The sequence below is a fragment of the Benincasa hispida genome, unplaced genomic scaffold, assembly GCF_027475165.1.
Source record: "Benincasa hispida cultivar pf3 unplaced genomic scaffold, pf3_genome.v1.1 HicScf1848, whole genome shotgun sequence".
NCBI classification, from domain to species: Eukaryota; Viridiplantae; Streptophyta; class Magnoliopsida; order Cucurbitales; family Cucurbitaceae; genus Benincasa; species Benincasa hispida.
The window spans coordinates 800,722-872,810 of NW_028326240.1; the positions used below are offsets into that span (position 1 = coordinate 800,722).

Here is a 72,089-nt window from a genome sequence, read left to right on the forward strand (position 1 = left end):
TCGCTTAAATATTTTTATTCAATTGCTTTTAAATTATAAAGATGTATCTATCTATCTATATATATACTAATTAAATATAATTTCTCATTCGTTTCATGTCTATATTAAACCCACCCATTTTCAATCTTCCCGTTCTTAATTTTTTTTTAATATTTTAATTCGGCATCATTCTCAACGTTAAGCAATAAATGTATGCCCCTCTACAAATTGAGTTATTTAATGCAATTTCTTTTTTTTTTTTTCAAATTTATTGTAAATACACAGCGATTTATATGTAGCTCATATGCTTAAGGAAAATGGTAATATTTTAGGGTTTTTAATCTTTATAAAAAAGTAATATTTTTGTTTGAAAATAGAAAAATACCATTCCAAATCTGCAAATGAAAATAAGACATTAGGGTTTCTCATGGAAAAATTTAAAACTAATATGATAATCAAATAATCTAAATCAAATATATATATATATATATGTATATATCATAACTAACATATAATTATTACAAAATTTTATTTAAAAAAAATAATAGATATGTCACAAATTTTTAAAAGAATAGATAAAAATTATAAGAAAATAATGGCCACAAAGTTATTTATAAGTCCAATTTCTTCTAAGTCCGTTTTCAAAAATTAAAGTTTTGAATTTTCAAATTCTTTTTAGGGTTTGGAAAAACAATAATTTTATTACAACTAATTTATTAACTTTGAAATAATATAAACATTAGCTTCGTCATTATCTTATCTTAAAAAGATAATTTTAGTTTCATATTTAATTTTCCTTTAATGTAAATGCTTTTCTTTTGAAATTTGTTATTCTTTTGGTATATATCTAAAAAGATATTGAGTTTTGTATTTTATTTTATCCATCTCCTATGTTCAATGATAATACATAAAAAGAAAATTCAAATGTATTTATATCTACAAAAGTTTAGTTTATTTTGTTTAACAAATATGTCTACACAAATATAATTTGACTAAATTGAGTAGATCTATTAATTTATCAATGATCAAAAGTAAAATATTAGATTTAATTACATTGGAATAAAGATTTTATAATCTATTAAAATAAAACCGGATCGAAAAATGATAAAAAGATAATCTTCTAAAAAATATTGTTAACAACTAAAGTTATAAACTCATATAGATAAATTCAAGCATTAATCATTTTAGTATTTTATAATTTAGAATAATATCTATGAATAAGCTTTAAATTTATTTTATTTAAAAAAACACACTATCTTTTTAACTTTTTAATAATAAATATAGGGAAATTTGGAAATTCCATCACATCCTTGAAGGATTAGGAAACAAATCTGAAATCAAAATCCCAAAAGCATTGGGAAGAAAAACTGAACCTATAAATAATCACTAATTGTTCACCCTTCACCACTTCCCTAACTTCTCACACACAAAGCTTTCACTGATGGCGGTTTCAACCAAAATTTCCCTCCTCTTTTCTTTCTTCTTCTTCTTGTTTTGGTTCATCCAAAGCTCATCCACTGAAAGCTTGCATGTTCGACGCTATATACCAACTTGGTGATTCAATCTCCGACACTGGAAATCTCATTCGCGAAAATCCTAACACTCCATTTTCTCATCTTCCTTATGGTCAATCATTCTTCAACAATCCCACCGGTCGATGCTCCAACGGTCTACTGATGCTTGATTTCTTTGGTAACAATTATTTTTAAACCTTATACATTCTAATTTTTCATTCACTAATTCATTCTATAACTCCAAGATAATTCACATCTAATAGTAACAATATCTAATGGTCAAATCTATCTGTAGCTTTTAAATGCTGACTTCCTTTGGTGAGTCCTTATTTGAATAAAGATGCTTTGATGAATCATGGAGTCAACTTTGCAGTGGCCGGTTCTACAGCTTTGCCTTCTGATTATCTTTCTATGAAGAAAATTTTATCTCCAGTGACTAACTCTTCTCTCGATCATCAACTTGATTGGATGTTCTCTCATTTCAACTCTGTTTGTCACAATCAAAGAGGTAATTAATTACCCTTGTACTTTAGTTTTATACATACACTCATTGTTTTTTAGTATTTTCTACATTTTACATTTTGATATTGACAATTTCATATTTATATGTTGTGTAGATTGCAATGAGAAATTAAGGAGTGCATTGTTCTTGGTGGGTGAGATCGGTGGCAATGACTATAACTACGCACTATTTCAAGGCAAAACTATACAAGAGGCAAAAGACATGGTGCCAAATGTTGTTCAAACCATAAAGACTGCTGTTGAGGTAAATTTTTGTCTAGAATAGATCATATTTTTTTTGGTTACTCATATGAATGAGAAGTTTATTTACTTACGTTTCTTTTGTTTGTAATATTTGTAGAAAGTTATAAGCTATGGTGCTACTCGAGTTATTGTTCCTGGAAACTTTCCAATTGGATGCTTCCCCGTCTATCTCACTGGATTCCAAACCAATGACACATCTGCTTACGATGAACTCCATTGTTTAAAGGATTTGAATAGTTTGGCAAGCTATCATAATGATCAAATCAAGCAAACTATTGAAGTACTAAAAAAAGAGAATCCACATACTATTATCGTATATGGTGACTATTACAATGCATTTTTATGGATTATTCGTCATGCTTTTGTTCTAGGTAATTTTTTTCTCCTTACTCTTATATCATCTTCTTAACATACAAAAGATTAAAACATTTCTCAAATTTTTAATGCTTCTAGGATTTGATGAAGGTTCTTTGCAAAAATCATGTTGTGGGATTGGAGGAGATTACAACTTTAACCTCATGCAAATGTGTGGTCTACCTGGAGTACAAGTTTGCCCAAATCCTAATGAACATATTAGTTGGGATGGAGTCCATTTGACACAAAAGACTTACAAGTTCATGGCACATTGGCTCATCCATGACATTTTTCCAAAATTGCATTGTATTGTTTAAATATTTTTTTATGGTGGTTTTTTACTTTATTATGAAATTTTATTAATAAAGCATTCATATTCTTTTTAGCTTCCTATAATTAAAATGCTATATCTTATATTAATTTTCTTTTTTAACCCAATATATACGAAACTCAACCAATGCCCTCGCAATTGCTCAATTCGACCAATTTATAACATGACAATGCATATGGAAGATTAATTATGGTAATTAAATGAAAGATTAAAGTTTCTCAAAGTTAGAATAATAGTTGTAATTAAGTTATATAATTGGTAAGTAGTATATAATTATCAAACAGTACTTTTAGTACTTTTAGGCCCTGTTTGGTAACAATTTGGTTTTTTTATTTTTAGTTTTTGGAAATTAAGCCTACAAACATCTCTTCTACCTTTAAATTTGTTGACTTGTTATCTACTATCTAGTCATCTTTTTAGAAACCAAGCCAAATTTTGAAGACTAAAAAATTGTTTTAAATAATTTTTTTTTTTTTTTAATTTTTTTTTGCTAAGAATCCAACTATTGTACTTAAAAAAGTTGCAAACCATTCTACGAAAATGAGAGAAAATAGGTTTAATTTTTTTAAAAAAAAATCAAAAATTGAAATTGGTTACCAAATAGGGCCTTAGTAATTTTGATTTTTATTTGAAATTTAGTACTAAAAAATATTACTTTGTCTTTTTTTTTTTTCTCTACTTTTTTGGGATATTATTGAAATCTAATTAAGCCTAAGTTTATAGAAAACTAAAATAAATAAATAATTTTTTTTCTTAAGAAATTGGTTAAGAATTCGGTATTTGGTGAGGGCATGGTTGTTGAGACCCTTAATCAAATGAAATTTATAAAATTGATATACAACTAAATACTTGCATGAGCAACAATATACTTATTACTTATTAGTGGATTAAGTCGAATAATAAGAAGCTAAACTGAATTCTTTTAAGGTAAATTTACAAAATAAATAAATAAAATAAGGGAAGTTTAGATTGACTAAATAAGAAAAGTAAATGAAAGATAAAACATGTTAAGATTGAAACAAAATCTTACCAAGGTTTCCAATTCAAGCTAGATAGTCTCATTCAATTGTTAATTTCAATCTTAGGCTTAAATCAAATCAATCAATCATGCATTTAACCCCACTTAGCGTGCGTTTGGGATTACTTTCACGGATGGAATTGACCACAAAATTTTTTTAACATTTTTTACATTTGGTAAAACAGATTTGATTAAATATGTTAAAATCACTTTTAGAAACATGTTAATTTCATGTCTATTTTAAAAGCAATAGCCTATTAGCTTTTAGATTTTCCAAACATTGTAAGAGATTTCATGAATATTTAGTTTCAATTTAATACTTTAAAATAAGATTATTTTATATATCTATCTATTTCTCACTTAATCAAATCTATTTTCTAATTTTCACGAGTGGAATGCATCAAATTAAAAAAAAAAAAAAAAAGTATACCATATTGATAATTTGAAAAAATAAATCTTTTTTCCTTAATATTTAAAAGTTAATCGGTAACAAATAAAATATATCATTCTAAGCGATTACTTAAAATTTAAAATTACAAAAGAAAAGTTATTTATAAGGATAGTTTAAGTTTGGGTTTTTGAAAGAATTGAAAAGGTAAAGCTGTGAGAGAGGATGTTCAAAATTTCTTTAATTAGGAATTGTGAAATATTAATGATAATATGTATATAGGAGAGGGAAAATTGTCAAAAATAGTTTCCTAAGTTTTTCAGTTTTCAAAATTAGTATCTTTTTTGAAAATTCATTACAATAGTTTTTCTAGATACATGTATCCCGAGATAGACCACTAAGATTTACTTAAATCAACTTTTTATACATTAGCGATTATATTTTGTTTTCTTGGTGAAATATCGGCCAATATTAATACCGAGATTCTACCCATTTTTTTAAATATTAAATAATCTTTCTAAAAATTATGCCAAATCTTACCTAATTTTTCCAACAATTTGACTATCTTTATCAAATCATATATTAAATTTTTACATAATTTTTGAAATCTTTAGCCTAATTTATGCTTTCCACAATTATATGAATTTTCAAATTTCTAAATTTTCAAGTGAATTTACTAATTATGATTTTCCAAGTGGATATCAGGTTCACTGTGATTTTTAAATTTTAGAAAAGATCAAATTTTGTGAAAAATTGGGTAAGATTTGAGAAAACATAGTCTCGATATTAATCTACTTGATATTTCATCAAGAAAATCCAAATATATAGAAGCTTTAATCTGGCTCGAGATAACTGGGATTCTTTATATTTCTTTTTTTCTTTTTTGCAAAATTTGATTTTGGGTGAAAGATTTGAAAAATTAGGTAAGATTTTATATAAATTTTGGTGATAATATAATATTTGAAAAAATTTGTTAGAAACTTGGCAGAAGCAAAAACAATCGATAAGATAGAAAAATGTATATTTTTAAATAAATTTTGGTAGTCGATCTCGAACAAGATGTACCGAGAAAAATTAGTTTTGAGTTGTCAAAAAGCATATCAGTTTTGAAAAGTGAAAACTTGATGAGAGACTATTTTTGATAATTTCTCTATGAAAATTGAAAAACATATTAGAGTAGCATATAGTTATGCAGGAAATTAACGAAATCAAGAACAAATAGAAGAATTGTAATTAAGGAAAAAGATTTGACCTAGAAGACAAGTTCTTTAAAAGTATGATGGTTCCCCATTTTGAAGTTTGAAGTAGACCTTCTGTAAACCCTGGTTCCCTAGATAAGCATGTTTAGCCAAAGGAATGTTATAATACATATTTATTAAGTAGAAATTCATGTTTGTTTATAGGGATTATGAAAGAAGGGAAGGAAAATATATTAAATGAAAAAAACTCAATCATTAGTCTGGCTGGAGGCACTAGGAGTGAGGTGACGTGGCAATCTACTCTTTGAACTCAGGATGCGGCAGAAAGATTAAACAGGAAGTGAAACTTCAAAAGCATGGTTTCGGCAATTGACAAGAGCAAATTTAGTGAAAGTTCAGTGCCATTTGAAAACTGGGAGAATCTAGTTTTTAATGTTACCTTGTCAGTGAAAGATTGCAAGAGGAGAAGAACAAAAGTGGAGAATTTGTAGAAGAGGCAGAACTCGGATTAATCAGGGCCTGAGGTGAGATTGGAAGCTCCAGGCCAAACTACAAGGATTTTTAGCTAAAATTTTAAGGTAAGGAGTTACTCAATTCTAGCAAATTTGTAGAAGGAAGTCTCTTGAAAAGAGCTCTGGATTTTGAGTTATGAATTTTAAATTTATAATAGGGAATTGGTACATAAGCAGACAACTACTTGGATGAACAAGCAACAGTTCATGTGGAGTTATAACGAGATATAGGGATGAGGATCTCGCCCCTAAAGAAATCTTGCGCTAACTCTAGGTATTGAGTAAATTTTTCCAAGAAAAGTTGATCTCGCTCTAGAGGATCTCGCTGGTATCGCTCTAGAGGATCTCGCTGACCTTGCTCGGGGGGATCTCGCTAGTAAAGTTGTCTGTGTTGATGAATGTTCTTTTAATAAATGAATTAATTGAGGTATTTTACTAAGAATTCTAAGTAGTTTAACGGGAATTATATCTTATCAGGCCAAGAAGAGCTGGAGAAAGCGTATAAACCATTAAGAGCCTGACGAACTGTGAGTGACTAAATAAACTTAAGGTTTCCAATACTCATGCATATATGATCAAGTAAAGCACAATGACATTAATGATGAATTTATACTTCCTCAAGCAACAAATGGTTAGAGAATAACTTAACGCATGTTTCCCGGCTTATATGTGTGTAACACAGGCTAAGGTATGTCGTGCAACCATTACAAAAGCTATGTTTCTGATTTTGATATATGCTTCCTAAAGGAAGACTATGAGAGAATGAGTTCCTATGTAAATAAATGGCAATAGAACAGTTCTTGTGTAAATACTAGGCAGGAACTTAATTGATGTTACTAACAATTTGATACCGAAGGATTGAGAAGGTACTAACCAATTAGGTACCGAAGGACATTTGAGAAGGTACGTGGCCAATTTGATACCGAAGGACATTTGAGAAGGTATCTGGCCAATTTGATACCGAAGGACATATGAAAAGGTATCATAGTAGCTCGATACTGAAGGAAAAATTTGAGAAGGTATCTGAGCGAAAGTACCTAAAATATAATGGTACTTAGTGTGGCCACGTGCAAGTAGGCAGTTATGAATGATAGACTAAAGTATGGGTCTCTTGTTCAGTAATAAACGTTTGGGAGCTAGAGCATTTAGGCTCGTTCTCAACTAGGGAATAATAATGTTTAATGATGTCTGAGAATGGTTTACAGCTACATGTAAAGACATTTGTTTGAGTTTACTCATTTCCATATTTACATGTTTATAGTGATGCTACACTTGTTGCTTTACGATTCTATAGTCAATCACTGAGCTTTTAGCTCACAGAATTTCTGTGTTTTCCCTTCTCAGGTAGCGGTCAGATTTCTCAGGGTTGATCCTGCTGCTGCTTGCCATTAAAAGACTCGGCTTATTAAGAAGATTTAGGTTATTGATCTGTCTATGTACACATGTTTTGAGAGGGACTAGGGCTCTATTAGAGTTGTTTGAGCCATCTGTGTACGTTTCATCTCTTAGATGTTATATCATGGTTGCATGCATGTGTTATATAATATTTTGTAGAACCTTAAGGAGGCATATCTTATTCATACATTATTAATGTTTAACAGGTTGGCATTTAGATTAGAGGGCTAAGGCGGTTACAGTAGAGCTAGTAACTACCGCGGTCATATCCCCTTCTAGTTTTGAGAGGGTAATTTGGGAGAGGGTCTGACACCTTCCTAGTAGACCAACATGTAAGTTGGGTTTGTTGGGGTTGATGCCCTAAAGTCTCATGTTCTATAGTTTGTAAACAATTTGTATGAACGCTTGTGATGTATAATATATGATATTTTACTTCACACCATGATTTTGCTCACTTGTTTGTTTTATTTGCTTTACCACAAACCAATAAACATAAAATCCCTATTTATCTGTATGTAACTTAAGCATGTATGTGGTGACATACAAGTGGATCATGTCTTGAGTGATAATTAAAATGGTCTATAGTATATGGATATAGGAGGGAAGCCTTATCTTGGTAACACTGCGGATGCGGCCCGCTTTGTGGAATGGTCACAAGTTTGTAACTTGTCACAGGATGGTTCGATCCTAAACATTTGTGTAAGGGGACTTTCGAGCGGGGTATCCAATATAAAGAAGTTTGTTATGTTTTTGGGTGGGGTAAGACCAAACCCGACGTGTTATCTCTCGTTTATATAACACCGTTCATGAAAAAGACTTCACTTCACTAGGACGACATAGGTAACATAACCTCAATCCTGAGTGAGTTGGAAACTCCTGTCATTGAGGGCGGTCCTTTGATTTGTATGGGTGCGAGTGGCCAGGTCGCCGACTCAAACCTACTATTTTAGGGATTCTTCTGATTTAGGAACTGGGAACTCAGCTGCACAAGATGGAATTAACTCCTTCCCTGAAAAAGGGGCAAGTAGATAGATAGCTCCCTTAAGGGTTGATTCCAGGACTTGAACGATGTGGTGCCACACACATTCTCTTGGCCCGAGAGGTGTTCACACATAGTTGGACTATGTTGTATTGTTCATTAGAGGAATCAATGGTACTTAAGGAGTGAGATGTAACTACAGAGGCAAAATGGTAAATTGGTCCAGCTGTACTTACGAGCATTTGTGAAGGGTCATCGTACTCATGATTGGTTGTATCGGATGGATATAGAAATATATCTGTGGTAAAAAAAGTTCAGCTGTTGGTCTTTAGTGGAATGTCTGGCAGTTAACGAATGGTGGATCCCGTGGCTAAAGAGTTTAATCAGTTATTCACGTACTATTGGAGCTTTGAGCCACAAGTCCATAAGGTCCCCTAGGTAGCTTGGATAAAGTCGAAAATCAATTTTTGGTTCGGTTTGAAATGTTCATATTGACAAGAGGGAGTTCGATTGTATATGATATTATTGAACTGGTTAATTATATATGATATAATTGACTAAATGTATGAGATACATTATTTTGGAGGAAATAAGATATAAATATGATTTATATCAAATAAAGGAGAAATTACTATAGTGGATATATGATATCAAACTATAGATTAAGAATATAATATAATTATATCATTTATTAATTAATTGGGTAATTATGTGATATATAATTTGACTAAATCAAGTATATCTATTAATTTATCAATGAATTGCCAAACGTAAATGTGTTTAGAATTTAATTCATTAGAAAAAACGATTTCTTTTTTAAAACAAATAAATAACCTCGCATTGTAAGGGACAATAAAACAGCAGGAATGGAGAAAATAAGATGATGGTGTTTTATGAACAGAAGATAACTCGTCAAACAAAAACTCCATCCCGTTTGTATTTTGAATAAGTTGTGGAAAGTGAATACAATTTCTAATATACATAATCTGTTTGATGCGCCAAAATAAATATAGTCTTTAAGCTGGTTGATCTTCTTGAATGATCGGCCTTTGGACTTGATGATCAACCTTTGGGCTTGTTGATCTTCTTGGATGATCGACCTTTGGGCTTGATGATCTTCTTGGACGATCGGCCTTTGGGCTTATTGATTGATCGACCTTTGGGCTTGATGATCTTCTTGGATGATCGGCCTTTGGGCTTGAGGATTTCTTGGATGATTGGCCTCTAGGCTTGTTGAACTTCTTCAATGATCGACCTTTGGGCTTGTTGATTGGATGATTGGCCTTTGAGTTTATTGATCTTCTTGGATGATCGGCCTTTAGGCTTATTGGTCCTTTTTGATGATCGACCTTTGGACTTATTGATCTTCTTGGATGATCGGCCTTTGGGCTTGATGATCTTCCGAAGAAACTTTTTTCGTAGAGTTGAACTTGAGTTGGTGTTGATGTTGATGTTGATTTGATGCGATGTGGTTCGATCTCTAGTACTTGATCCTCTGATTCTCTTTCAGTTGAATGAGTACACTTGATTTGAAGAAGCGAAACGCGTGATGATCTTGGAGTTGAAGTCTTGGAAGAATGCTTTTATCTCCGAAGGACTTCAGTCTTCAGGTGTGGTAAGCTTTAGGAGTCCTCCGAGTTGTTGGGAGAATTCTCTCTAGGCTCTTTGGAATTTAGAATTCCCGATCCCTCCAAATGAGGATAGCTTCCCTATTTATAGAGTTCACAGGTGGGCTTGGGCTTGACTTTTGGGTTTGAGGAGATTGAATCTTCAGCTTGTAGGTTGTGAAGATACGGTGTTTTGTTGAAATCTTCTAATATTCAAAGTTTCAAATAAAGTTCAGATCTTCAGTTCTTCAAATTTGTGAACTTCAGTTCTTCGAAGCTTGAGAAGCTTCGGTCTTCAGCACTGAGAGTCCCGAGTCTTGAATATTTGGGAGCTTAAATCTTCAGAGCTTTAATATATCTCTGGTCTTCAGAGATTTAGTGAACATCTCTTCTGATCTTCAAAGCTTAGTGATTTTATCTTTAGAGCTTGATATGTTTTCAGAGCTTTAGTGACTTCTGATCTTCAAAGCTTTGGAGGAGTTATGTTTCTTCAGATCCTAGAGTATTCAGATCTTCAGAGAGCTTTTGCCTATAATTCCTTCTCACCCCCTCCCAAATGAGAGAGATAATGCCTCTATTTATAGAGCTTTCGGCCCTTCGCATGGCTTGAGCTGTCGCGCTTATTTACTGGTCAAAATTGGGTTTTGGGCTAAAAGTTGGGCTTGAGGGCCCATTTGTGGTGGGCCGAAATACTGAGCTTGAGCTTAATCTTTAATTTTAGCCCAAATTTCACATGGGTTTGAATTGGGTTAGACCCGAGCGACTTTAATTACTAGGCTCAATCAAACTTATAATTTTTTCAATAGGCTGGGTTTTCCATGATGATGTGGCGACTCGTGATTCGTCGAAATTCTCATTCAACAAAGGGCATTTTTTTGGAGTTTAAGAAAGTGAGGCATTTTAGGGCTTTAGGGTTAAAGAAAAGTGGAACAAGCGAGTGAATTGAGAGTGCATTTACAATAAAATTTGATGAAGTTTCTGTTTTGCTATTCTCCCCAACAATCTGTAAAACAAAAAACAATATGGTTCATAAATACGACTAATTAATAAAAATAAGATGATTTCTAATATTTCACGCTTAAAAAAATTATAATAAAGATAATATTACATAAAAACAATCTAAAAATGTATGATTTTAGTTATGATATTAACAAAACAATCTAATATAATAAAAGTCAATTAGGAAAATCTAAATATGAATAGCATGATATTTGAAAATTCAAAATAAGATAATCATAAAAATTTTTTAAAAACAGATGATTTAGTTCGGATTAAGAAAAAGTATAATATAATATAAGAAGTCATAAATGATTTAGAAAAATTTAAAACATTTGTTGAAGATAGAAGGTTGTTGAGATACAAATTTCATTTATTTTCAAATTAAATCACTAAATTTATTGTCAAAAATTTTCCGCATGGAAAGAGGCACTTATAGTTTTTCCGGTGGAATCTCGAAGGAAACCGTCTCCATTATAAATTTGATAAATTAATCATAGTGAATTAAGAAAGATGTAGAATTAATTACATTGGAATTAAAAAGGTCTTGGTGAAGGTATTTTAGGATTAACGAAAAACCAATCCACGTGTGGATCACGAAATTTGCTATATTTCAAGAGAATTACTTGGTTTGTTATTTCTTCAAATGAAAGTGTTTATAGTGTTATATACCTAATACATAAATTCTTTTTTTGGAAAATATCAAAAAAAAAAATATTTTCCAAAATGTGACATTGATATATTTTTCAAAACAAAAACACAATAAAAAGGTTTATTTTTTTTATGTACGAATAGGAAAAATGTGCATCAAGTCGTTTGAATAAAAGTTAAAATGATATTTTGGTTTGGTTTCGTTTTTTTTTTTAATTTTAAATTTGAATTTTTTTAAATTTTTTTATTGTAGTTGAGGGTTATAGGAATATATTAGATAATTTGAGTAATAAACGTTAAAAAACAACTTATTTTTTATTTAGTCATTATACTTTTTGTCGCTTAAATATTTTTATTCAATTGCTTTTAAATTATAAAGATGTATCTATCTATCTATATATATACTAATTAAATATAATTTCTCATTCGTTTCATGTCATATTAAACCATCCCCATTTTCAATCTCCCGTTCTTCATTTTTTTTTTAATATTTTAATTCGGCATCATTCTCAACGTTAAGCAATAAATGTAATGCCCCCACTACAAATTGAGTGATTTTAATTGCAATTTCTTTTTTTTCCAGAATTTATTTTAAATACAAGCGATTTATATGTAGCTCATATGCTTAAGGAAAATGGTAATATTTTAGGGTTTTTTAATCTTTATAAAAAAGTATATTTTTTGTGTTGAAAATGAAAAATACCATTCCCAAAACTTCAAATAAAATAAGACATTAGGTTTCTCAAGAAAAATTTAAAACTATATAGATCAATCAATAATCTAAATCAAAAAGTTATATATATATATATATATATATATATATATATATGTATGTATATATCATAACTAACATATAATTATTACAAAATTTTATTTAAAAAAAATAATAGATATGTCACAAATTTTTAAAAGAATAGATAAAAATTATAAGAAAATAATGGCCACAAAGTTATTTATAAGTCCAATTTCTTCTAAGTCCGTTTTCAAAAATTAAAGTTTTGAATTTTCAAATTCTTTTTAGGGTTTGGAAATACAATAATTTTATTACAACTAATTTATTAACTTTGAAATAATATAAACATTAGCTTCGTCATTATCTTATCTTAAAAAGATAATTTTAGTTTCATAATTTAATTTTCCTTTAATGTAAATTGCTTTTCTTTTGAAATTTGTTATTCTTTTGGTATATATCTAAAAAGTATTGAGTTTTGAATTTTATTTTTATCCACTCCTATGTTCAATGATAATACATTAAAAAGAAGAATTCAATGTATTTAAATCTACAAAAAGTTTAGTTTATTTTGTTTAACAAAATATGTCTACACAAATATAATTTGACTAAATTGAGTGATCTATCTCTAATTTATCAATGATCAAAAGTAAAATATTAGATTTATTACTACATTGGAATAAAGATTTTATAATCTATTAAATGAAAACCGGATCGAAAATGATGTAAAAAGTAATCTTCTAAAAAATAGTGTTAACAAGCTTAAGTTATAAACTCATATAGATAAATTCAAGGCATTAATCATTTTAGTTTTATAATTTAGATAATATTAATAATATCTATGAATAAGCTTTAAATTTTATTTTTTAAAAAAACACACTATCTTTTTAACTTTTTTAATAAATAAATATAAGGAAATTTGGAATTCCATCACATCCTGAAGGATTAGGAAACAAATCTGAAATCAAAATCCCAAAAGCATTGGGAAGAAAAACTGAACCTATAAATAATCACTGAATTGTTTCACCCTCACCACACTTCCCATAACTACACACACACAAAGCTTTCACTGATGGCGGTTTCAACCAAAATTTCCCTCTCCATTTTTTTCTTCTTCCTTCTTGTTTTTGTAGGTTCATCCAAGTCATCCATGAAAGCTTGCATGTTCGACGCTATATTCCGAACTTGGTGATTCAATCTCCCGACACTGGAAATCTCATTCGCGAAAATCCTAACACTCCATTTTCTCATCTCCTTATGGTCAATCATTCTTCAACAATCCACCGGTCGATGCTCCAACGGTCTACTGATGCTTGATTTTTTGGTAACAATTATTTTTTTAACTTATACATTCTAATTTTTCTTTCACTAATTTCATTCTATAACTCCAAGAAATTCACATCTAATAGTAACAATATCTAATGGTCAAATCTATCTGTAGCTTTAAATGCTGGACTTCCTTTGGTGAGTCCTTATTTGAATAAAGATGCTTTGATGAATCAGGAGTCAACTTTGTCAGTGGCCGGGTTCTACAGCTTTTCTTCTGATTATCTTTCTATGAAGAAAATTTTATCTCCAGTGACTAACTCTTCTCTCGAACATCAACTTGATTGGATGTTCTCTCATTTAACTCTGTTTTGTCACAATCATGAGTAATTAATACCCTTGTACTTTAGTTTCATACATACACTCATTGTTTTTTAGTATTTTCTACATTTTACATTTTGATATTGACAATTGCATATTTTATATGTTGTGTAGATTGCAATGAGAAATTAAGGAGTGCATTGTTCTTGGTGGGTGAGATCGGTGGCATGAGCTATAACTACGCACTATTTCAAGGCAAAACTATACAAGAGGCAAAAGACATGGTGCCAAATGTTGTTTCAAACCATAAAGACTGCTGTTTTGAGGTAAATTTTTGTCTAGAATAGATCATATTTTTTTTGGGTTACATATGAATGAGAAGTTTATTTACTTACGTTTCTTTGTTTGTAATACATTTGTAGAAATTTATAAGCTATGGTGCTACTCGGAGTTATTGTTCCCTGGAAACTTTCCAATGGTTGCTTCCCCGTCTATCTCACTGGTGGATTCCAAACCAATGACACATCTGCTTACGATGAACCATTGTTTAAAGGATTTGATGTTTGGCAAGCTATCATAATGTTCAAATCAAGCAAACTATTGAAGTACTAAAAAAAGAGAATCCACATACTATTATCGTATATGGTGACTATTACAATGCATTTTTATGGATTATTCGTCATGCTTTTGTTCTAGGTAATTTTTTTCTCCTTACTCTTATATCATCTTATTACATACAAAAGAATAAAAACATTTCTCAAATTTTTAATGCTTCTAGGATTTGATGAAGGTTCTTTGCAAAAATCATGTTGTGGATTGGAGGAGATTACAACTTTAACCTCATGCAAATGTGTGGTCTACCTGGAGTACAAGTTTGCCAAATCCTAATGAACATATTAGTTGGGATGGAGTCCATTTGACACAAAAGACTTACAAGTTCATGGCACATTGGCTCATCCATCGTTTTTTTATAATTGCATTGTATTGTTTAAATATTTTTATATGGTGGTTTTTTACTTTATTATGAATTTTTATAATAAAGCATTATTCTTATTTTAGCTGCCTATAATTAAAATGCTATATCTTATATAAAAGATTTTCTTTTTTAAACCCCAATATATACGAAACTCAACCAATGCCCTCGCAATTGCTCAATTCGACCAATTTATAACATGACAATGCATATGGAAGATTAATTATGGTAATTAAATGAAAGATTAAAGTTTCTCAAAGTTAGAAATAGTTGTAATTAAGTTATATAATTGGTAAGTAGTATATATATTATCAAACAGTACTTTTAGTACTTTTAGGCCCTGTTTGGTACAACAATTGGTTTTTTTATTTTTAGTTTTTGGAAATTAAGCCTACAAACATCTCTTCTACCTTTAAATTTGTTGACTTGTTATCTACTTATCTAGTCATCTTTTTAGAAACCAAGCCAAATTTGAAGACTAAAAAATTGTTTTAATAATTTTTTTTTTTTTTTTTAATTTTTTTTGCTAAGAATACCAACTATTGTACTTAAAAAAAGTTGCAAACCATTCTACGAAAATGAGAGAAAATAGGTTTAATTTTTTAAAAAAAAAATCAAAAATTGAAAATTGGTTTACCAAATAGGGCCTAGTAATTTTGATTTTTATTTGAAATTTAGTACTAAAAAATATTACTTTGTCTTTTTTTTTCTTTTTTTTTTTTCTCTACTTTTTTGGGATATTATTGAAACTTCTAATTAAGCCTAAGTTTATAGAAAATAAAATAAATAAATAATTTTTTTTCTTAAGAAATTGTAGGTTAAGATTCGGTATTTGGTGTGAGGGCATGGTTGTTGAGACCTTAATCAAAATGAAATTTATAAAATTGATATACAACTAAAATACTTGCATGAGCAAAAATATACTTATTATTAGTTTTAAGTGGATTCGAATAATAAGAAGCTAAACTGAATCTTTTAAGGTAACTTTACAAAATAAGCGCTCGCAAATAAATATAGGGAAGTTTAGATTGACTAAATAAGAAAGTAAATGAAAGATAAAACATGTAAGATTGAAAAAAATCTTAACCAAGGTTTCCAATTCAAGCTAGATAGCTCATTCAATTGTTAATTTTCAATCCTAGGCTTAAATCAAATCAAGAGAATCATGCATTTAACCCCACTTAGCGTGCGTTTGGGATTACTTTCAGGATGGAATTGAAAACCACAAAATTTTTTATCATTTTTTACATTTGAGAGAAAAACAGATTTGATTAAATATGTTAAAATCACTTTTAGAAACATGTTAATTTCTGTCTATTTTTAAAAGCAATAGCCTATTAGCTTTTAGATTTTCCAAACATTGTAAAGAGATTTCATGAATATTTAGTTTCAATTTAATACTTTAAATAAGATTATTTTATATATCTATCTATTTCTCACTTAATCAAATCTATTTTATAATTTTCACGAGTGGAATGCATCAAATTAAAAAAAAAAAAAAGTATACCATATTGATAAGTTTTGAAAAAATAAAATCTTTTTTCTTAATATTTAAAAAGTTAATCGGTAACAAATAAAATAATCATTCTAATCGATTACTTAAAATTTAAAATTACAAAGAAAAGTTATTATATTTTAAGGATAGTTTAAGTTTGGGTAGATTTTGAAAAATTGAAAAGGTATAAGCTGTGAAGAGGATGTCAAATAGTTTATTTAATTAGGAAAATATTAATTAATGATACTATGTATATAAGGAGGAAAATTGTCAAAAATAGTTTCCTAAGGTTTTTCAGTTTTCAAAATTAGTACATCTTTTTTGAAATTCATTACAATAGTTTTTCTAGATACATGTATCCCGAGGATTTAGACCACTAAGATTTACTTAATCAACTTTTTATACATTAGCGATTATATTTTGTTTTCTTGTGAAATATCGCCAATATTAATACCGAGATTCTAAACCCATTTTTTTTAAAATATTAAATAATCTTTCAAAAATTATCAAATCTTACTAATTTTTCCAACAATTTGACTATCTTTATCAAATCATATATTAAATTTTTACACTAATTTTTGAAATCTTTAGCCTAATTTATGCTTTCCACAATTATATGAATTTCAAATTTCTAAATTTTCAAAGTGAATTACTAATTATGATTTTCCAGTGGATATCAGGTTCACTGTGATTTTTAAATTTTAGAAAGATCAAATTTGTGAAAAAAATTGGGTAAGATTTGAGAAAATAGTCTCGATATTAATCTACTTGATATTTCATAAGAAAATCCAATATATAGAAGCTTTAATCTGGCTCGAGATAACTGGGATTCTTTTCTTTCTTTTTTCTTTTTTGCAAAATTGATTTTGGGTGAAAGATTTGAAAAATTAGGTAAGATTTTAGATAAATTTTGGTGATAATATAATATTTGAAAAAATTTGTTAGAAACTTGGCAGAAGCAAAAACAATCGATAAAGATAGAAAAATGTATATTTTTAAATAAAATTTGGTAGTCGATCTCGAACAAGATGTACCGAGAAAAATTAGTTTTGAGTTGTCAAAAAGCATATCAGTTTTGAAAAGTGAAAAACTTGATGAGAGACTATTTTTGATAAATTTCTCTATGAAAATTGAAAAACATATTAGAGTAGCATAGTTATGCAGGAAATTAACGAAATCAAGAACAAATAGAAAATTGTAATTAAGGAAAAAGATTTGACCTAGAAGACAAGTTCTTTAAAAGTATGATGGTTCCCCATTTTGAAGTTTGAAGTGAGACCTTCTGTAAACCCTGGTTCCCTAGATAGGCATGTTTAGCCAAGGTAATGTTATAATACATATTTATTAAGTAGAAATTCATGTTTGTTTATAGGGATATGAAAGAAGGGGAAGGAAAATATATTAAAAGAAAAAAACTCAATCATTATTCTGCTGGAGGCACTAGGAGTGAGGTGACGTGCAATCTACTCTTTGAACTCAGGATGCGGCAGAAAGATTAAACAGGAAGTGAAACTTCAAAAGCATGGTTTCGGCAATTGACAAGAGCAAAATTTAGTGAATTCAGTCCATTTGAAAACTGGAGAATCTAGTTTTTTAAATGTTACCTTGTCAGTGAAAGATTGCAAGAGGAGAAGAACAAAAGTGGAGGAATTTGTAGAAGAGGCAGAACCTCGGATTAATCAGGGCCTGAGGTGAAGATTGGAAGCTCCAGGCCAAACTACAAGGAATTTTTAGCTAAAGAAATTTTAAGGTAAGGAAGTTACTCATTTCTAGCAAATTTGTAGAAGGAAGTCCTCTTGAAAAGAGCTCTGGATTTTGAGTTATGAATTTTAAAATTTATAATAGAGAATTGGTACATAAGCAGACAATACTTGGGATTGAACAAACAACCAGTTTCACCGTGGGAGTTATAACGAGAGTCTAGGGATGAAGACTCGCCAATCTCGCTCTAGACAAGAAAAATCTCGCTGGAATTGTGGGCTGAGTATTGCTGGTAAGGTGAGTATCGCTAGGATGAAAATTTTCCAAGAAAAGTTTGATCTCGCTCTAGAGGATCTCGCTGGTATCGCTCTAGAGGATCTCGCTGCCCTTGCTGCGGGGGGATCTCGCTAGTAAGTTGTCTGTGTTGATGAATGTTCCTTTTAAATGAATTAATTGAGGTATTTTACTAAGAATTCTAAGTAGTTAATCGGGAATTATATCTTATCAGGCCAAGAAGAGCTGGAGAAAGCGTATAAACCATTAAGAGCCTAGACGAGTTGTGAGTGACTAAATAAACTTAAGGTTTCCAATACTCATGCATATTATGATCAAGTAAAGCACAATGACATTAATGATGAATTTATACTTCCTCAAGCAACAAATGTTTAGAGAATAACTTAAGCATGTTTCCCGGCCTTATATGTGTGTAACACAGGCTAAGTATGTCGTGCAACCATTACAAAGCTATGTTTCTGATTTTGATATATGCTTCCTAAAGGAAGACTAGAGAGAATGAGTTCTACTGTAAATAAAAGGCAATAGCACAGATATCTTGTAAATACTAGGCAGAGGAACTTAAATTCAGAAATTAACTAACCAATTTGGTACCAAGGAAATTGAGAGGTACTGCAACCAATTTGATACCGAAGGACATTTGAGAAGGTATCTAAGCCAATTTGATACCAAAGACATATGAAGATATCTTAGTAGCATGATACTGAAGGACAAAATTGAAGTATCTGATAAGCAAGTATCTAAGATATGTGGTACTTAGTTTGGCCATGTGCAGAAGTAGACAATGATGAATGATGGAGACGAAAGCCCTGTGGGTCAATTTTGGTACCGATAATAAAAGTTTGGGAGCAAGAGCATTTAGGCTCGTTCTCAACTAGGGAATAATAATGTTAATGATGTCTGCGAATGGTTTAAAGCTACATTTCGAGACAATTGCTTCAGTTTAATCATTGGTATATTTACAATGTTGTATAGAGATGTTATGCTTGTTGCTTTACGATTCTATAGTCACTCGCTGGGCTTTTAGCTTACGGAATTTCTGTGTTTTCCCTTCTCAGGTACAGGTCAGATTCCTCAAGGTTGATCCTGCTTACTGCTTGCCACTAAAAGACTCGGCTTATAAGAAGATTTAGGTATTGATCTGTCTTATGTATACCCATGTTTTGAGAGGGTCCTAGGCTCTTTTGGAGTGTTTGGGCCATTGTGAACGTTTCATCTCTTAATGTTATATCATGGTTGCATGCATGTGTTATATAAAATATTTTTGAAGAACCTTAAGGAGGCATATCAAATTCATACATTATTAATGTTTAACTAGTTGGCATTTAGATTAGAGGGGCTAAGGCGGTTACAGTAGGGCTAGTAACTACGCGGTCATATCCCCTTCTAGTTTTGAGAGGGTAATTTGGGAGAGGGTCTGACACCTCCTAGTAGACCAACATGTAAGATGGGTTTGTTGGGGTTGATGCGCTAAAGTCTCATGTTCTAGTTCTATAGTTTGTAAAATTTTTTGTATGAACGCTTGTGATGTTTAATATATGATATTTTACTTCACACCATGATTTTGCTCACTTGTTTGTTTTATTTGCTTTACCACAAACCAATAAACATAAAATCCTATTTATCTGTATGAACTTAAGCATGTATTTGGTGACATACAAGTGGATCATGTCTTTGAGTGATAATTAAAATGGTCTATAGTATATGGATAAAGTTAGAGGGACAGCTTATCTTGGTAACACAGCGGATGCGCCCGCTTTGTGGAATGGTCACAAGTTTGTAACTTGTCACAGATGGTTCGATCCTAACATTTGTGTAAGGGACATGGAGCGGGGGCAGATCCTATATAAAGAGTTTGTATAAGAGACCTAACCACGAAGTGTTAACGTCTCGTTATATAACACCATTCATGAAAAAGACTTCACTTCACTAGGACGACATAGGTAACATAACCTCAATCCTGAAGTGAGTTGGGAACTCCTGTCATTGAGGGCGGTCCTTTGATTTGTTGGGTGCGAGTGGCCAGGTCGCCGACTCAAACCTACTATTTTTAGGGATTCTTCTGATTTAGGAACAGGGAACTCAGCTGCACAAGATGGAATAAACTCCTTCCCTGAAAAAGGGGCAAGTAGATAGATAGCTCCCTATAAGGGTTGATTCCAGGACTTGAACGATGTGGTGCCACACACAATTCGTTCTCTGGCCCGAGAGGTGTTCACACATAGTTGGACTAAGTAGTATTGTATTGTTCATTAGAGGAATCAATGGTACTTAAGGAGTTAGATGTAATACAGAGGCAAAATGGTAAATTGTCCAGCTGTACTTAACACGAGCATTTGTGAATGGTCATCGTACCTCTGATTGGTTGTTCGGATGGATATAGAAATATATTGTGATAAAAAAAGTTCACTTTGGTCTTTAGTGGAATGTATGGCAGTTAACGAATGGTGGATCCCGTGGCTAAAGAGTTTAACAGATTTATTCACGAACTATTGGAGCTTTGAGCCACAAGTCCATAAGGTCCCCTAGGTAGCTTGGATAAAAGTCGAAAATCAATTTTTGGTTCGGATATTGAAATGTTCATATTGACGTGAGGGACGGAATTTCGAGTGTATATGATATTATTGAAACTGGTTAATTATATATGATACTATAATTGACTATTAAATGTATGAGATACATTATTTTGGAGGAAATAAGATAAAATATGTATTTATATCAAATAAGGAGAAATTCTTACTATAGTGGATATATGATATCAAACTATAGATTAAGAAATATAATTAATTATATTCATTTTAATTAGGGGGTTTATTGGGTATTTATGTGATATATAAATTTGACTAAATCAAGTATTTATCAATATTAATTTATCAATGATCAAAAGTAAATGGTTAGATTTAATTTCATTAGAATAAAGATTTCTTTTTTTAAAAAAAAAATAACTCGCATTGTAAATATATACAGTGAAACTGAAAATTAGATGAGGGTGTTCATACGAGATTTCAAGAGAAAATTTATTTCGTGGAACTTCAACTTTGTATATGTATTAAGTTTGTGGAAAGTGAATAAAATTTCTAATACATAATATTTTGATGCTGCTCAAAAATAAATTTATAGTCTTTAAGCTGGTTTGATCTTCTTGAATGATCGGCCTTTGGACTTGATGATCATCTTTGGGCTTGTTGATCTTCTTGGATGATCGACCTTTTGGGCTTGATGTTCTTCTGGACGATCGGCCTTTGGGCTTATTGATTGATCGACCTTTGGGCTTGATGATCTTTTGGATGATCGGCCTTTGGGCTTGATGATTTCTTTGGATGATTGGCCTCTAGGCTTGTTGAACTTCTTCAATGATCGACGCCTTTGGGCTTGTTGATTGGATGATTGGCCTTTGAGTTTATTGATCTTCTTGGATGATCGGCCTTTGGGCTTATTGGTCCTTTTTGTGATCGACCTTTGGGACTTATTGATCTTCTTGGATGATCGGCTTTTGGGGATGATCGGCCTTTGGGCTTGATGATCTTCCGAAGAAACTTTTTTCGTAGAGTTGAACTTTGAGTTGGTGTTGATGTTGATGTTGATTTGATGCGATGTGGTTCGAATCTCTAGTACTTGATCCTCTGATCTCTTTCAGTGAATGCGTACATTTGAAGAAGCGAAACGCGTGATGATCTTGGAGTTGAAGTCTTGGATAAAGAATGCTTTTATCTCCGAAGGACTTCAGTCTTCAGGTGTGTGGTAAGCTTTAGGAGTCCTCCGAGTTGTTGGGAGAATTCTCTTGCTATTTGGAATTTAGAATCCCGATCCCTCCAAATGAGGATAGCTTCCCTATTTATAGAGTTCACAGGTGGGCTTGGGCTTGACTTTTGGGTTTGAGGAGATTGAATCTTCAGCTTGTGGTTGTGAAGATACGGGTTTTGTTGAAATCTTCTATATCAAAGTTTCAAATAGTTCAGATCTTTCTTCAGTTCTTCAAAATTTGAGAACTTCAGTCTTCGAAGCTTGATGGGAAGCTTCGGTCTTCAGCACTTGAGAGCCGAGTCTTGAATGTTTGGGAGCTTAAATCTTCAGAGCTTTAATATATCTTCTGGTCTTCAGAGCTTTAGTTATCTCTTCTGATCTTCAAAGCTTTAGTGCTTCTTATCTTTAGAGCTTTGATATGTTTTCAGAGCTTTAGTGACTTCTGATCTTCAAAGCATTTGGAGGAGTTATGTTCTTCAGATTCCTAGAGATTCAGATCTTACAGAGGAGCTTTTGCCTATAATTCTATCTCACCCCCCTCCCAAATGGAGAGATAATGCCTCTATTTATAGAGATTTTTCATGGCCCTTACATGGGCTTGAGCCTAATTACTTTACTGGTCCAAAATTGGGTTTGGGCTAAAGTTGGGCTTGGGCCCAATGTTGGTGGGGCGAAAACTGAGCTTGAGCTTAAGTCTTTAATATTAGCCCAAAATTTCACCATGGGTTTGAATTGGGTTAGGCCCCGACGCGACTTTAATTACTAGGCTCACAATCTAAACTTATAATTTTTCCAATAGGCTCGGGTTTTCAATGATGATGTGGCGACTCGTGATTCGTCGAAATTTCTCATTCAACAAAAGGGCATTTTTGGTTAAAGAAAAGTGAGGGCATTTTAGGGTTAAAAGAAAGTGGGAACAAGTGAATGAGAAGTGCATTTACTATAAATCTTGATGAAGTTTCTGTTTTGCTATCTCCCAACAGAATCTTTAAAACAAAAAACAATATGGTTCAATAAATAAGACTAATTAATAAAAATAAGATGATTTGTAATATTTCACGCTTAAAAAAATTAGTTATAATAAGATAATTATTACATAAAACATCTAAAAATGTATGATTTAGTTATGATTAACAAAAAATCAAATATAAATATAAAAGTCAATTCTCTCTAATATAATATGATAATTTAAAAATTCAAAATAAGATAAATCATAAAATTATAATTTAAAAACAGATGTTTTAGTTAGGATTAAGAGAAAGTATAATATATAAATAAGAAGTCATAAATGATTTAGAAAAATTTAAACATTGTTGAAGATAGAAGGTTGTTTTGTGAGATACAAATTTCATTTATTTTCTAAAATTTTCAATTTTAATGGAAAGAGCACTAATTTAGAAATTTTCGCATGAAAGAGGAATTAGTTTTCGGGTCGAACGAAGGAAACCGTCTCCATTATAAATTTGATAAATTAATCATAGTGTAATTAAGAAAGATGTAGAATTAATTACATTGGAATTAAAAAGGCTGGTGAAGGTATTTTAGGGATGAAACGAAAAACCAATCCACGTGTGGATCACGAAATTTGCTATATTTTCAAGAGAATTTCTTGGTTTGAGTATTTCTTCAAATGAAAGTGTAATTAGTGTTATAGTTACCTAATACATAATTCATTTTTTTGGAAATATCAAAAAAAAAAAATTTTTTGAAATGACATTGATGATATTGTTTCAAAACAAAAACACAATAAAAGTGGTTTATTTTTTTATGTACGAATAGGAAAAATGTGCATCAAGTCGTTTGAAAAAAGTTAAAATGATAGTTTGGTTTGGTTTCGTTTTTTTTTTTTTTTAATTTTAAATTTGAATTTTTTAAATTTTTTTGTTGTAGTTGATGGGTTATAGGAATATATTAGATAATTTGAGTAATAAACTATAAAAACAACTATTTTTTTATTTAGTCAGTATACTTTTTGTCGCTTAAATATTTTTATTCAATTGCTTTTTAAATTATAAAAGATGTATCTATCTATCTATATATAATTACTAAACAAACACTTTCTCATTTCGTTTCAGAGATGTTTCATGTCTATATTAAACCCACCCATTTTCAATCTTACCCGTTCTTAATTTTTTTTTAATATTTTAATTCGGCATCATTCTCAACGTTAAGCAATAAAATGTATGCCCCTCAACAAATTGTGAGTTATTTTAATGCAATTTCTTTTTTTTTTTTTTCAAATTTATTGTAAATACACAGCGATTTATATGTAGCTCATATGCTTAAGGAAAATGGTAATATTTTAGGTTTTTAATCTGTTTAAAAAAGTAATATTTTTGTTTGAAAATAGAAAAAAATTACCATTCAAAATCTGCAAATAAAAAAAGACATTAGGGTTTCTCATGGAAAAATTTAAAAAACTATATGATAATCAAATAATCATAAATCAAATATATTATATATAGATATATATATATATATATGTATATATCATTAACTAACATATAATTATTACAAAATTTATTTAAAAAAAATAAATAGATATTCACAAATTTTTAAAAGAATATAATAAAAATTATAAGAAAATAATGGCCACAAAGTTATTTATAAGTCCAATTTCTTCTAAGACCGTTTTCAAAAATTAAAGTTTTGAATTTTCAAATTCTTTTTAGGGTTTGGAAAACCGCGAATCGAGATTTTATTACAACTAATTTATTAACTTTGAAATAATATAACATTATGCTTCGTCATTATCTTATCTTAAAAAGATAATTATTTTGTTTCATATTTAATTAGAGAGCCTTTAATGTAAATGCTTTTTCTTTTGAAATTTGTTATTCTGTTGGTAATATCAAAAAAGATATTGAGTTTTGTATTTTATTTTATCCATCTCCTATGTTCAATGATAATACATAAAAAAAAAATTCAAATGAATTTATATCTACAAAAGTTTAGTTTATTTTGTTTAACAAATATGTCTACACAAATATAATTTGACTAAATTGAGTAGATCTATTAATTTATCAATGATCAACCCGTAAAAGTAAAATATTAGATTTAATTACATTGGAATAAAGATTTTATAATCTATTAAAATAAAACCGGATCGAGAAAATGATAAAAAGATATCTTCTTCTAAAAAAATATTGTTAACAAACTAAAGTTATAAAACTCATATAGATAAATTCAAGCATTAATCATTTTAGTATTTTATAATTTAGAATAATATCTATGAATAAGCTTTAAAATTAAATTTTATTTAAAAAAACACACTATCTTTTTAACTTTTTATAATAAATATAGGGAAATTTTGGAAATTCCTTCACATCCTTGAAGGATTAGGAAACAAATCTGAAATCAAAATCCAAAAAGCATTGGGAAGAAAAACTGAACCTATAAATATTCACTAAATTGAAATTCACCCTTCACCACTTCCCTAACTTCTCACACACAAAGCTTTCACTGATGGCGGTTTCAACCAAAATTTCCCTCGTCTTTTCTTTCTTCTTCTTCTTGTTTTGGTTCATCCAAAGCTCATCCACTGAAAGCTTGCATGTTCGACGCTATATACCAACTTGTGATTCAATCTCCGACACTGGAAATCTCATTCGCGAAAATCCCTAACACTCCATTTTCTCATCTTCCTTATGGTCAAAATCATTCTTCAACAATCCCACCGGTCGATGCTCCAACGGTCTACTGATGCTTGATTTTTCAACTTTGGTAACAATTATTTTGAAACTTATACATTCTAATTTTTCATTCACTAATTCATTCTATAACTCCAAGATAATTCACATCTAATAGTAACAATATCTAATGGTCAAATCGATATCTGTAGCTTTTAAATGCTGACTTCCTTTGGTGAGTCCTTATTTGAATAAAGATGCTTTGATGAATCATGGAGTCAACTTTGCAGTGGCCGGTTCTACAGCTTGGCCTTCTGATTATCTTTCTATGAAGAAACTTTTTATCTCCAGTGACTAACTCTTCTCTCGATCATGCAACTTGATTGGATAGTTCTCTCATTTCAACTCTGTTTGTCACAATCAAAGAGGTAATTAATTACCCTTGTACTTTAGTTTTATACATACACTCATGTTTTTTAGTATTTTACTACATTTTTACATTTTGTTATTGACAATTTCATATTTATATGTTGTGTAGATTGCAAATGAGAAATTAAGGAGTGCATTGTTCTTGAGGTGGGTGAGATCGGTGGCAATGACTATAACTACGCACTATTTCAAGGCAAAACTATACAAGAGGCAAAAGACATGGTGCCAAATGTTGTTCAACAACCATAAAGATCTGCTGTTGAGGTAAATTTTTCATCTATAAGATCAAATTTTTTTTGGTTATCATATGAATGAGAAGTTTATTTTACTTACGTTTCTTTTGTTTGTAATATTTGTAGAAAGTTATAAGCTATGGTGCTACTCGAGTTATTGTTCCTGGAAACTTCCAATTGGATGCTTCCCCGTCTATCTCACTGGATTCCAAACCAATGAAACATCTGCTTACGATGAACTCCATTGTTTAAAGGATTTGAATAGTTTGGCAAGCTATCATAATGATCAAATCAAGCAAACTATTGAAGTACTAAAAAAAGAGAATCCACATACTATTATCGTATATGGTGACTATTACAATTTGCATTTTTATGGATTATTCGTCATGCTTTTGTTCTAGGTAATTTTTTTCTCCTTACTCTTATATCATCTTCTTAACATACAAAAGATTAAAACATTTCTCAAATTTTTAATGCTTCTAGGATTTGATGAAGGTTCTTTGCAAAAATCATGTTGTGGGATTGGAGGAGATTACAACTTTAACCTCATGCAAATGTGTGGTCTACCTGGAGTACAAGTTTGCCCAAATCCTAATGAACATATTAGTTGGGATGGAGTCCATTTGACACAAAAGACTTACAAGTTCATGGCACATTGGCTCATCCATGACATTTTTCCAAAATTGCATTGTATTGTTTAAATATTTTTTTATGGTGGTTTTTTACTTTATTATGAAATTTTATTAATAAAGCATTCATATTCTTTTTAGCTTCCTATAATTAAAATGCTATATCTTATATTAATTTTCTTTTTTAACCCAATATATACGAAACTCAACCAATGCCCTCGCAATTGCTCAATTCGACCAATTTATAACATGACAATGCATATGGAAGATTAATTATGGTAATTAAATGAAAGATTAAAGTTTCTCAAAGTTAGAATAATAGTTGTAATTAAGTTATATAATTGGTAAGTAGTATATAATTATCAAACAGTACTTTTAGTACTTTTAGGCCCTGTTTGGTAACAATTTGGTTTTTTTATTTTTAGTTTTTGGAAATTAAGCCTACAAACATCTCTTCTACCTTTAAATTTGTTGACTTGTTATCTACTATCTAGTCATCTTTTTAGAAACCAAGCCAAATTTTGAAGACTAAAAAATTGTTTTAAATAATTTTTTTTTTTTTTTAATTTTTTTTTGCTAAGAATCCAACTATTGTACTTAAAAAAGTTGCAAACCATTCTACGAAAATGAGAGAAAATAGGTTTAATTTTTTTAAAAAAAAATCAAAAATTGAAATTGGTTACCAAACAGGGCCTTAGTAATTTTGATTTTTATTTGAAATTTAGTACTAAAAAATATTACTTTGTCTTTTTTTTTTTCTCTACTTTTTTGGGATATTATTTGAAATATCTAATTAAGCCTAGTTTATAGAAAACTAAAATAAATAAATAATTTTTTCTTAAGAAATTGGTTAAGAATTCGGTATTTGGTGAGGGCATGGGTTGTGAGACCCTTAATCAAAATGAAATTTATAAAATTGATATACAACTAAAAAAAAATACTTGCATGAGCAACAATATACTTATTACTTATTAGTGGATTAAGTCGAATAATAAGAAGCTAAACTGAAATTCTTTTAAGGTAAATTTTACAAATAAATAAAATAAGGGAAGTTTAGATTGACATAAATAAGAAAAGTAAATGAAAGATAAAACATGTTAAGATTGAAAACAAAAATCTTACCAAGGTTTCCAATTCAAGCTGATAGTTCATCAATTGTTAATTTCAATCTTAGGCTTAAATCAATACAATCAATCATGCATTTAACCCCACTTAGCGTGCGTTTGGGATTACTTTCACGGATGGAATTGACCACAAAATTTTTTTAACATTTTTTACATTTGGTAAAACAGATTTGATTAAAATATATAAAATCACTTTTAGTACATTAATTTTTCATGTCTATTTTAAAAGCAATAGCCTATTAGCTTTTAGATTTTCCAAACATTGTAAGAGATTTCATGAATATTTAGTTTCAATTTATACTTTAAAAAGATCTTTATATATATTATCTATTTCTCACTTAATCAAATCTATTTTCTAATTTTCACAGTGGAATGCATCAAATTAAAAAAAAAAAAAAAAGTATACCATATTGATCAATTTGAAAAAATAAATTTTTTTCTTAATATTTAAAAAGTTAATCGGTAACAAAATAAAATATATCATTCTAAGCGATTACTTAAAATTTAAAATTACAAAAGAAAAGTTATTTATATGGATGTTTAAGTTTGGGTTTTTGAAAGAATTGAAAAGGTTAAGCTGTGAGAGAGGATGTTCAAAATTTCTTTAATTAGGAAATTGGTGAAATATTAATGATAATATGTATATAGGAGAGGGAAAAATTGTCAAAATAGTTTCCTAAGTTTTTCAGTTTCAAAATAAGTATTTTTTGAAAATTCATTACAATAGTTTTTCTAGATACATGTATCCCGAGATAGACCACTAAGATTTACTTAAATCAACTTTTTATACATTAGCGATTATATTTTGTTTTCTTGGTGAAATATCGGCCAATATTTAATACCGAGATTCTACCCATTTTTTTTAAATATTAAATAATCTTTCATAAAACAAATTATGCCAAATCTTTTTAATTTTTCCAACAATACTATCTTTATCAAATCATATATTAAATTTTTACATAATTTTTGAAATCTTTAGCCTAATTTATGCTTTCCACAATTATATGAATTTTCAAATTTCTAAATTTTCAAGTGATTTACTAATATGATTTTTTCCATTTGAGTGTCTATCAGGTTAACTTGTGACTGTTTTTAGAAAAGATCAAATTTTGTGAAAATGGGTAAGATTTGAGAAAACCATAGTCTCGATATTAATCTACTTGATATTTCATCAAGAAAATCCAAATATATAGAAGAAGCTTTAATCTGGCTCGAGATAACTGGGATTCTTTATATTTCTTTTTTTCTTTTTTGCAAAATTTTGATTTTGGTGAAAGATTTGAAAAATTAGGTAAGATTTTATATAAATTTGGTGATAATATAATTTGAAAAATTTGTTAGAAACTGCAGAAGCCAAAACAATCGATAAGATAGAAAAATGTATATTTTTAAATAGACAAATTTTGGTGCGAGTCAAAATCTCGAACAAGATGTACCGAGAAAATTTAGTTTTGAGTTGTCAAAAAGCATATCAGTTTTGAAAGTGAAAAGCTTGATGAGAGACTATTTTTGATAATTTCACTATGAAAATTGAAAAACATATTTCGAGTAGCATATAGTTATGCAGGAAATTAACGAAATCAAGAACAAATAGAAGAATTGTAATTAAGGAAAAAGATTTGACCTAGAAGACAAGTTCTTTAAAAAGTATGATGGTTCCCCATTTTGAAGTTTGAAGTAGACCTTATGTAAACCCTGGTTCCCTAGATAAGCATGTTTAGCCAAAGGAATGTTATAATACATATTTATTAAGTAAAAATTCATGTTTGTTTATAGGGATTATGAAAGAAGGAAGGAAAATATATTAAATGAAAAAAACTCAATCATTAGTCCTGGCTGGGCACTAGGAGTGAGGTGACGTGGCAATCTACTCTTTGAACTCAGGATGGATGCGGCAGAAAGATTAAACAGGAAGTGAAACTTCAAAAGCATGGTTTCGGCAATTGACAAGAGCAAATTTAGTGAATTCAGTGCCCTTTGAAAACTGGGATAATCTAGTTTTTAATGTTACCTTGTCAGTGAAAGATTGCAAGAGGAGAAGAACAAAGTGGAGAATTTGTAGAAGAGGCAGAACCTCGATTAATCAGGGCCTGAGGTGAGATTGAAGCTCCAGGCCAAACTACAAGGGGGGGGGGGGGGGGGGGGGGGGACTTTTTAGCTAAAATTTTTAGGGTAAGGAAGTGTTACTCAATTCTACAAAGTTGTAGAAGGAAGTCTTTGAAAAGATCACTGGATTTTTTGAGTTATTGAATTTTAAAATTTATAATAGAGAATTGGTACATAAGCAGACAACTACTTGTGGATGAACAAACAACCAGTTCACCGTGGGGAGGTTATAACGAGATATAGGGATGAAGATCTTTCGCCAATCTCGCTCTAGGAGAGAAAATCTCGCTAGGAATTGGGCTGAGTATTGCTGGTAAGGTGAGTATCGCTAGGATGAAAAATTTTCCAAAAAAGTTTGATCTCGCTCTAGAGGATCTCGCTTGGTATCGCTCTAGAGCGGATCTCGCTGACCTTGCTCGTGGGTATCTCGCTAGTAAAGTTGTCTGTGTTGAAGAATGTTCTTTTAATAAATGAATTAATTGAGGTATTTTACTAAGAATTCTAAGTAGTTTAACGGGAATTATATCTTATCAGGCCAAGAAGAGCTGGAGAAAGCGTATAAACCATTAGAGCCTGACGAACTGTGAGTGACTAAATAAACTTAAGGTTTCCAATACTCATGCATATATGATCAAAAAGCACAATGACATGAAATGATGAATTTATACTGTTTCCTCAAGCAACAAATGGCTAGAGAATAACTTGAACGCATGTTTCCCGGCTTAATTGTATGTGTGTAACACATGTCACACAGGCTAAGGTATGTCGTGCAACCTTCAAAAGCTATGTTTATGATTTTGATATATGCTTCCTAAAGAAGACTCTATGAGAATGAGTTCCTATGTAAATAAAATGGCAATAGAACAGTTCTTGTGTAAATACTAGGCATAGGAATTAATTTAAGAAATTATCTAACCAATTTGGTACCAAAGGAAATTTGAGAAGGTACCTGACCAATTTGATACGAAGGACATTTGAGAAGGTATCTAGCCAATTTGAACCAAAGGACATATGAGAGATATCTAGTAGCATGATACTGCAGGACAAAATTGACAGGTATCTGAGCAGAAGTATCTAAGATATGATGGTACTTCGAGTATGGCCATGTGCACGTAGACAATGATGAATGAGAGATGAATAGGAGACCGAAGTATGGGTCTTTTGAGGCCGATAAATAAAAGTTTGGGAGCTAGAGCATTTAGGCTCGTACCCTAACTAGGGAATAATAATGTTTAATGATGTCTGAGTATGGTTTTTTAAAGCTACATTTCGAGACAATTGCTTAGTTTACATTCATTGGTATTTACAATGTTTTATAGTGATGTTCTGCTTGTTGCTTTACGATTCTATAGTCACTCGCTGGGTATTTTTAGCTTACGAATTTTCTGTGTTTTCCCTTCTCATTTACAGGGTCAGATTCTCAAGGTTGATCCTGCTTCTTGCTTGCCACTAAAACACTCGCTTATTAAGAAGATTTAGGTATTGATCTGTCTATGTAACACAGGTTTTGAGAGGGACTAGGGCTCTATTGGTTGTTGGGCCATCTGTGAACGTTTCACTCTTAGCTGTTATATCATGGTTGCATGCATGAGTTGTTATAAATTTTTTGTAGAACCTTAAGGAGGCATGATGTATTCATACATTATTAAATGTTTAACAGGTTGGCATTTAGATTAGAGGGCTAAGGCGTTACAGTAGGCTAGTAACTTACCGCGGTCATATCCCCTTCTAGTTTGAGAGGGTAATATGGGAGAGGGTCTGACACCTTCCTAGTAGACCAACATGTAAGTGGTTTTATTGGGTTTGTTGGGTTGATGCCTAAAGTCTCGTGTTCTGTAGTTTGTAAACAATTTGTATGAACGCTTGTGATGTATAATATATGATATTTTACTTCACATCTTGATTTTGCTCAGTTTTGTTTTATTTGCTTTACCACAAACCAATAAACAAAAATCCCTGGTTATCTGTATGTAACTTAAGCATGTATGTGGTGACATACAAGTGGATCATGTCTTGAGTGATAAAAATGGTCTATAGTATATGGATATAGGAGGGAAACCTTATCCTGGTAACATGCGGATGCGGCCCGCTTTGTGGAATGGTCACAAGTGTTGTACTTGTCACAGATGGTTGATCCTGATCATTCGTGTAAGGGACATGCGAGCGGGGATCCTATACAAAGAGTTTGTATAAGACCTGACCACGAAAGTGTTAACGTCTCGTTATATAACACCGTTCATGACAGAGACTTCACTTCACTAGGATGACCATAGGAACATACCTCAATCCTGAGTGAGTTGGGAACTCCTGCCATTGAGGCGGTCCTTTGATTTGTATGGGTGCGAGTGGCCAGGTCGCCGACTCAAACCTACCATTTTGGGGATTCGTCTGATTTGGGAGCTGGGAACTCAGCTACACAAGATGGAATTCACTCCTTCCCTGAAGCAGGGTAAGTAGATAGATAGCTCCCTTAAGGGTTGATTCCAGGCTTGAACGATGTGGGCCACACACTTTCTCTTGGCCCGAGAGGTGTTCACACATAGTTGGACTATGTTGTATTGTTCATTAGAGGAATCAGTGGTACTTAAGGAGTGAGATGTAACTACAGGGGCAAAACGGTAAATTGTCCAGCTGTACTTACGAGCATCTTGTGAAGGGTCATCGTACTCATGATTGGTTATATCAATGGACATAGAAATATATCTGTGGTAAAAAGAGTTCAGCTGTTGGTCTTTAGTGGAATGTCTGCAGTTAACGGATGGTGGATCTCGTGGCTAAAGAGTTTAGTCAAGTCTATTCCGTTGGAGCTTCGAGCGCCACAAGTCCATAAGGTCCCCTGGTAGCTTGGATAAAGTCGAAATCAATTTTTGGTTAGTTTGAAATGTTCAAATTGACAAGAGGAGTTCGATTATATATGATATAATTGAACTGGTTAATTATATATGATATAATTGACTAAATGTATGAGATACATTATTTTTGGAGGAAATTAGATATAAATATGATTTATATCAAGTAGAGGAGAAATTACTATAGTAGATATATGATATCAAACTATAGATATGAATATAATAAATTATATCATTTATTAATTAATTGGGTATTATGTGATATATAATTTTGACTAAAATCAAGTATATCTATTAATTTATCAATGATCAAAGTAAATGTTTAGATTTAATTCATTAGATTAAAGATTTCTTTTTTTAAAAAAATAAATAACTCGCATTGTAAATATATACAGTGAAATGAAAATTAGATGAGGGTGTTGAACGAGATTTCAAGAGAAAGTTATTTCCGTGGAACTTCAACTTTGTATTTGTATTAAGTTTGTGGAAAGTGAATACAATTTCTAATATACATAATATTTTGATGCGCTCAAAATAAAATTATAGTCTTTAAGCTGGTTGATCTTCTTGGAATGATCGGCCTTTGGACTTGATGATCAACCTTTGGGCTTGTTGATCTTCTTGGGATGATCGACCTTTGGGCTTGATGATCTTTTCGGATCTCTGGACGATCGGCCTTTGGGCTTTTGATTGATCGAGATCGACCTTGGGGCTTGATGATCTTCTTGGATGATCGGCCTTTTGGGCTTGAGCATGACATTTCAATGGATATTGGCCTTAGGGATTGTTGAACTTCTTTCAATGATCGACCTTTGGGTTGTTGATTGGATGATGTTGGCCTTTGAGTTTATTGATCTTCTTGGATGATCGGGCCTTTAGGCTTATTGGTCTTTTTGATGATCGACCTTGACTTATTGATCTTCTTGGATGATCGGCCTTTGGGCTTGTTGTGATCTTAGGCTTGGGCGATGATCTTCCGAAGAAACTTTTTTCGTAGAGTTGAACTTGAGTTGGTGTTGATGTTTGTTGTGAATTTGATGCGATGTGGTTCGATCTCTAATACTTGATCCTCTGATTCTCTTTCAGTGAATGCTTACACTTGATTTGAAGAAGCGAAACGCGTGATGATCTTGGAGTTGAAGTCTTGGAAGAAAGCTTTTATCTCCGAAGGACTTTCAGTCTTCAGGTGTGGTAAGCTTTAGGAGTCCTCCGAGTTGTTTGGGAATTCTCTCATGAGCTCTTTGGAATTTAGAATTCCCGATCCCGAACCCTCCAAATGAGGATAGCTTCCCTATTTAAGAGTTCCAGGTGGGCTTGGGCTTGACTTGTGAGGTTTGAGGAGAATTGAATCTTCAGCTTGTAGGTTGTGAAGATACGGTGTTATTCGTGTTCTTCTAATATTCAAAGTTTCAAATAAGTTCAGATCTTCAGTTCTTCAAATTTGTGAACTTCAGTTCTTCGAAGCTTGAGAAGCTTCGGTCTTCAGCACTGAGAGTCCCGAGTCTTGAATATTTGGGAGCTTAAATCTTCAGAGCTTTAATATATCTCTGGTCTTCAGAGATTTAGTGAACATCTCTTCTGATCTTCAAAGCTTAGTGATTTTATCTTTAGAGCTTGATATGTTTTCAGAGCTTTAGTGACTTCTGATCTTCAAAGCTTTGGAGGAGTTATGTTTCTTCAGATCCTAGAGTATTCAGATCTTCAGAGAGCTTTTGCCTATAATTCCTTCTCACCCCCTCCCAAATGAGAGAGATAATGCCTCTATTTATAGAGCTTTCGGCCCTTCGCATGGCTTGAGCTGTCGCGCTTATTTACTGGTCAAAATTGGGTTTTGGGCTAAAAGTTGGGCTTGAGGGCCCATTTGTGGTGGGCCGAAATACTGAGCTTGAGCTTAATCTTTAATTTTAGCCCAAATTTCACATGGGTTTGAATTGGGTTAGACCCGAGCGACTTTAATTACTAGGCTCAATCAAACTTATAATTTTTTCAATAGGCTGGGTTTTCCATGATGATGTGGCGACTCGTGATTCGTCGAAATTCTCATTCAACAAAGGGCATTTTTTTGGAGTTTAAGAAAGTGAGGCATTTTAGGGCTTTAGGGTTAAAGAAAAGTGGAACAAGCGAGTGAATTGAGAGTGCATTTACAATAAAATTTGATGAAGTTTCTGTTTTGCTATTCTCCCCAACAATCTGTAAAACAAAAAACAATATGGTTCATAAATACGACTAATTAATAAAAATAAGATGATTTCTAATATTTCACGCTTAAAAAAATTATAATAAAGATAATATTACATAAAAACAATCTAAAAATGTATGATTTTAGTTATGATATTAACAAAACAATCTAATATAATAAAAGTCAATTAGGAAAATCTAAATATGAATAGCATGATATTTGAAAATTCAAAATAAGATAATCATAAAAATTTTTTAAAAACAGATGATTTAGTTCGGATTAAGAAAAAGTATAATATAATATAAGAAGTCATAAATGATTTAGAAAAATTTAAAACATTTGTTGAAGATAGAAGGTTGTTGAGATACAAATTTCATTTATTTTCAAATTAAATCACTAAATTTATTGTCAAAAATTTTCCGCATGGAAAGAGGCACTTATAGTTTTTCCGGTGGAATCTCGAAGGAAACCGTCTCCATTATAAATTTGATAAATTAATCATAGTGAATTAAGAAAGATGTAGAATTAATTACATTGGAATTAAAAAGGTCTTGGTGAAGGTATTTTAGGATTAACGAAAAACCAATCCACGTGTGGATCACGAAATTTGCTATATTTCAAGAGAATTACTTGGTTTGTTATTTCTTCAAATGAAAGTGTTTATAGTGTTATATACCTAATACATAAATTCTTTTTTTGGAAAATATCAAAAAAAAAAATATTTTCCAAAATGTGACATTGATATATTTTTCAAAACAAAAACACAATAAAAAGGTTTATTTTTTTTATGTACGAATAGGAAAAATGTGCATCAAGTCGTTTTGAATAAAGTTAACATGATAGTTTGGTTTGGTTTCGTTTTTTTTTTTTAATTTTTAAATTTGAATTTTTTAAATTTTTTATTGTAGTTGAGGGTTATAGGAATATATTAGATAATTTGAGTAATAAAACGTTTTTAAAAACAACTTATTTTCTATTTAGTCATTATACTTTTTGTCGCTTAAATATTTTTATTCAAAATTGCTTTTAAATTTAAAGATGTATCCTATTATTCTTATAGGCATACTAATTAAAATATAATTTATCATTCGTTTCCTGTCTATATTAAACCCACCCATTTTCAATCTTCCGTTCTTCATTTTTTTTTTATATATTTTAATTCGGCATCATTCTCAACGTTAAGCAATAAATGTAATGCCCCTCTACAAATTGAGTTTTTAATGCAATTTCTTTTTTTTTTTTTTCAGATTTTTATTGTAAATACACAGCGATTTATATGTAGCTCATATGCTTAAGGAAAATGGTAATATTTTAGGTTTTTTAATCTTTATAAAAAAGTAATATTTTTGTGTTGAAAATAGAAAAATACCATTCCAAAACTTCAAATAAAATAAGACATTAGGGTTTCTCAAGAAAAATTTAAAATTTAAACTAATATGATAATCAATAATCTAAATCAAAAAATATATTTATATATTATATAATATAGATATATATGTATAATTTCAATAACTAACATATAATTATTACAAAATTTATTTAAAAAAAATAATAGGATATGTCACAATTTTTAAAAGAATAGATAAAAATTTATAAGAAAATAATGGCCACAAAGTTATTTATAAGTCCAATTTCTTCTAAGTCCGTTTTTCAAAAATTAAAGTTTTTGAATTTTCAAATTTTTTTAGGGATGGAAAAACAATAAGTTTTATTACAACTAATTTATTACTTTCGAATTGAAATAATATAAACATTAGCTTCGTCATTATCTTCTCTTAAAAAGATAATTTTAGTTTCATATTTAATTTTCCTTTAATGTAAATTGCTTTTCTTTTGAAATTTGTTATTCTTTTGGTATATATCTAAAAAGTATTGAGTTTTGAATTTTATTTTTATCCACTCCTATGTTCAATGATAATACATTAAAAAGAAGAATTCAATGTATTTAAATCTACAAAAAGTTTAGTTTATTTTGTTTAACAAAATATGTCTACACAAATATAATTTGACTAAATTGAGTGATCTATCTCTAATTTATCAATGATCAAAAGTAAAATATTAGATTTATTACTACATTGGAATAAAGATTTTATAATCTATTAAATGAAAACCGGATCGAAAATGATGTAAAAAGTAATCTTCTAAAAAATAGTGTTAACAAGCTTAAGTTATAAACTCATATAGATAAATTCAAGGCATTAATCATTTTAGTTTTATAATTTAGATAATATTAATAATATCTATGAATAAGCTTTAAATTTTATTTTTTAAAAAAACACACTATCTTTTTAACTTTTTTAATAAATAAATATAAGGAAATTTGGAATTCCATCACATCCTGAAGGATTAGGAAACAAATCTGAAATCAAAATCCCAAAAGCATTGGGAAGAAAAACTGAACCTATAAATAATCACTGAATTGTTTCACCCTCACCACACTTCCCATAACTACACACACACAAAGCTTTCACTGATGGCGGTTTCAACCAAAATTTCCCTCTCCATTTTTTTCTTCTTCCTTCTTGTTTTTGTAGGTTCATCCAAGTCATCCATGAAAGCTTGCATGTTCGACGCTATATTCCGAACTTGGTGATTCAATCTCCCGACACTGGAAATCTCATTCGCGAAAATCCTAACACTCCATTTTCTCATCTCCTTATGGTCAATCATTCTTCAACAATCCACCGGTCGATGCTCCAACGGTCTACTGATGCTTGATTTTTTGGTAACAATTATTTTTTTAACTTATACATTCTAATTTTTCTTTCACTAATTTCATTCTATAACTCCAAGAAATTCACATCTAATAGTAACAATATCTAATGGTCAAATCTATCTGTAGCTTTAAATGCTGGACTTCCTTTGGTGAGTCCTTATTTGAATAAAGATGCTTTGATGAATCAGGAGTCAACTTTGTCAGTGGCCGGGTTCTACAGCTTTTCTTCTGATTATCTTTCTATGAAGAAAATTTTATCTCCAGTGACTAACTCTTCTCTCGAACATCAACTTGATTGGATGTTCTCTCATTTAACTCTGTTTTGTCACAATCATGAGTAATTAATACCCTTGTACTTTAGTTTCATACATACACTCATTGTTTTTTAGTATTTTCTACATTTTACATTTTGATATTGACAATTGCATATTTTATATGTTGTGTAGATTGCAATGAGAAATTAAGGAGTGCATTGTTCTTGGTGGGTGAGATCGGTGGCATGAGCTATAACTACGCACTATTTCAAGGCAAAACTATACAAGAGGCAAAAGACATGGTGCCAAATGTTGTTTCAAACCATAAAGACTGCTGTTTTGAGGTAAATTTTTGTCTAGAATAGATCATATTTTTTTTGGGTTACATATGAATGAGAAGTTTATTTACTTACGTTTCTTTGTTTGTAATACATTTGTAGAAATTTATAAGCTATGGTGCTACTCGGAGTTATTGTTCCCTGGAAACTTTCCAATGGTTGCTTCCCCGTCTATCTCACTGGTGGATTCCAAACCAATGACACATCTGCTTACGATGAACCATTGTTTAAAGGATTTGATGTTTGGCAAGCTATCATAATGTTCAAATCAAGCAAACTATTGAAGTACTAAAAAAAGAGAATCCACATACTATTATCGTATATGGTGACTATTACAATGCATTTTTATGGATTATTCGTCATGCTTTTGTTCTAGGTAATTTTTTTCTCCTTACTCTTATATCATCTTATTACATACAAAAGAATAAAAACATTTCTCAAATTTTTAATGCTTCTAGGATTTGATGAAGGTTCTTTGCAAAAATCATGTTGTGGATTGGAGGAGATTACAACTTTAACCTCATGCAAATGTGTGGTCTACCTGGAGTACAAGTTTGCCAAATCCTAATGAACATATTAGTTGGGATGGAGTCCATTTGACACAAAAGACTTACAAGTTCATGGCACATTGGCTCATCCATCGTTTTTTTATAATTGCATTGTATTGTTTAAATATTTTTATATGGTGGTTTTTTACTTTATTATGAATTTTTATAATAAAGCATTATTCTTATTTTAGCTGCCTATAATTAAAATGCTATATCTTATATAAAAGATTTTCTTTTTTAAACCCCAATATATACGAAACTCAACCAATGCCCTCGCAATTGCTCAATTCGACCAATTTATAACATGACAATGCATATGGAAGATTAATTATGGTAATTAAATGAAAGATTAAAGTTTCTCAAAGTTAGAAATAGTTGTAATTAAGTTATATAATTGGTAAGTAGTATATATATTATCAAACAGTACTTTTAGTACTTTTAGGCCCTGTTTGGTACAACAATTGGTTTTTTTATTTTTAGTTTTTGGAAATTAAGCCTACAAACATCTCTTCTACCTTTAAATTTGTTGACTTGTTATCTACTTATCTAGTCATCTTTTTAGAAACCAAGCCAAATTTGAAGACTAAAAAATTGTTTTAATAATTTTTTTTTTTTTTTTTAATTTTTTTTGCTAAGAATACCAACTATTGTACTTAAAAAAAGTTGCAAACCATTCTACGAAAATGAGAGAAAATAGGTTTAATTTTTTAAAAAAAAAATCAAAAATTGAAAATTGGTTTACCAAATAGGGCCTAGTAATTTTGATTTTTATTTGAAATTTAGTACTAAAAAATATTACTTTGTCTTTTTTTTTCTTTTTTTTTTTTCTCTACTTTTTTGGGATATTATTGAAACTTCTAATTAAGCCTAAGTTTATAGAAAATAAAATAAATAAATAATTTTTTTTCTTAAGAAATTGTAGGTTAAGATTCGGTATTTGGTGTGAGGGCATGGTTGTTGAGACCTTAATCAAAATGAAATTTATAAAATTGATATACAACTAAAATACTTGCATGAGCAAAAATATACTTATTATTAGTTTTAAGTGGATTCGAATAATAAGAAGCTAAACTGAATCTTTTAAGGTAACTTTACAAAATAAGCGCTCGCAAATAAATATAGGGAAGTTTAGATTGACTAAATAAGAAAGTAAATGAAAGATAAAACATGTAAGATTGAAAAAAATCTTAACCAAGGTTTCCAATTCAAGCTAGATAGCTCATTCAATTGTTAATTTTCAATCCTAGGCTTAAATCAAATCAAGAGAATCATGCATTTAACCCCACTTAGCGTGCGTTTGGGATTACTTTCAGGATGGAATTGAAAACCACAAAATTTTTTATCATTTTTTACATTTGAGAGAAAAACAGATTTGATTAAATATGTTAAAATCACTTTTAGAAACATGTTAATTTCTGTCTATTTTTAAAAGCAATAGCCTATTAGCTTTTAGATTTTCCAAACATTGTAAAGAGATTTCATGAATATTTAGTTTCAATTTAATACTTTAAATAAGATTATTTTATATATCTATCTATTTCTCACTTAATCAAATCTATTTTATAATTTTCACGAGTGGAATGCATCAAATTAAAAAAAAAAAAAAGTATACCATATTGATAAGTTTTGAAAAAATAAAATCTTTTTTCTTAATATTTAAAAAGTTAATCGGTAACAAATAAAATAATCATTCTAATCGATTACTTAAAATTTAAAATTACAAAGAAAAGTTATTATATTTTAAGGATAGTTTAAGTTTGGGTAGATTTTGAAAAATTGAAAAGGTATAAGCTGTGAAGAGGATGTCAAATAGTTTATTTAATTAGGAAAATATTAATTAATGATACTATGTATATAAGGAGGAAAATTGTCAAAAATAGTTTCCTAAGGTTTTTCAGTTTTCAAAATTAGTACATCTTTTTTGAAATTCATTACAATAGTTTTTCTAGATACATGTATCCCGAGGATTTAGACCACTAAGATTTACTTAATCAACTTTTTATACATTAGCGATTATATTTTGTTTTCTTGTGAAATATCGCCAATATTAATACCGAGATTCTAAACCCATTTTTTTTAAAATATTAAATAATCTTTCAAAAATTATCAAATCTTACTAATTTTTCCAACAATTTGACTATCTTTATCAAATCATATATTAAATTTTTACACTAATTTTTGAAATCTTTAGCCTAATTTATGCTTTCCACAATTATATGAATTTCAAATTTCTAAATTTTCAAAGTGAATTACTAATTATGATTTTCCAGTGGATATCAGGTTCACTGTGATTTTTAAATTTTAGAAAAGATCAAATTTTGTGAAAAATTGGGTAAGATTTGAGAAAACATAGTCTCGATATTAATCTACTTGATATTTCATCAAGAAAATCCAAATATATAGAAGCTTTAATCTGGCTCGAGATAACTGGGATTCTTTATATTTCTTTTTTTCTTTTTTGCAAAATTTGATTTTGGGTGAAAGATTTGAAAAATTAGGTAAGATTTTATATAAATTTTGGTGATAATATAATATTTGAAAAAATTTGTTAGAAACTTGGCAGAAGCAAAAACAATCGATAAGATAGAAAAATGTATATTTTTAAATAAATTTTGGTAGTCGATCTCGAACAAGATGTACCGAGAAAAATTAGTTTTGAGTTGTCAAAAAGCATATCAGTTTTGAAAAGTGAAAACTTGATGAGAGACTATTTTTGATAATTTCTCTATGAAAATTGAAAAACATATTAGAGTAGCATATAGTTATGCAGGAAATTAACGAAATCAAGAACAAATAGAAGAATTGTAATTAAGGAAAAAGATTTGACCTAGAAGACAAGTTCTTTAAAAGTATGATGGTTCCCCATTTTGAAGTTTGAAGTAGACCTTCTGTAAACCCTGGTTCCCTAGATAAGCATGTTTAGCCAAAGGAATGTTATAATACATATTTATTAAGTAGAAATTCATGTTTGTTTATAGGGATTATGAAAGAAAGGAAGGAAAATATATTAAATGAAAAAAACTCAATCATTAGTCTGGCTGGAGGCACTAGGAGTGAGGTGACGTGGCAATCTACTCTTTGAACTCAGGATGCGGCAGAAAGATTAAACAGGAAGTGAAACTTCAAAAGCATGGTTTCGGCAATTGAACAAGAGCAAAATTTAGTGAATTCAGTTCCATTTAAAACTGGAGAAACTAGTTTTAAAGTTACCTTGTCAGTGAAAGATATGCAAGAGAGAAAACAAAAGTGGAGAATTTGTAGAAGAGGCAGAACCTCGATTAATCTAGGCGCGCGAGGTTGAGATTGGAAGCTCTCAGGCCAAACTACAAGGAATTTTTAGCTAAAATTTTAAGGTAAGGAAGTTACTCAATTCTAGCAAATTTGTAGAAGGAAGTCTCTTGAAAAGAGCTCTGGATTTTGAGTTATGAATTTTAAAATTTATAATAGAGAATTGGTACATAAGCAGACAACTACTTGGGATGAACAAACAACCAGTTCACCGTGGGAGTTATAACGAGATATAGGGATGAAGATCTCGCCAATCTCGCTCTAGAAGAAAATCTCGCTAGGAATTGGGCTGAGTATTGCTGGTAAGGTGAGTATCGCTAGGATGAAAATTTTCCAAGAAAAGTTTGATCTCGCTCTAGAGGATCTCGCTGGTATCGCTCTAGAGGATCTCGCTGACCTTGCTCGGGGGGATCTCGCTAGTAAAGTTGTCTGTGTTGATGAATGTTCCTTTAATAAATGAATTAATTGAGGTATTTTACTAAGAATTCTAAGTAGTTTAACGGGAATTATATCTTATCAGGCCAAGAAGAGCTGGAGAAAGCGTATAAACCATTAAGAGCCTGACGAACTTTGAGTGACTAAATAAACTTAAGGTTTCCAATACTCATGCATATATGATCAAGTAAAGCACAATGACATTAATGATGAATTTATACTTCCTCAAGCAACAAATGGTTAGAGAATAACTTAACGCATGTTTCCCGGCTTATATGTGTGTAACACAGGCTAAGGTATGTCGTGCAACCATTACAAAAAGCTACTGTTTACTGATTTTGATATATGCAACCAAGAAGGAAACAATGAGAAGAAAGAGTTCCTATGTTAAATAGAATGTGCAATGAGAACAGTTTGAGTGTAAATACTAGGCGAGATGAACTTAATTTACAGAAATTAACTAACCAATTTGGTACCAAAGGAAATTTGAGAATGTACCTGCCAATTGTGATACCGAAGGACATTTGAGGAGGGTATCTAGCCATTTGATACCAAAGGACATAAGAAAGATATCATAGTATCATGATCCGACGGACTAATTGAGATCGTAACTGACAGAAGTATCTAAGATATGCTGGTACTTAGTAATGGCCATGTGAACGTTAGGCGGTTAGGAATGAGAGACCGAAGTATGGGTTTTTGGCCGATAATAAAAGTTTGGGAGCTAGAGCATTTAGCTCAGTTCTCAACAAGTCAATAAAATGTTTTAATGATGTCTGAGAATGGTTTAAAGCTACATTTCCGAGACAATGAGCTTAAGTTTTACTCATTGTTATATTTACAAGTTTATAGAGATGATAGCTTGTTGCTTAAACGTACATAGTCACTCGCTGGGCTTTTAGCTTACGGAATTTCTGTGTTTTCCCTTCGTCAGGTACAGTCAGATTCCTCAAGGTTGATCCTGCTTCTGCTTGCACTAAAGACACGGCTTATTAAGAAGCTTTAGTGTATTGATCTGGTCTATGTACACATGTTTTGAGAGGGACTAGGGCTCTATTGGAGTTGTTTGGGCCATCTGTGAACGTTTCATCTCTTAGATGTTATATCATGGTTGCATGCATGTGTTATATAATATTTTGTAGAACCTTAAGGAGGCATATCTTATTCATACATTATTAATGTTTAATAGGTTGGCATTTAGATTAGAGGGCTAAGGCGGTTACAGTAGGGCTAGTAACTACCGCGGTCATATCCCCTTCTAGTTTTGAGAGGGTAATTTGGGAGAGGGTCTGACACCTTCCTAGTAGACCAACATGTAAGTTGGGTTTGTTGGGGTTGATGCCCTAAAGTCTCATGTTCTATAGTTTGTAAACAGTTTGTATGAACGCTTGTGATGTATAATATATGATATTTTACTTCACACCATGATTTTGCTCACTTGTTTGTTTTATTTGCTTTACCACAAACCAATAAACATAAAATCCCTATTTATCTGTATGTAACTTAAGCATGTATGTGGTGACATACAAGTGGATCATGTCTTGAGTGATAATTAAAATGGTCTATAGTATATGGATATAGGAGGGAAGCCTTATCTTGGTAACACTGCGGATGCGGCCCGCTTTGTGGAATGGTCACAAGTTTGTAACTTGTCACAGATGGTTCGATCCTAATCATTTGTGTAAGGGACATGCGAGCGGGGGCATCCTATATAAAGAGTTTGTATAAGACCTAACCACGAAGTGTTAACGTCTCGTTATATAACACCGTTCATGAAAAAGACTTCACTTCACTAGGACGACATAGGTAACATAACCTCAATCCTGAGTGAGTTGGAAACTCCTGTCATTGAGGGCGGTCCTTTAATTTGTATGGGTGCGAGTGGCCAGGTCGCCGACTCAAACCTACTATTTTAGGGATTCTTCTGATTTAGGAACTGGGAACTCAGCTGCACAAGATGGAATTAACTCCTTCCCTGAAAAAGGGGCAAGTAGATAGATAGCTCCCTTAAGGGTTGATTCCAGGACTTGAACGATGTGGTGCCACACACATTCTCTTGGCCCGAGAGGTGTTCACACATAGTTGGACTATGTTGTATTGTTCATTAGAGGAATCAATGGTACTTAAGGATGGATGTAGACATACAGACGGCAAAATAGGTAACAAATTGTTTCCAGCTGCGCTACAATAACACGCGCATATGTGAATGGTCATCGACCTCAAAGGATTGGTTGTATCCGATGATATAGAAATATATTGTGGTAAAAAAAAGTTTCCACTTTGGTCTTTAGTGGAATGTCAGCAGTTAACGAATAGGTGGATCCGCGCAACGGCTAAAGAGTTTAAACAGATTTATTCACGAACTATAGGAGCTTAGAGCCACAAGTCCATAAGGTCCCCTAAGATAAGCTTGGATAAAAGTCGAAAATCAATTTTTGGTTCGGGAGATATGAGACAATGTTCATATGGAGCGCGCGTGAAGACGGAATTCCGCACACGTAAAGATATTATTGAACTGGTTAATTATATATGATATAATTGACTAAATGTATGAGATACATTATTTTGGAGGAAATAAGATATAAATATGATTTATATCAAATAAAGGAGAAATTACTATAGTGGATATATGATATCAAACTATAGATTAAGAATATAATATAATTATATCATTTATTAATTAATTGGGTAATTATGTGATATATAATTTGACTAAATCAAGTATATCTATTAATTTATCAATGATCAAAAGTAAATGGTTAGATTTAATTTCATTAGAATAAAGATTTCTTTTTTTAAAAAAAAAATAACTCGCATTGTAAATATATACAGTGAAACTGAAAATTAGATGAGGGTGTTCATACGAGATTTCAAGAGAAATTTATTTCGTGGAACTTCAACTTTGTATTTGTATTAAGTTTGTGGAAAGTGAATACAATTTCTAATACATAATATTTTGATGCTTTCAAAATAAATTATAGTCTTTAAGCTGGTTGATCTTCTTGAATGATCGGCCTTTGGACTTGATGATCAACCTTTGGGCTTGTTGATCTTCTTGGATGATCGACCTTTGGGCTTGATGATCTTCTTGGACGATCGGCCTTTGGGCTTATTGATTGATCGACCTTTGGGCTTGATGATCTTCTTGGATGATCGGCCTTTGGGCTTGATGATTTCTTGGATGATTGGCCTCTAGGCTTGTTGAACTTCTTCAATGATCGACCTTTGGGCTTGTTGATTGGATGATTGGCCTTTGAGTTTATTGATCTTCTTGGATGATCGGCCTTTAGGCTTATTGGTCCTTTTTGATGATCGACCTTTGGACTTATTGATCTTCTTGGATGATCGGCCTTTGGGCTTGATGATCTTCCGAAGAAACTTTTTTCGTAGAGTTGAACTTGAGTTGGTGTTGATGTTGATGTTGATTTGATGCGATGTGGTTCGATCTCTAGTACTTGATCCTCTGATTCTCTTTCAGTTGAATGCGTACACTTGATTTGAAGAAGCGAAACGCGTGATGATCTTGGAGTTGAAGTCTTGGAAGAATGCTTTTATCTCCGAAGGACTTCAGTCTTCAGGTGTGGTAAGCTTTAGGAGTCCTCCGAGTTGTTGGGAGAATTCTCTCTAGGCTCTTTGGAATTTAGAATTCCCGATCCCTCCAAATGAGGATAGCTTCCCTATTTATAGAGTTCACAGGTGGGCTTGGGCTTGACTTTTGGGTTTGAGGAGATTGAATCTTCAGCTTGTAGGTTGTGAAGATACGGTGTTTTGTTGAAATCTTCTAATATTCAAAGTTTCAAATAGTTCAGATCTTCAGTTCTTCAAAATTTGAGAACTTCAGTCTTCGAAGCTTGAGAAGCTTCGGTCTTCAGCACTTGAGAGCCCGAGTCTTGAATTTTGGGAGCTTAAATCTTCAGAGCTTTAATATATCTTCTGGTCTTCAGAGCTTTAGTATCTCTTCTGATCTTCAAAGCTTTAGTGACTTCTTATCTTTAGAGCTTTGATATGTTTTCAGAGCTTTAGTGACTTCTGATCTTCAAAGCTTTGGAGGAGTTATGTTCTTCAGATTCCTAGAGATTTCAGATCTTACAGATAGCTTTTTGCCTCAAAATTCTATCTCAAACCCCCCTCCCAAATGGAGAGATAATTGCCTCTATTTATAGAGATTTCTCATGGCCCTTACATGGCTGAGCCCTAATTACTTTAACTGGTCCAAAGGTTTGGTCTAAAGTTGGGCTTGGGCCCAAATGTTGTTGGGCGAAAAACTGAGCTTGTAGCTTAAGTCTTTAAATATTAGCCCCAAATTTTCACCAATAGGGGTTTTGAATTGGGTTTAGGCCCCGACGCAGAACTTTAATATAACAAGGCTCCACAATCAAACTTATAATTTTTCCAATAGGCTTGGGTTTTCAATGATGATGTGGCGACTCGTGATTCGTCGAAATTTCTCATTCAACAAAGGGCATTTTTGGGTTAAAGAAAAGTGAGGGCATTTTAGGGTTAAAGAAAAGTGGGAACAAGTGAATGAGAGTGCATTTACTATAAATTTGATGAAGTTTCTGTTTTGCTATTCTCCCCAACAGAATCTTTAAAACAAAAAACAATATGGTTCAATAAATAAGACTAATTAATAAAAATAAGATGATTTGTAATATTTCACGCTTAAAAAAATTATAATAAAGATAATATTACATAAAAACAATCTAAAAATGTATGATTTAGTTATGATTAACAAAAAATCTAATATAAATATAAAAAGTCAATTAGGAAATCTAATATAATATGATATTTGAAAATTCAAAATAAGATAATCATAAAAATTATTTTAAAAACAGATGATTTAGTTAGGATTAAGAGAAAGTATAATATAAATATAAGAAGTCATAAATGATTTAGAAAAATTTAAAACATTTGTTGAAGATAGAAGGTTGTTGAGATACAAATTTCATTTATTTTCAAATTAAATCACTAAATTTATGTCAAATTTTCCGCATGGAAAGAGGCACTTAGTTTTCGGTGGAAATCTCGAAGGAAACCGTCTCCATTATAAATTTGATAAATTAATCATAGTGTAATTAAGAAAGATGTAGAATTAATTACATTGGAATTAAAAAGGCTGGTGAAGGTATTTTAGGATTAACGAAAAACCAATCCACGTGTGGATCACGAAATTTGCTATATTTCAAGAGAATTTCTTGGTTTGTTATTTCTTCAAATGAAAGTGTAATTAGTGTTATATACCTAATACATAAATTCTTTTTTTGGAAAATATCAAAAAAAAAAAATTTTTTGAAATGACATTGATGATATTGTTTCAAAACAAAAACACAATAAAAAGGTTTATTTTTTTATGTACGAATAGGAAAAATGTGCATCAAGTCGTTTGAATAAAAGTTAAAATGATAGTTTGGTTTGGTTTCGTTTTTTTTTTTTAATTTTAAATTTGAATTTTTTTAAATTTTTTTATTGTAGTTGAGGGTTATAGGAATATATTAGATAATTTGAGTAATAAACGTTAAAAAACAACTTATTTTTTATTTAGTCATTATACTTTTTGTCGCTTAAATATTTTTATTCAATTGCTTTTAAATTATAAAGATGTATCTATCTATCTATATATATACTAATTAAATATAATTTCTCATTCGTTTCATGTCTATATTAAACCCACCCATTTTCAATCTTCCCGTTCTTAATTTTTTTTTAATATTTTAATTCGGCATCATTCTCAACGTTAAGCAATAAATGTATGCCCCTCTACAAATTGAGTTATTTAATGCAATTTCTTTTTTTTTTTTTTCAAATTTATTGTAAATACACAGCGATTTATATGTAGCTCATATGCTTAAGGAAAATGGTAATATTTTAGGGTTTTTAATCTTTATAAAAAAGTAATATTTTTGTTTGAAAATAGAAAAATACCATTCCAAATCTGCAAATGAAAATAAGACATTAGGGTTTCTCATGGAAAAATTTAAAACTAATATGATAATCAAATAATCTAAATCAAATATATATATATATATATATATATATATATATATGTATGTATATATCATAACTAACATATAATTATTACAAAATTTTATTTAAAAAAAATAATAGATATGTCACAAATTTTTAAAAGAATAGATAAAAATTATAAGAAAATAATGGCCACAAAGTTATTTATAAGTCCAATTTCTTCTAAGTCCGTTTTCAAAAATTAAAGTTTTGAATTTTCAAATTCTTTTTAGGGTTTGGAAAAACAATAATTTTATTACAACTAATTTATTAACTTTGAAATAATATAAACATTAGCTTCGTCATTATCTTATCTTAAAAAGATAATTTTAGTTTCATATTTAATTTTCCTTTAATGTAAATGCTTTTCTTTTGAAATTTGTTATTCTTTTGGTATATATCTAAAAAGATATTGAGTTTTGTATTTTATTTTATCCATCTCCTATGTTCAATGATAATACATAAAAAGAAAATTCAAATGTATTTATATCTACAAAAGTTTAGTTTATTTTGTTTAACAAATATGTCTACACAAATATAATTTGACTAAATTGAGTAGATCTATTAATTTATCAATGATCAAAAGTAAAATATTAGATTTAATTACATTGGAATAAAGATTTTATAATCTATTAAAATAAAACCGGATCGAAAAATGATAAAAAGATAATCTTCTAAAAAATATTGTTAACAACTAAAGTTATAAACTCATATAGATAAATTCAAGCATTAATCATTTTAGTATTTTATAATTTAGAATAATATCTATGAATAAGCTTTAAATTTTATTTTTTAAAAAAACACACTATCTTTTTAACTTTTTAATAATAAATATAGGGAAATTTGGAAATTCCATCACATCCTTGAAGGATTAGGAAACAAATCTGAAATCAAAATCCCAAAAGCATTGGGAAGAAAAACTGAACCTATAAATAATCACTAATTGTTTCACCCTTCACCACTTCCCTAACTTCTCACACACAAAGCTTTCACTGATGGCGGTTTCAACCAAAATTTCCCTCTCTCTTTTCTTTCTTCTTCTTCTTGTTTTTGGTTCATCCAAAGCTCATCCACTGAAAGCTTGCATGTTCGACGCTATATACCAACTTGGTGATTCAATCTCCGACACTGGAAATCTCATTCGCGAAAATCCTAACACTCCATTTTCTCATCTTCCTTATGGTCAATCATTCTTCAACAATCCCACCGGTCGATGCTCCAACGGTCTACTGATGCTTGATTTCTTTGGTAACAATTATTTTTAACCTTATACATTCTAATTTTTCATTCACTAATTCATTCTATAACTCCAAGATAATTCACATCTAATAGTAACAATATCTAATGGTCAAATCTATCTGTAGCTTTAAATGCTGGACTTCCTTTGGTGAGTCCTTATTTGAATAAAGATGCTTTGATGAATCATGGAGTCAACTTTGCAGTGGCCGGTTCTACAGCTTTGCCTTCTGATTATCTTTCTATGAAGAAAATTTTATCTCCAGTGACTAACTCTTCTCTCGATCATCAACTTGATTGGATGTTCTCTCATTTCAACTCTGTTTGTCACAATCAAAGAGGTAATTAATTACCCTTGTACTTTAGTTTTATACATACACTCATTGTTTTTTAGTATTTTCTACATTTTACATTTTGATATTGACAATTTCATATTTATATGTTGTGTAGATTGCAATGAGAAATTAAGGAGTGCATTGTTCTTGGTGGGTGAGATCGGTGGCAATGACTATAACTACGCACTATTTCAAGGCAAAACTATACAAGAGGCAAAAGACATGGTGCCAAATGTTGTTCAAACCATAAAGACTGCTGTTGAGGTAAATTTTTGTCTAGAATAGATCATATTTTTTTTGGTTACTCATATGAATGAGAAGTTTATTTACTTACGTTTCTTTTGTTTGTAATATTTGTAGAAAGTTATAAGCTATGGTGCTACTCGAGTTATTGTTCCTGGAAACTTTCCAATTGGATGCTTCCCCGTCTATCTCACTGGATTCCAAACCAATGACACATCTGCTTACGATGAACTCCATTGTTTAAAGGATTTGAATAGTTTGGCAAGCTAGACTCTGTCATGTGAATCAGCAAACTATTGAAGTACTAATAAACTTTTCAATCCACATACTATTACGGTATATGGTGACTATTACAATGCATTTTTATGGATTACGATCTCGTCATGCTTTGTTCAATGTAATTTTTTTCTCCCTTACACTTATATCATACTCTTAACCTACAAAAGATTAAAACATTTATCTCAAATTGCTACTGCATCAAGGATTTGATGATGGTGTTCAATTGACAAAAACATGTTGTGGATTGGAGAGATTAACAACTTTGCAACCTCATGCAAAAGTAATAGGAAACAAATTTCTTGTCAGACTTCAAATCCTAATGAATAAATAACAAACAATTAGTTGGGATGGAGTATCCATTTGACACAAAAGACATACAAGTTCATGCACATTGCTCATCATGACATTTTATCCAAGCGATTGTGCGCCATTGTATTGTTTAAATATTTTTTTAGGTGTTTTTTTACATTTATGTATGAAATTTTATTTAATACAGCATTCATATTCTTTTATGCTTGTGCCGTATAATTAAATTGCCTATATCTTATATTAATTTTCTTTTTTAACCCAATATATACGAAACTCAACCAATGCCCACGCATTGCACATTCGACCAATTAATAACCATGACAATGCATATGGAAAGAATACCGTCATATGGTGCGCAATAAATGAACAGATTGCGCGACACTTCTCAAAGTTAGAATAATAGTTGTAATTAAGTTATATAATTGGTAAGTAGTATATAATTATCAAACAGTACTTTTAGTACTTTTAGGCCCTGTTTGGTAACAATTTGGTTTTTTTATTTTTAGTTTTTGGAAATTAAGCCTACAAACATCTCTTCTACCTTTAAATTTGTTGACTTGTTATCTACTATCTAGTCATCTTTTTAGAAACCAAGCCAAATTTTGAAGACTAAAAAATTGTTTTAAATAATTTTTTTTTTTTTTTAATTTTTTTTTGCTAAGAATCCAACTATTGTACTTAAAAAAGTTGCAAACCATTCTACGAAAATGAGAGAAAATAGGTTTAATTTTTTTAAAAAAAAATCAAAAATTGAAATTGGTTACCAAACAGGGCCTTAGTAATTTTGATTTTTATTTGAAATTTAGTACTAAAAAATATTACTTTGTCTTTTTTTTTTTCTCTACTTTTTTGGGATATTATTGAAATCTAATTAAGCCTAAGTTTATAGAAAACTAAAATAAATAAATAATTTTTTTTCTTAAGAAATTGGTTAAGAATTCGGTATTTGGTGAGGGCATGGTTGTTGAGACCCTTAATCAAATGAAATTTATAAAATTGATATACAACTAAATACTTGCATGAGCAACAATATACTTATTACTTATTAGTGGATTAAGTCGAATAATAAGAAGCTAAACTGAATTCTTTTAAGGTAAATTTACAAAATAAATAAATAAAATAAGGGAAGTTTAGATTGACTAAATAAGAAAAGTAAATGAAAGATAAAACATGTTAAGATTGAAACAAAATCTTACCAAGGTTTCCAATTCAAGCTAGATAGACTCATTCAATTGTTAATTTCAATCTTAGGCTTAAATCAAATCAATTAATCATGCATTTAACCCCACTTAGCGTGCGTTTGGGATTACTTTCACGGATGGAATTGACCACAAAATTTTTTTAACATTTTTTACATTTGGTAAAACAGATTTGATTAAATATGTTAAAATCACTTTTAGAAACATGTTAATTTCATGTCTATTTTAAAAGCAATAGCCTATTAGCTTTTAGATTTTCCAAACATTGTAAGAGATTTCATGAATATTTAGTTTCAATTTAATACTTTAAAATAAGATTATTTTATATATCTATCTATTTCTCACTTAATCAAATCTATTTTCTAATTTTCACGAGTGGAATGCATCAAATTAAAAAAAAAAAAAAAGTATACCATATTGATAAGTTTTGAAAAAATAAAATCTTTTTTCTTAATATTTAAAAAGTTAATCGGTAACAAATAAAATAATCATTCTAATCGATTACTTAAAATTTAAAATTACAAAGAAAAGTTATTATATTTTAAGGATAGTTTAAGTTTGGGTAGATTTTGAAAAATTGAAAAGGTATAAGCTGTGAAGAGGATGTCAAATAGTTTATTTAATTAGGAAAATATTAATTAATGATACTATGTATATAAGGAGGAAAATTGTCAAAAATAGTTTCCTAAGGTTTTTCAGTTTTCAAAATTAGTACATCTTTTTTGAAATTCATTACAATAGTTTTTCTAGATACATGTATCCCGAGGATTTAGACCACTAAGATTTACTTAATCAACTTTTTATACATTAGCGATTATATTTTGTTTTCTTGTGAAATATCGCCAATATTAATACCGAGATTCTAAACCCATTTTTTTTAAAATATTAAATAATCTTTCAAAAATTATCAAATCTTACTAATTTTTCCAACAATTTGACTATCTTTATCAAATCATATATTAAATTTTTACACTAATTTTTGAAATCTTTAGCCTAATTTATGCTTTCCACAATTATATGAATTTCAAATTTCTAAATTTTCAAAGTGAATTACTAATTATGATTTTCCAGTGGATATCAGGTTCACTGTGATTTTTAAATTTTAGAAAGATCAAATTTGTGAAAAAAATTGGGTAAGATTTGAGAAAATAGTCTCGATATTAATCTACTTGATATTTCATAAGAAAATCCAATATATAGAAGCTTTAATCTGGCTCGAGATAACTGGGATTCTTTTCTTTCTTTTTTCTTTTTTGCAAAATTGATTTTGGGTGAAAGATTTGAAAAATTAGGTAAGATTTTAGATAAATTTTGGTGATAATATAATATTTGAAAAAATTTGTTAGAAACTTGGCAGAAGCAAAAACAATCGATAAAGATAGAAAAATGTATATTTTTAAATAAAATTTGGTAGTCGATCTCGAACAAGATGTACCGAGAAAAATTAGTTTTGAGTTGTCAAAAAGCATATCAGTTTTGAAAAGTGAAAAACTTGATGAGAGACTATTTTTGATAAATTTCTCTATGAAAATTGAAAAACATATTAGAGTAGCATAGTTATGCAGGAAATTAACGAAATCAAGAACAAATAGAAGAATTGTAATTAAGGAAAAAGATTTGACCTAGAAGACAAGTTCTTTAAAAGTATGATGGTTCCCCATTTTGAAGTTTGAAGTAGACCTTCTGTAAACCCTGGTTCCCTAGATAAGCATGTTTAGCCAAAGGAATGTTATAATACATATTTATTAAGTAGAAATTCATGTTTGTTTATAGGGATTATGAAAGAAAGGAAGGAAAATATATTAAATGAAAAAAACTCAATCATTAGTCTGGCTGGAGGCACTAGGAGTGAGGTGACGTGGCAATCTACTCTTTGAACTCAGGATGCGGCAGAAAGATTAAACAGGAAGTGAAACTTCAAAAGCATGGTTTCGGCAATTGACAAGAGCAAATTTAGTGAATTCAGTGCCATTTGAAAACTGGGAGAATCTAGTTTTTAATGTTACCCTGTCAGTGAAAGATTGCAAGAGGAGAAGAACAAAAGTGGAGAATTTGTAGAAGAGGCAGAACCTCGGATTAATCAGGGCCTGAGGTGAAGATTGGAAGCTCCAGGCCAAACTACAAGGAATTTTTAGCTAAAATTTTAAGGTAAGGAAGTTACTCAATTCTAGCAAATTTGTAGAAGGAAGTCTCTTGAAAAGAGCTCTGGATTTTGAGTTATGAATTTTAAAATTTATAATAGAGAATTGGTACATAAGCAGACAACTACTTGGGATGAACAAACAACCAGTTCACCGTGGGAGTTATAACGAGATATAGGGATGAAGATCTCGCCAATCTCGCTCTAGAAGAAAATCTCGCTAGGAATTGGGCTGAGTATTGCTGGTAAGGTGAGTATCGCTAGGATGAAAATTTTCCAAGAAAAGTTTGATCTCGCTCTAGAGGATCTCGCTGGTATCGCTCTAGAGGATCTCGCTGACCTTGCTCGGGGGGATCTCGCTAGTAAAGTTGTCTGTGTTGATGAATGTTCCTTTAATAAATGAATTAATTGAGGTATTTTACTAAGAATTCTAAGTAGTTTAACGGGAATTATATCTTATCAGGCCAAGAAGAGCTGGAGAAAGCGTATAAACCATTAAGAGCCTGACGAACTGTGAGTGACTAAATAAACTTAAGGTTTCCAATACTCATGCATATATGATCAAGTAAAGCACAATGACATTAATGATGAATTTATACTTCCTCAAGCAACAAATGGTTAGAGAATAACTTAACGCATGTTTCCCGGCTTATATGTGTGTAACACAGGCTAAGGTATGTCGTGCAACCATTACAAAAGCTATGTTTCTGATTTTGATATATGCTTCCTAAAGGAAGACTATGAGAGAATGAGTTCCTATGTAAATAAATGGCAATAGAACAGTTCTTGTGTAAATACTAGGCAGAGGAACTTAATTTAAGAAATTATCTAACCAATTTGGTACCAAAGGAAATTTGAGAAGGTACCTGACCAATTTGATACCGAAGGACATTTGAGAAGGTATCTAGCCAATTTGATACCAAAGGACATATGAGAAGATATCTTAGTAGCATGATACTGAAGGACAAATTGAGAAGGTATCTGAGCAGAAGTATCTAAGATATGATGGTACTTAGTATGGCCATGTGCACGTAGACAATGATGAATGAGAGACCGAAGTATGGGTCTTTTGGCCGATAATAAAAGTTTGGGAGCTAGAGCATTTAGGCTCGTTCTCAACTAGGGAATAATAATGTTTAATGATGTCTGAGAATGGTTTAAAGCTACATTTCGAGACAATTGCTTAAGTTTAATCATTGGTATATTTACATGTTTATAGTGATGTTATGCTTGTTGCTTTACGATTCTATAGTCACTCGCTGGGCTTTTAGCTTACGGAATTTCTGTGTTTTCCCTTCTCAGGTACAGGTCAGATTCCTCAAGGTTGATCCTGCTTCTGCTTGCCACTAAAAGACTCGGCTTATTAAGAAGATTTAGGTATTGATCTGTCTATGTACACATGTTTTGAGAGGGACTAGGGCTCTATTGGAGTTGTTTGGGCCATCTGTGAACGTTTCATCTCTTAGATGTTATATCATGGTTGCATGCATGTGTTATATAATATTTTGTAGAACCTTAAGGAGGCATATCTTATTCATACATTATTAATGTTTAACAGGTTGGCATTTAGATTAGAGGGCTAAGGCGGTTACAGTAGGGCTAGTAACTACCGCGGTCATATCCCCTTCTAGTTTTGAGAGGGTAATTTGGGAGAGGGTCTGACACCTTCCTAGTAGACCAACATGTAAGTTGGGTTTGTTGGGGTTGATGCCCTAAAGTCTCATGTTCTATAGTTTGTAAACAATTTGTATGAACGCTTGTGATGTATAATATATGATATTTTACTTCACACCATGATTTTGCTCACTTGTTTGTTTTATTTGCTTTACCACAAACCAATAAACATAAAATCCCTATTTATCTGTATGTAACTTAAGCATGTATGTGGTGACATACAAGTGGATCATGTCTTGAGTGATAATTAAAATGGTCTATAGTATATGGATATAGGAGGGAAGCCTTATCTTGGTAACACTGCGGATGCGGCCCGCTTTGTGGAATGGTCACAAGTTTGTAACTTGTCACAGATGGTTCGATCCTAATCATTTGTGTAAGGGACATGCGAGCGGGGGCATCCTATATAAAGAGTTTGTATAAGACCTAACCACGAAGTGTTAACGTCTCGTTATATAACACCGTTCATGAAAAAGACTTCACTTCACTAGGACGACATAGGTAACATAACCTCAATCCTGAGTGAGTTGGAAACTCCTGTCATTGAGGGCGGTCCTTTGATTTGTATGGGTGCGAGTGGCCAGGTCGCCGACTCAAACCTACTATTTTAGGGATTCTTCTGATTTAAGAACTGGGAACTCAGCTGCACAAGATGGAATTAACTCCTTCCCTGAAAAAGGGGCAAGTAGATAGATAGCTCCCTTAAGGGTTGATTCCAGGACTTGAACGATGTGGTGCCACACACATTCTCTTGGCCCGAGAGGTGTTCACACATAGTTGGACTATGTTGTATTGTTCATTAGAGGAATCAATGGTACTTAAGGAGTGAGATGTAACTACAGAGGCAAAATGGTAAATTGGTCCAGCTGTACTTACGAGCATTTGTGAAGGGTCATCGTACTCATGATTGGTTGTATCGGATGGATATAGAAATATATCTGTGGTAAAAAGAGTTCAGCTGTTGGTCTTTAGTGGAATGTCTTGCAGTTAACGAATGGTGGATCCCGTGGCTAAAGAGTTTAATCAGTTATTCACGTACTATTGGAGCTTTGAGCCACAAGTCCATAAGGTCCCCTAGGTAGCTTGGATAAAGTCGAAAATCAATTTTTGGTTCGGTTTGAAATGTTCATATTGACAAGAGGGAGTTCGATTGTATATGATATTATTGAACTGGTTAATTATATATGATATAATTGACTAAATGTATGAGATACATTATTTTGGAGGAAATAAGATATAAATATGATTTATATCAAATAAAGGAGAAATTACTATAGTGGATATATGATATCAAACTATAGATTAAGAATATAATATAATTATATCATTTATTAATTAATTGGGTAATTATGTGATATATAATTTGACTAAATCAAGTATATCTATTAATTTATCAATGATCAAAAGTAAATGGTTAGATTTAATTTCATTAGAATAAAGATTTCTTTTTTTTAAAAAAAAAATAACTCGCATTGTAAATATATACAGTGAAACTGAAAATTAGATGAGGGTGTTCATACGAGATTTCAAGAGAAATTTATTTCGTGGAACTTCAACTTTGTATTTGTATTAAGTTTGTGGAAAGTGAATACAATTTCTAATACATAATATTTTGATGCTCTCAAAATAAATTATAGTCTTTAAGCTGGTTGATCTTCTTGAATGATCGGCCTTTGGACTTGATGATCAACCTTTGGGCTTGTTGATCTTCTTGGATGATCGACCTTTGGGCTTGATGATCTTCTTGGACGATCGGCCTTTGGGCTTATTGATTGATCGACCTTTGGGCTTGATGATCTTCTTGGATGATCGGCCTTTGGGCTTGAGGATTTCTTGGATGATTGGCCTCTAGGCTTGTTGAACTTCTTCAATGATCGACCTTTGGGCTTGTTGATTGGATGATTGGCCTTTGAGTTTATTGATCTTCTTGGATGATCGGCCTTTAGGCTTATGGTCCTTCCTTTTTTTTGGATCGATTTGGACTTATTGACCTTTTGGATGATCGGCCTTTGGCTTGTTGATCTTCTCGACGAAGAAACTTTTTTCGTAGAGTTTGGAGTTAAACTTGGTTGATGTTGATGTTGATTTGATGCGATGTGGTTCGATCTCTAGTACTTGATCCTCTGATTCTCTTTCAGTTGAATGCGTACACTTGATTTGAAGAAGCGAAACGCGTGATGATCTTGGAGTTGAAGTCTTGGAAGAATGCTTTTATCTCCGAAGGACTTCAGTCTTCAGGTGTGGTAAGCTTTAGGAGTCCTCCGAGTTGTTGGGAGAATTCTCTCTAGGCTCTTTGGAATTTAGAATTCCCGATCCCTCCAAATGAGGATAGCTTCCCTATTTATAGAGTTCACAGGTGGGCTTGGGCTTGACTTTTGGGTTTGAGGAGATTGAATCTTCAGCTTGTAGGTTGTGAAGATACGGTGTTTTGTTGAAATCTTCTAATATTCAAAGTTTCAAATAGTTCAGATCTTCAGTTCTTCAAAATTTGAGAACTTCAGTCTTCGAAGCTTGAGAAGCTTCGGTCTTCAGCACTTGAGAGCCCGAGTCTTGAATTTTGGGAGCTTAAATCTTCAGAGCTTTAATATATCTTCTGGTCTTCAGAGCTTTAGTATCTCTTCTGATCTTCAAAGCTTTAGTGACTTCTTATCTTTAGAGCTTTGATATGTTTTCAGAGCTTTAGTGACTTCTGATCTTCAAAGCTTTGGAGGAGTTATGTTTTCAGATTCCTAGAGATTCAGATCTTCAGAGAGCCTTTTGCCTATATTTCTTCTCACCCTCCAAATGGAGAGATTAATGCCTCTATTTATAGAGATTTCTCATGGCCCTTACAGGCTTGAGGGTGTGTGTTTGGTGGGAACCTAATTACTTTCTCGCGTCCAAAAATTTGGGTTTGGCTAAAGTTGGGCTTGGGCCCATTTGTTGGTGGGGCCGATAATACTGAGTTGAGCTTAATCTTTAATTTAGCCCAATTTCAAAATTTCACAATGGGTTTGAATTGGAGTTAGGCCCGAGGACTTTAATTATAGGCTCAATCAAACTTATAATTTTTCCAATAGGCTTGGGTTTTCAATGATGATGTGGCGACTCGTGATTCGTCGAAATTTCTCATTCAACAAAGGGCATTTTTGGGTTAAAGAAAAGTGAGGGCATTTTAGGGTTAAAGAAAAGTGGGAACAAGTGAATGAGAGTGCATTTACTATAAATTTGATGAAGTTTCTGTTTTGCTATTCTCCCCAACAGAATCTTTAAAACAAAAAACAATATGGTTCAATAAATAAGACTAATTAATAAAAATAAGATGATTTGTAATATTTCACGCTTAAAAAAATTATAATAAAGATAATATTACATAAAAACAATCTAAAAATGTATGATTTAGTTATGATTAACAAAAAATCTAATATAAATATAAAAAGTCAATTAGGAAATCTAATATAATATGATATTTGAAAATTCAAAATAAGATAATCATAAAAATTATTTTAAAAACAGATGATTTAGTTAGGATTAAGAGAAAGTATAATATAAATATAAGAAGTCATAAATGATTTAGAAAAATTTAAAACATTTGTTGAAGATAGAAGGTTGTTGAGATACAAATTTCATTTATTTTCAAATTAAATCACTAAATTTATGTCAAATTTTCCGCATGGAAAGAGGCACTTAGTTTTCGGTGGAAATCTCGAAGGAAACCGTCTCCATTATAAATTTGATAAATTAATCATAGTGTAATTAAGAAAGATGTAGAATTAATTACATTGGAATTAAAAAGGCTGGTGAAGGTATTTTAGGATTAACGAAAAACCAATCCACGTGTGGATCACGAAATTTGCTATATTTCAAGAGAATTTCTTGGTTTGTTATTTCTTCAAATGAAAGTGTAATTAGTGTTATATACCTAATACATAAATTCTTTTTTTGGAAAATATCAAAAAAAAAAAATTTTTTGAAATGACATTGATGATATTGTTTCAAAACAAAAACACAATAAAAAGGTTTATTTTTTTATGTACGAATAGGAAAAATGTGCATCAAGTCGTTTGAATAAAAGTTAAAATGATAGTTTGGTTTGGTTTCGTTTTTTTTTTTTAATTTTAAATTTGAATTTTTTTAAATTTTTTTATTGTAGTTGAGGGTTATAGGAATATATTAGATAATTTGAGTAATAAACGTTAAAAAACAACTTATTTTTTATTTAGTCATTATACTTTTTGTCGCTTAAATATTTTTATTCAATTGCTTTTAAATTATAAAGATGTATCTATCTATCTATATATATACTAATTAAATATAATTTCTCATTCGTTTCATGTCTATATTAAACCCACCCATTTTCAATCTTCCCGTTCTTAATTTTTTTTTAATATTTTAATTCGGCATCATTCTCAACGTTAAGCAATAAATGTATGCCCCTCTACAAATTGAGTTATTTAATGCAATTTCTTTTTTTTTTTTTTTCAAATTTATTGTAAATACACAGCGATTTATATGTAGCTCATATGCTTAAGGAAAATGGTAATATTTTAGGGTTTTTAATCTTTATAAAAAAGTAATATTTTTGTTTGAAAATAGAAAAATACCATTCCAAATCTGCAAATGAAAATAAGACATTAGGGTTTCTCATGGAAAAATTTAAAACTAATATGATAATCAAATAATCTAAATCAAATATATATATATATATATGTTTATATGATAACTAATTTATAATTAGTACAAAATTTTATGCATTTCTGGAATAATTGATAATGTCACAACTTCTTAAAAGAATTAGATAAAATTATAAGAAAATAATGGCCACAAAGTTATTTATAAGTCCAATTTCTTCTAAGTCCGTTTTCAAAAATTAAAGTTTTGAATTTTCAAATTCTTTTTAGGGTTTGGAAAAACAATAATTTTATTACAACTAATTTATTAACTTTGAAATAATATAAACATTAGCTTCGTCATTATCTTATCTTAAAAAGATAATTTTAGTTTCATATTTAATTTTCCTTTAATGTAAATGCTTTTCTTTTGAAATTTGTTATTCTTTTGGTATATATCTAAAAAGATATTGAGTTTTGTATTTTATTTTATCCATCTCCTATGTTCAATGATAATACATAAAAAGAAAATTCAAATGTATTTATATCTACAAAAGTTTAGTTTATTTTGTTTAACAAATATGTCTACACAAATATAATTTGACTAAATTGAGTAGATCTATTAATTTATCAATGATCAAAAGTAAAATATTAGATTTAATTACATTGGAATAAAGATTTTATAATCTATTAAAATAAAACCGGATCGAAAAATGATAAAAAGATAATCTTCTAAAAAATATTGTTAACAACTAAAGTTATAAACTCATATAGATAAATTCAAGCATTAATCATTTTAGTATTTTATAATTTAGAATAATATCTATGAATAAGCTTTAAATTTTATTTTTTAAAAAAACACACTATCTTTTTAACTTTTTAATAATAAATATAGGGAAATTTGGAAATTCCATCACATCCTTGAAGGATTAGGAAACAAATCTGAAATCAAAATCCCAAAAGCATTGGGAAGAAAAACTGAACCTATAAATAATCACTAATTGTTTCACCCTTCACCACTTCCCTAACTTCTCACACACAAAGCTTTCACTGATGGCGGTTTCAACCAAATTTTCCCTCTCTCTTTTCTTTCTTCTTCTTCTTGTTTTTGGTTCATCCAAAGCTCATCCACTGAAAGCTTGCATGTTCGACGCTATATACCAACTTGGTGATTCAATCTCCGACACTGGAAATCTCATTCGCGAAAATCCTAACACTCCATTTTCTCATCTTCCTTATGGTCAATCATTCTTCAACAATCCCACCGGTCGATGCTCCAACGGTCTACTGATGCTTGATTTCTTTGGTAACAATTATTTTTAACCTTATACATTCTAATTTTTCATTCACTAATTCATTCTATAACTCCAAGATAATTCACATCTAATAGTAACAATATCTAATGGTCAAATCTATCTGTAGCTTTAAATGCTGGACTTCCTTTGGTGAGTCCTTATTTGAATAAAGATGCTTTGATGAATCATGGAGTCAACTTTGCAGTGGCCGGTTCTACAGCTTTGCCTTCTGATTATCTTTCTATGAAGAAAATTTTATCTCCAGTGACTAACTCTTCTCTCGATCATCAACTTGATTGGATGTTCTCTCATTTCAACTCTGTTTGTCACAATCACAGAGGTAATTAATTACCCTTGTACTTTAGTTTTATACATACACTCATTGTTTTTTAGTATTTTCTACATTTTACATTTTGATATTGACAATTTCTTATTTATATGTTGTGTAGATTGCAATGAGAAACTTAAGGAGTGCATTGTTCTTGTGGGTGAGATCGGTGGGCCAATGGATATAATACGCACTTTCAAGGCAAAACTATACAAGAGGCAAAAGACATGGTGCCAAATGTTGTTTAAAACCATAAGACTTGCTGTTGATGGTTAAATTTTTGTCTAGAATAGATCATATTTTTTTTTGGGTTACTCATATGAATGAAGAAGTTTATTTACTTACGTTTTCTTTTATTAATTATATATTGTAGTAAGTTATAAGCTATGGTTGCCTACTCGAGTTTATTGTTCCTGGGAAACTTTCCAATTGGATGCGTCCCCGTCTATCACACTGGATTCCAAACCAATAGACAACATCTGCTTACGGATTGAACTCCATTGTTTAAAGGATTTGAATAGTTTGGCAAGCTATCATAATGATCAAATCAAGCAAACTATTGAAGTACTAAAAAAAGAGAATCCACATACTATTATCGTATATGGTGACTATTACAATGCATTTTTATGGATTATTCGTCATGCTTTTGTTCTAGGTAATTTTTTTCTCCTTACTCTTATATCATCTTCTTAACATACAAAAGATTAAAACATTTCTCAAATTTTTAATGCTTCTAGGATTTGATGAAGGTTCTTTGCAAAAATCATGTTGTGGGATTGGAGGAGATTACAACTTTAACCTCATGCAAATGTGTGGTCTACCTGGAGTACAAGTTTGCCCAAATCCTAATGAACATATTAGTTGGGATGGAGTCCATTTGACACAAAAGACTTACAAGTTCATGGCACATTGGCTCATCCATGACATTTTTCCAAAATTGCATTGTATTGTTTAAATATTTTTTTATGGTGGTTTTTTACTTTATTATGAAATTTTATTAATAAAGCATTCATATTCTTTTTAGCTTCCTATAATTAAAATGCTATATCTTATATTAATTTTCTTTTTTAACCCAATATATACGAAACTCAACCAATGCCCTCGCAATTGCTCAATTCGACCAATTTATAACATGACAATGCATATGGAAGATTAATTATGGTAATTAAATGAAAGATTAAAGTTTCTCAAAGTTAGAATAATAGTTGTAATTAAGTTATATAATTGGTAAGTAGTATATAATTATCAAACAGTACTTTTAGTACTTTTAGGCCCTGTTTGGTAACAATTTGGTTTTTTTATTTTTAGTTTTTGGAAATTAAGCCTACAAACATCTCTTCTACCTTTAAATTTGTTGACTTGTTATCTACTATCTAGTCATCTTTTTAGAAACCAAGCCAAATTTTGAAGACTAAAAAATTGTTTTAAATAATTTTTTTTTTTTTTTTTTTAATTTTTTTTTGCTAAGAATCCAACTATTGTACTTAAAAAAGTTGCAAACCATTCTACGAAAATGAGAGAAAATAGGTTTAATTTTTTTAAAAAAAAATCAAAAATTGAAATTGGTTACCAAATAGGGCCTTAGTAATTTTGATTTTTATTTGAAATTTAGTACTAAAAAATATTACTTTGTCTTTTTTTTTTCTCTACTTTTTTGGGATATTATTGAAATCTAATTAAGCCTAAGTTTATAGAAAACTAAAATAAATAAATAATTTTTTTTCTTAAGAAATTGGTTAAGAATTCGGTATTTGGTGAGGGCATGGTTGTTGAGACCCTTAATCAAATGAAATTTATAAAATTGATATACAACTAAATACTTGCATGAGCAACAATATACTTATTACTTATTAGTGGATTAAGTCGAATAATAAGAAGCTAAACTGAATTCTTTTAAGGTAAATTTACAAAATAAATAAATAAAATAAGGGAAGTTTAGATTGACTAAATAAGAAAAGTAAATGAAAGATAAAACATGTTAAGATTGAAACAAAATCTTACCAAGGTTTCCAATTCAAGCTAGATAGTCTCATTCAATTGTTAATTTCAATCTTAGGCTTAAATCAAATCAATCAATCATGCATTTAACCCCACTTAGCGTGCGTTTGGGATTACTTTCACGGATGGAATTGACCACAAAATTTTTTTAACATTTTTTACATTTGGTAAAACAGATTTGATTAAATATGTTAAAATCACTTTTAGAAACATGTTAATTTCATGTCTATTTTAAAAGCAATAGCCTATTAGCTTTTAGATTTTCCAAACATTGTAAGAGATTTCATGAATATTTAGTTTCAATTTAATACTTTAAAATAAGATTATTTTATATATCTATCTATTTCTCACTTAATCAAATCTATTTTCTAATTTTCACGAGTGGAATGCATCAAATTAAAAAAAAAAAAAAGTATACCATATTGATAATTTGAAAAAATAAATCTTTTTTCCTTAATATTTAAAAGTTAATCGGTAACAAATAAAATATATCATTCTAAGCGATTACTTAAAATTTAAAATTACAAAAGAAAAGTTATTTATAAGGATAGTTTAAGTTTGGGTTTTTGAAAGAATTGAAAAGGTAAAGCTGTGAGAGAGGATGTTCAAAATTTCTTTAATTAGGAATTGTGAAATATTAATGATAATATGTATATAGGAGAGGGAAAATTGTCAAAAATAGTTTCCTAAGTTTTTCAGTTTTCAAAATTAGTATCTTTTTTGAAAATTCATTACAATAGTTTTTCTAGATACATGTATCCCGAGATAGACCACTAAGATTTACTTAAATCAACTTTTTATACATTAGCGATTATATTTTGTTTTCTTGGTGAAATATCGGCCAATATTAATACCGAGATTCTACCCATTTTTTTAAATATTAAATAATCTTTCTAAAAATTATGCCAAATCTTACCTAATTTTTCCAACAATTTGACTATCTTTATCAAATCATATATTAAATTTTTACATAATTTTTGAAATCTTTAGCCTAATTTATGCTTTCCACAATTATATGAATTTTCAAATTTCTAAATTTTCAAGTGAATTTACTAATTATGATTTTCCAAGTGGATATCAGGTTCACTGTGATTTTTAAATTTTAGAAAAGATCAAATTTTGTGAAAAATTGGGTAAGATTTGAGAAAACATAGTCTCGATATTAATCTACTTGATATTTCATCAAGAAAATCCAAATATATAGAAGCTTTAATCTGGCTCGAGATAACTGGGATTCTTTATATTTCTTTTTTTCTTTTTTGCAAAATTTGATTTTGGGTGAAAGATTTGAAAAATTAGGTAAGATTTTATATAAATTTTGGTGATAATATAATATTTGAAAAAATTTGTTAGAAACTTGGCAGAAGCAAAAACAATCGATAAGATAGAAAAATGTATATTTTTAAATAAATTTTGGTAGTCGATCTCGAACAAGATGTACCGAGAAAAATTAGTTTTGAGTTGTCAAAAAGCATATCAGTTTTGAAAAGTGAAAACTTGATGAGAGACTATTTTTGATAATTTCTCTATGAAAATTGAAAAACATATTAGAGTAGCATATAGTTATGCAGGAAATTAACGAAATCAAGAACAAATAGAAGAATTGTAATTAAGGAAAAAGATTTGACCTAGAAGACAAGTTCTTTAAAAGTATGATGGTTCCCCATTTTGAAGTTTGAAGTAGACCTTCTGTAAACCCTGGTTCCCTAGATAAGCATGTTTAGCCAAAGGAATGTTATAATACATATTTATTAAGTAGAATTCATGTTTGATTTACAGGAGTTATGGAAGAAGGGAAGGAAAAATATATTAAATGGAAATAAACTCAATACTTTTAGTCTTGGCTGGACGGCACTGGTGTGGAGGTGACGTGGCATCTACTCTCTTGAACTCTGGATGCGGCAAGAAAGATTAAACAGGGAAGTGAAACTTCAAAGGCATGGTTTCGGCAATTGACAAGAGCAAATTTAGTGATATCAGCTGCCATTTGGAAAACTGGGGAGAATTATTTTTTAATGTACCTGTGTGGTAAGAGAAAGATTGCAAGAGGAGAAGAACAAAAGTGGAGAATTTGTAGAAGAGGCAGAACCTCGGATTAATCAGGGCCTGAGGTGAAGATTGGAAGCTCCAGGCCAAACTACAAGGAATTTTTAGCTAAAATTTTAAGGTAAGGAAGTTACTCAATTCTAGCAAATTTGTAGAAGGAAGTCTCTTGAAAAGAGCTCTGGATTTTGAGTTATGAATTTTAAAATTTATAATAGAGAATTGGTACATAAGCAGACAACTACTTGGGATGAACAAATAACCAGTTCACCGTGGGAGTTATAACGAGATATAGGGATGAAGATCTCGCCAATCTCGCTCTAGAAGAAAATCTCGCTAGGAATTGGGCTGAGTATTGCTGGTAAGGTGAGTATCGCTAGGATGAAAATTTTCCAAGAAAAGTTTGATCTCGCTCTAGAGGATCTCGCTGGTATCGCTCTAGAGGATCTCGCTGACCTTGCTCGGGGGGATCTCGCTAGTAAAGTTGTCTGTGTTGATGAATGTTCTTTTAATAAATGAATTAATTGAGGTATTTTACTAAGAATTCTAAGTAGTTTAACGGGAATTATATCTTATCAGGCCAAGAAGAGCTGGAGAAAGCGTATAAACCATTAAGAGCCTGACGAACTGTGAGTGACTAAATAAACTTAAGGTTTCCAATACTCATGCATATATGATCAAGTAAAGCACAATGACATTAATGATGAATTTATACTTCCTCAAGCAACAAATGGTTAGAGAATAACTTAACGCATGTTTCCCGGCTTATATGTGTGTAACACAGGCTAAGGTATGTCGTGCAACCATTACAAAAGCTATGTTTCTGATTTTGATATATGCTTCCTAAAGGAAGACTATGAGAGAATGAGTTCCTATGTAAATAAATGGCAATAGAACAGTTCTTGTGTAAATACTAGGCAGAGGAACTTAATTTAAGAAATTATCTAACCAATTTGGTACCAAAGGAAATTTGAGAAGGTACCTGACCAATTTGATACCGAAGGACATTTGAGAAGGTATCTAGCCAATTTGATACCAAAGGACATATGAGAAGATATCTTAGTAGCATGATACTGAAGGACAAATTGAGAAGGTATCTGAGCAGAAGTATCTAAGATATGATGGTACTTAGTATGGCCATGTGCACGTAGACAATGATGAATGAGAGACCGAAGTATGGGTCTTTTGGCCGATAATAAAAGTTTGGGAGCTAGAGCATTTAGGCTCGTTCTCAACTAGGGAATAATAATGTTTAATGATGTCTGAGAATGGTTTAAAGCTACATTTCGAGACAATTGCTTAAGTTTAATCATTGGTATATTTACATGTTTATAGTGATGTTATGCTTGTTGCTTTACGATTCTATAGTCACTCGCTGGGCTTTTAGCTTACGGAATTTCTGTGTTTTCCCTTCTCAGGTACAGGTCAGATTCCTCAAGGTTGATCCTGCTTCTGCTTGCCACTAAAAGACTCGGCTTATTAAGAAGATTTAGGTATTGATCTGTCTATGTACACATGTTTTGAGAGGGACTAGGGCTCTATTGGAGTTGTTTGGGCCATCTGTGAACGTTTCATCTCTTAGATGTTATATCATGGTTGCATGCATATGTTATATAATATTTTGTAGAACCTTAAGGAGGCATATCTTATTCATACATTATTAATGTTTAACAGGTTGGCATTTAGATTAGAGGGCTAAGGCGGTTACAGTAGAGCTAGTAACTACCGCGGTCATATCCCCTTCTAGTTTTGAGAGGGTAATTTGGGAGAGGGTCTGACACCTTCCTAGTAGACCAACATGTAAGTTGGGTTTGTTGGGGTTGATGCCCTAAAGTCTCATGTTCTATAGTTTGTAAACAATTTGTATGAACGCTTGTGATGTATAATATATGATATTTTACTTCACACCATGATTTTGCTCACTTGTTTGTTTTATTTGCTTTACCACAAACCAATAAACTAAAATCCTAATTTGGTCTGTATGTAACTTAAGCATGTATGTGGTGACATACAAATGGATCATGTCTTGAGTGATAACCAAAATGGTCTGTAGTATATGGATATAGGAGGGAAACCTTATCCTGGTAATGCTACGGATGCGGCCCGCTTTGTGGAATGGTCACAAGTGTTGTGACTTGTCACAGATGGTCTGATCCTGATCATTCGTGTTGGGGACATGCGAGCGGGGGCGTCCTATACAAAGAGTTTGTATAAGACCTAACCACGAAGTGTTACGTCTCGTTATATAACACCGTTCTTGAAAAGACTTCACTTCTACTAGGACCGACATAGGTAACATATCGCCCTCAATCCTGAGTGAGTTGGGAATTCCTACCATTGAGGACAGTCCTTTGATTTGTATAGGTGCGAGTGGCTAGGTCGCCGACTCAAACCTACCATTTTGGGGATTCGTCTGATTTGGGAGCTGGGAACTCAGCTACACAAGATGAAATTCACTCCTTCCCTGAAGCAGGGGCAAGTAGATAGATAGCTCCCTTAAGGGTTGATTCCAGGGCTTGAACGATGTGGCGCCACATACCTTCTCTTGGCCCGAAAGGTGTTCACACATAGTTAGACTATGTTGTATTGTTCATTAGAGGAATCAGTGGTACTTAAGGAGTGAGATGTAACTACAGGAGAAAATGGTAAATTGGCTCAGTTGAACTTACGAGCATTTGTGAAGGGTCATCGTACTCATGATTGGTTATATCCGATGGACACAAAATCATATCTGTGGTAAGAAGAGTTCAACTGTTTGTCTTTAGTGGAATGTCTGGCAGTTAACAGATGGTGGATCTCATGGCTAAAGAGTTTGGTCAGCTATTCACGTACCGTGGGAGCTTCGAACCACAAGTTCGTAAGGTCCCCTAGGTAGCTTGGATAAAATTGAGAATCAGTTTTTGGGTCAATTTGAATGATCAAATTGACAAGAGGGAATTCGATTTGTGTATGGATATTATAGGGGACTGGTTAATTATATTGATATAATTGACTAAATGTATGAGATACATTATTTTGGCGGAGAATAAGATATAAATATGATTTATATCAAATAAAGGAGAAATTACTATAGTGGATATATGATTATCAAACTAATTAGATTAAGAATATAATTTAATTATATCATTTATTAATTAATATGGGTAATTATGGTGATATTAATATGAGCTAAATCAAGTATATATATTAATTTAGCAATGATCAAAAGTAAATGGTTATAATTAGGATTTAATTTCATTAGTTATAATGATTTCATTTTTTAAAACAAAAATAACTCGCATTGTAAATATATACAGTGAAACTGAAAATTAGATGAGGGTGTTCATACGAGATTTCAAGAGAAATTTATTTCGTGGAACTTCAACTTTGTATTTGTATTAAGTTTGTGGAAAGTGAATACAATTTCTAATACATAATATTTTGATGCTCTCAAAATAAATTATAGTCTTTAAGCTGGTTGATCTTCTTGAATGATCGGCCTTTGGACTTGATGATCAACCTTTGGGCTTGTTGATCTTCTTGGATGATCGACCTTTGGGCTTGATGATCTTCTTGGACGATCGGCCTTTGGGCTTATTGATTGATCGACCTTTGGGCTTGATGATCTTCTTGGATGATCGGCCTTTGGGCTTGAGGATTTCTTGGATGATTGGCCTCTAGGCTTGTTGAACTTCTTCAATGATCGACCTTTGGGCTTGTTGATTGGATGATTGGCCTTTGAGTTTATTGATCTTCTTGGATGATCGGCCTTTAGGCTTATTGGTCCTTTTTGATGATCGACCTTTGGACTTATTGATCTTCTTGGATGATCGGCCTTTGGGCTTGATGATCTTCCGAAGAAACTTTTTTCGTAGAGTTGAACTTGAGTTGGTGTTGATGTTGATGTTGATTTGATGCGATGTGGTTCGATCTCTAGTACTTGATCCTCTGATTCTCTTTCAGTTGAATGCGTACACTTGATTTGAAGAAGCGAAACGCGTGATGATCTTGGAGTTGAAGTCTTGGAAGAATGCTTTTATCTCCGAAGGACTTCAGTCTTCAGGTGTGGTAAGCTTTAGGAGTCCTCCGAGTTGTTGGGAGAATTCTCTCTAGGCTCTTTGGAATTTAGAATTCCCGATCCCTCCAAATGAGGATAGCTTCCCTATTTATAGAGTTCACAGGTGGGCTTGGGCTTGACTTTTGGGTTTGAGGAGATTGAATCTTCAGCTTGTAGGTTGTGAAGATACGGTGTTTTGTTGAAATCTTCTAATATTCAAAGTTTCAAATAGTTCAGATCTTCAGTTCTTCAAAATTTGAGAACTTCAGTCTTCGAAGCTTGAGAAGCTTCGGTCTTCAGCACTTGAGAGCCCGAGTCTTGAATTTTGGGAGCTTAAATCTTCAGAGCTTTAATATATCTTCTGGTCTTCAGAGCTTTAGTATCTCTTCTGATCTTCAAAGCTTTAGTGACTTCTTATCTTTAGAGCTTTGATATGTTTTCAGAGCTTTAGTGACTTCTGATCTTCAAAGCTTTGGAGGAGTTATGTTCTTCAGATTCCTAGAGATTCAGATCTTCAGAGAGCTTTTGCCTATAATTCTTCTCACCCCCTCCCAAATGGAGAGATAATGCCTCTATTTATAGAGATTTCTCATGGCCCTTACATGGGCTTGAGCCTAATTACTTTACTGGTCCAAAATTGGGTTTGGGCTAAAGTTGGGCTTGGGCCCATTTGTTGGTGGGCCGAAATACTGAGCTTGAGCTTAATCTTTAATTTAGCCCAAATTTCACCATGGGTTTGAATTGGGTTAGGCCCGAGCGACTTTAATTACTAGGCTCAATCAAACTTATAATTTTTCCAATAGGCTTGGGTTTTCAATGATGATGTGGCGACTCGTGATTCGTCGAAATTTCTCATTCAACAAAGGGCATTTTTGGGTTAAAGAAAAGTGAGGGCATTTTAGGGTTAAAGAAAAGTGGGAACAAGTGAATGAGAGTGCATTTACTATAAATTTGATGAAGTTTCTGTTTTGCTATTCTCCCCAACAGAATCTTTAAAACAAAAAACAATATGGTTCAATAAATAAGACTAATTAATAAAAATAAGATGATTTCTAATATTTCACGCTTAAAAAAATTATAATAAAGATAATATTACATAAAAACAATCTAAAAATGTATGATTTAGTTATGATTAACAAAAAATCTAATATAAATATAAAAAGTCAATTAGGAAATCTAATATAATATGATATTTGAAAATTCAAAATAAGATAATCATAAAAATTATTTTAAAAACAGATGATTTAGTTAGGATTAAGAGAAAGTATAATATAATATAAGAGTTCAGAAATGGATTTAGAAAAAAATTTAAAAACATTTGTTGAAGATAGAAGTTGTTGAGGATACAAATTTCATTTATTTTCATATCTAAATCACTTAATTTATGTCAATTTTTCCGCATGGAAAAGAGGC

At 30.9% G+C, this 72,089-nt stretch overlaps 6 pseudogenes; all 6 read left to right on the forward strand.

The window, feature by feature from the left end:
• The first annotated feature begins 1,420 nt into the window (after positions 1-1,420).
• On the forward strand, positions 1,421-2,929 carry LOC150030515 (GDSL esterase/lipase At5g03980-like; annotated as a pseudogene).
• Positions 2,930-13,490: 10,561 nt separating this feature from the next.
• LOC150030516 (GDSL esterase/lipase At5g03980-like) lies at positions 13,491-19,601 on the forward strand (annotated as a pseudogene).
• Positions 19,602-25,677: 6,076 nt separating this feature from the next.
• On the forward strand, positions 25,678-27,204 carry LOC150030517 (GDSL esterase/lipase At5g03980-like; annotated as a pseudogene).
• Positions 27,205-37,863: 10,659 nt separating this feature from the next.
• Positions 37,864-43,965, forward strand: LOC150030518 (GDSL esterase/lipase At5g03980-like; annotated as a pseudogene).
• A 5,994-nt stretch (positions 43,966-49,959) lies between these two features.
• On the forward strand, positions 49,960-56,063 carry LOC150030519 (acetylajmalan esterase-like; annotated as a pseudogene).
• A 5,966-nt stretch (positions 56,064-62,029) lies between these two features.
• Positions 62,030-63,554, forward strand: LOC150030520 (acetylajmalan esterase 2-like; annotated as a pseudogene).
• The last annotated feature ends 8,535 nt before the right edge of the window (positions 63,555-72,089 follow it).